The 72,089-nt window shown below is 40.8% G+C and overlaps 4 protein-coding genes across 6 annotated transcripts; 3 read left to right on the top strand and 1 right to left on the bottom strand.

Moving 5' to 3' along the window:
* Window positions 1–5,028: 5,028 nt before the first annotated feature.
* Window positions 5,029–15,244, top strand: LOC124129369. 3 transcript variants are annotated; one of them, XR_007218004.1, is made up of 5 exons: window positions 5,029–5,129; window positions 6,410–6,515; window positions 7,311–7,396; window positions 12,490–12,556; window positions 14,706–15,244. XR_007218004.1 is itself a non-coding variant. In XM_048381308.1 (5 exons), exons 1-5 carry the CDS (start codon window positions 5,090–5,092, stop codon window positions 14,780–14,782), a joined length of 390 nt encoding a protein of 129 aa, XP_048237265.1. In that variant the 5' UTR covers window positions 5,029–5,089; the 3' UTR covers window positions 14,783–15,244. The 3 variants fall into 3 exon arrangements, 2 of the variants coding, with proteins under 2 accessions (XP_048237265.1, XP_048237266.1); XM_048381308.1 differs by having other exon boundaries at window positions 12,476–12,556; XM_048381309.1 differs by lacking the exon at window positions 12,490–12,556.
* A 4,191-nt stretch (window positions 15,245–19,435) lies between these two features.
* LOC124144334 lies at window positions 19,436–24,949 on the top strand. Its single transcript, XM_048381310.1, has 4 exons — window positions 19,436–19,590; window positions 20,563–20,668; window positions 21,876–21,961; window positions 23,800–24,949. The coding sequence occupies exons 1-4, from the start codon at window positions 19,551–19,553 to the stop codon at window positions 23,868–23,870; spliced, it is 303 nt and encodes a 100-aa protein (XP_048237267.1). The 5' UTR covers window positions 19,436–19,550; the 3' UTR covers window positions 23,871–24,949.
* An 8,465-nt stretch (window positions 24,950–33,414) lies between these two features.
* On the top strand, window positions 33,415–52,933 carry LOC124144336. Its single transcript, XM_046513694.2, has 5 exons — window positions 33,415–33,525; window positions 47,436–48,473; window positions 49,029–49,198; window positions 49,656–51,740; window positions 52,356–52,933. The coding sequence occupies exons 2-5, from the start codon at window positions 47,470–47,472 to the stop codon at window positions 52,703–52,705; spliced, it is 3,609 nt and encodes a 1,202-aa protein (XP_046369650.2). The 5' UTR covers window positions 33,415–33,525; window positions 47,436–47,469; the 3' UTR covers window positions 52,706–52,933.
* An 8,254-nt stretch (window positions 52,934–61,187) lies between these two features.
* On the bottom strand, window positions 61,188–65,410 carry LOC124144368 (slit homolog 3 protein-like). Its single transcript, XM_046513735.2, has 2 exons — window positions 65,266–65,410; window positions 61,188–62,534 (listed from the first exon to the last, which is right to left on the bottom strand). The coding sequence occupies exons 1-2, from the start codon at window positions 65,278–65,280 to the stop codon at window positions 61,572–61,574; spliced, it is 978 nt and encodes a 325-aa protein (XP_046369691.1). The 5' UTR covers window positions 65,281–65,410; the 3' UTR covers window positions 61,188–61,571.
* Between the last annotated feature and the right edge of the window lie 6,679 nt (window positions 65,411–72,089).

Consider the following 72,089-nt stretch of genomic DNA (forward strand, 5'->3'; position numbering starts at 1 on the left):
AAAACTCGGTACATGCTTTGTTAATGGTTTTAAAATGATATCGACGAGATTACTTAGGCGCTGAGTCGGGCTGTTCGGTCCTCCGACAATCGGCCTGAATGTCAAATCAGGACAGCTGGTAATTTCGATATACTCCGCATTCTGTTCGGCAATAGCATTATTTATCAATTTACTTTTATGGATCTTGGGTAGTCCATAGAAATTAGCCGTCTGCGGGTCACTGTTTATTAAGTAGTCTTTTTCTTTAGGGTGTAGATCTCCAGAGAAGTCATCACTATGTTTTTTAATCTTCTTAATTACAGCTTTTTCAGTATTATCTGTTTCAATGTAAAATTCCTTGTCTTGCAATAATTCATACATATTTGATTCATAATATTCCGAGTCCATTATTACGACTGCGCCGCCTTTATCTGCTTCCTTAATAACAATCGATTTGTCATTTTTAAGATCCTCCACAGCTTTACGTTCTTCCAGTGCTAAGTTTGGATGGCACTTCCTGATGTTCCGTAGAGGATATTTCTCCAGGTTGTTTAAGTAGTCATCAAGGTATTTATCCCTGTTCTTTTTTGGATTGAACATGCTTTTGTTCCTTAATAATGGTCTATTTGTGATCGAATTTTTATCGGAAACGGATATATCATCCTCTTGATCATCGCATTCAAAATATTCCATGAGTCTCAGTCTTCTACTGAATGCATGAATGTCCACTTTAAGCTCTTCGTGATTCTGTGTCTTTTGTTAAATTACATCTTCCTTGGTTACGTTGCCGCAACCAAGGAAGATGTAATTTAACAAAAGACAGTTTTCAATCCTAATAATTGTGATATCATGCCAGTCATAAGGGACAACCTCCCAATTTTACAGCAAAGCGATAAAATGAAACAAGGACTGAATAAATTTAAAATTATAAAAAGTACCAGGCAACCAAAAAATCTCAAGCAGATTCTTTGTCCATCCAAATATTCTTGTACAGAGAGTGTACCATGTGTAAGTAGATGTAACACACCAAGATGCGGCACGTGTAACATCATAAGTGAAGGTACTACTTTCCTTTTTGCAAATGGCAAGGGTTTCAATGTGAAAGCCGACATGAACTGCCGCAGCAAAGATGTGGTGTATGTTATGAGATGTTCGGGATGCGGCGAAAACTACATCGGTGAAACCGGCATGGAATTAAAAGATAGAGTCACTGTACACAAACAGCAGATTAGAGACCCTAATGTTCGATGCTTAGGTGTCAGCAAACACATTGATGATTGCGGAAACGGGAAATTTACTATTTTTCCGTTTTATAAATTGTATACAAGTAACAAGCAGCTGAGACTGGAAAAAGAACAAATGTTTATCCAATTGATGAAACCAAAGTTGAACTCTAGAATGTATTAATAGATTTGTCATTTCAATCGTAAATGTTGCACTGTTACTTTACAAATACTGTATATTTAATTCAAAAGTCTCCCTACAATTGTTAAATTACTTGGTGTCGTCGCTGGAGTGTGTAAATACATTGTGACGTCACAGTTGTAATTTATGACGTCATCATAAGTATGACGTCATTATATGTCATTGTCAGTTACACTGAAGAGCTGTCATGAGACAGCGAAAGTACTATGTATGAAACTGATATAAAGAAGATGATGGACTAACGTGGACTTTATTATTTTATTATATATTACATGTACACCGAGTGAACATTTACCTCATTTTTGTATATATATATATATATACAGCATAACTACAGGAAATAGTCGAGACCAAAACAGTAAGTTCGTTATATCCGTCAGTTCGTTATAAGGGTGTTCGTTATAACCGTAGTTTACTGTATTAGTGAACAACAAGTGAGATGTGATGCTAATCGAACATTGTTATTTAACCTAAATGGTTCTATTCATTCTCAAAGTATAGAATGAGATCACAATAAATAATATACGGACTCGTGTGCTGTTATAAAATTCTGTTCCTGCGATGTTTCATTAATAGTTAAGTGAGTGAGTGAGTATGGTTTTACGCCACTTTTAGCAATGTCACGGCGGGGGACACACTTGTCCCTTTGTCGGGAATCGAACCCGGGTTTCCATGTTTCCAGCTGCAGTATTGCGTTCGTGTTCACGGCCTTCTCAAACACATGCTGTTCACTTATGTAAGCGTGTATGCCCACTGTCTATAATTCTAAAATACACATGTTTATTTCTTTGGAACTACGTATCCAAAAACTAGATTTGAATCTACATGGTATGAAGGGTGTTAACTGAACATTGTAAAAAGTTTCCTCAATTACTTTTCCTGTACGGGTGCGTGCGGAGCTGTTTCCCTGAACATTGTAAAAGGTTTCCTCAAATACTTTTCCTGTACGGTCGCGTGCGGAGCTGTTTCCCTATCTGCTAACGTTACAGTGCATTCAATGCAACTATATACTGTGTGAATGCTAATGGTGCTATTCATATTTGCTTCAAATTATTTTGACTTTCCTCATCCCCATGTGAACAAATTCAATTCACATGATTTGACGCAAATGCTTACGATATTGCGGACAGATTGAAGCCTTGAATGCCCTCGGCTTACGATATTGCGGACAGATTGAAGCCTTGAATGCCCTCGGCTTACGATATTGCGGACAGATTGAAGTCTTGAATGCCCTCGGAACAAAACAAAATTCAGGGAGTGGCAGATGTTTTTTAGCAGTAACTCACCCACAGTGTATAAGGGCATGGTTATCTGATAATAGTCCTGTCTGAACGACGTAAATCAGTGGAGGACAGACTGAGCATCACCATGCTGGTTGGTTGGTTTGTTGTTTAACGCCGCACTCAGCAATATTCCAGCTATATGACGGCGGTCTGTAAATAATCGAGTATGGACCAGACAATCCAGTGATTAATATCATGATCATCGATCCACGCAATTGGGATCGATGACATGCATCAAACAAGTCAGCGAGCCTGACCACCCGATCCCGTTAGTCGCCTTTTACGACAAGCATAGTCACCTTTTACGGCAAGCATGGGTTGCTGAAGACCTATTAGGTACAGACCCGAGCGTGTCGTTATTCAAGAGTTCATGTAAATTGTACCATTAATAAAAATCTTCTCAGGTACATCGGCGTCTTTTAGACGTTGTGCTTTGCACCAAGATAACTACGGACTGACAGACAGGCAGACAGATAATGTTATTTGAGTCTCAACTCGTTTCATATATAATACATTGGGAATAAATTCTTTAAAATTGTCTCAATTATTGTCCCCCTGAGAGAATAAGTCAATATCATTCAAAGAATACTTACTTCTACTACGCTTTCAAACGTAGAATATCTGTCATTTTAATTGTGGCTAAAATTATGTACAATTGCCAGCGACTGAAAGGATTATGTAAATCCTGCTAGGGTCCATGCAGGTAGCAAAAGTACTGCAAGTCCCCATGGTCCCTAGTATGGTGATCTACCTTCAGTTGCTTGCGATCTCTGGCCCGTTTTCATAATGTAATGTTATGTATGGTGCTATTGATTTTATATGACATACTAGTTTTAAATACATTTCTGAGATGAGTCTAGTTATTTTACTGTCCCTCGTTGGCAGGTTTTTAGGTAAGTCCCTCTGTTGGTTGGTTTGGTTGGTTGTTTAATGCCGCACTCAGCACTATTCTAGCTATATGCCTGGGTCTGTAAATAAACGAGTGTGGACCATACAATCCAATGATTGATATCATGAGCATCGATCAACGCAATTGGGATACGATGACATGCATCAACCAAGTAACCGAGCCTGACCACCCGATCCCGTTAGTCGCCTTTTACGACAAGCATAGTCACCTTTAACGGTCCATTTGTTAAAACCACAATACATTTCCACATATATTACACACGATAAAAATGACTGTACCAGGCTATTCACAAATGAGAATAGTCTATAGTCATTCATGGTGTAACGCATCCGATCTGGTTATTAAAATATTCTTGCAGGTCTTGGCAGTTGTAAAAATCAATTCTGGGCTGGACAGTATAAAACCTACTTTACGTAAATCACTAAAACTATCAAAATCAGAAGATACGTAACGACATTTCGAAATAAGATGAAACCTAAGATCTTAATAGTGAGGACAATGTAATACACTATGCCTTTCGTGTTCTGTATCAGCATTTTAGGTTTGGTTTGTTGTTTTACGCCGCACTCAGCAATATTACAGCCACACATGACGGCGGTCTGTAATTAATCAAGTCTGGAACAGCCAATCCAGTGATTGATATCATGTGCATCGATCCACGAAATTGGGATCGATGACATGCATCAACCAAGTCAGCAAGCCAAGCTTAGTCACCTTTTACGGCAAGCATGGGGTGCTGAAAACCTATTCTACCCCGGAATCTTCACGGGTCTTATCAGCATTTTAAAGTAGTCACCGAAAGACATTGAACATGTGATAAAATCATATATGTAGTTTCTTGTACTTTAATGTCCCAAAATCGCACATCGAACTATCAAGGTGCAACAAAAATATCTGAATAATTAATTAAAATCTTTAATTGAAAAAAGTGTTTGTGGTTTGAAGCCGCACTCATTAATATTCTATATCACGGTGGCCTGTAATTTATGGCGTCATGGTCAGAAATACTCGTGGTTGGTATTACAAACAACTTCCCATGCTGAACGATGATGCACAATCAACCGAAGTCACGTGAACCGAGGCTGACCATTCGGAGGTATCAAAACATTTGACGCGCAAAATAATGTTCCAAAGCTACGCCCAAGTCCTGCATGCGGTGTAATACGTACAACAATGATGCTTGTGAGAAGAATTAGCTACCTCCGTGGAAATATCATGCATTCAGGACACAGTATTATTTTCCCTAATCGATATAGTTTGGCCACATATTCGGACAACTATGTTCCTCGTCACCTGACTTTGAAATTGCGACATTTCAAAGAGGAACGATGTAGCCAATTTCACAATAATTGTTGGTTAGTGTGAAGAACTGTGAAATTATCAGATGTGTCGAAATACGATTGGATCAAATATTTTACACCCCTTTAACCTTTAGCTATAAATACGAATGCGATATTGACGTGGTTAGATTTCTTTTGAACTACCGATCAACATGAACTGCCTGCTTCTAGCTGCTACCTTGTGTCTGTTTGGTGAGTACTATTGATGCTAGCGCTGTTTAAGTGTTACCATACGGCAAACGCCTATGTAAATGCTTGAAAACCCATGTTTACATGGCCAATATTATACCCACCGAGTTATATACCGGACAGTCCAGTGATTGACATCATGAGCATCGTTTAAGCGAAATTGGGATACGATGACATGCATTAACCAAGGACCCGTGAAAATTCCGGGGTAGAATAGGTCTTAAGCAACCCATGCTTGCCATAAAATGTGAGTATGCTTGTCGTAAAAGGCGACTAACGAGATCGGGTGGTCTGGCTCGCTGACTTGGTTGATGCATGTCATCGATCCCAATTGCGTGGATCGATGCTCATGATATCAATCACTGGATTGTCTGGTCCAGGCTTGATTATTTACAGACCGCCGTCATACAGTTGGAATATTATTGCTCAGTGCAGCGTTAAACAAGAAACCAACCAAAGCATTAACCAAGTCAGCGAGCCTCATCACTAGATCACGTTAGTCGCCACTTACGACAGTCACCGATATATATATATATATAAGTGGCGCCCAGCACATATGTTGCCTTTTTTGCGATATTTTGAACACTGACTTCATTTTTTATTTGATAGTACTCTCTGAGATTCCCCGTATTTTGGATGACTAGGATGTATGTTCCTTCAAATGATGACGTCGTAGTTCCTTTAAATCATTGAGATTATAGTATTTATTTTGTTGTAAGAAATTAATCAAGTTGCATCAAATGTTTATCATATATCCATAATTATTAAAACATATTTTCTATGAAACGTTTCACCTATATTAACAGAATACTGACATTGTCATGCTACTTTGGATTTTCTAAAAACATTATCCAGCCGCAGGGTTGTCTGAGAACCGTTACCATAATTGCCCATTTGGAGGTTATGGCACTTGATAAAGGAACTTGTACGAGGTTTGTTTGTTGTTTAATGCCGCACTCAGCAATATTCCAGCTATATGACGGCGGTCTGTAAAAACAATCAAGTCTGGACCAGACAATTTAGTGATTAAACAAGGTATATGGTGAATTATTGCAAAAACCACACAGCCCAGCCTACTCCCCTTGTGGTGGGTTTAATAAAAAAAAAATTCAGTTGGCCATTTACAGTAGTTCTCTGTGAAGATTGAGTTAAAGAATAAATGGCGGTATATTTCAGGAGCTATCCTCCCCAGAGCCATAAATATTCACTTCTATATAAACAAACGCATTTCTAATGTGCCCCTTGGGTGGGGATAGTGATAATGTTGTTTTCTTGTGTTTCAGTTGTTTTTGCAACCGCACTAACTGGATGCAATAATGATGGCTGTACGACGCAACTACAGGCGTACATTGATGTGGCTGCGAGTGGAGAAATGGACAGGATTTGCAGGTAGACAGTTACTTCGTAGTTGGTTTGGTGTTTAACGCCGTACTCGGCAATCTTCCAGCTAAATGATGGCGGTCTGTAAATAATCGAGTCTGGACCAGACAATCCAGTGATAAATATCATGAGTATCGATTCACGCGATTGGGATCGATGACATGCATCAACCAAGTCACCAAGTCTGACCACCCGATCCTTTTACGGCAAGCGAGGGTTGCTGAAGATCTATTCTACCCCGGAACCTTCACGGGTCAGTTACTTCGTAAACTGAATCCCAATTGAGCCATAAGGAGTTTCTGACCAGTTCAAAAAAGTGAAAAAAGTGTTGCAACAAATACATTTTGTCTCTTGGAATATGAAGTATATTTTGTGTGAAACAAAACGAGAACTCTTCTTGTGAAAAACTATTTAATACTATCGTGCAAGGCAATGCACGCATTTAGGTTTGTTCTATATATTGGGTTTGTGACCCGTGAAGATTCCGGGGTAGAATAGGTCTTAGTCAACCCATGCTTGCCGTCGAAGGTGAGTAACGGGATCGGGTGATCTGGCTGGGTGACTTGGTTGATGCATTATATCGATCCAAACTAATTGCGTGGATCGATGCTCATGATATCAATCACTGGATTGTGCGGCGTTAAACAACAAACAAACAAAATACTGGGTTTGTTTAGTCACCGATGTTGTTCGCAAGGCAAATACGTGATCTAGCACCTGCACGGTAACAGGATGATTAACTGTTGCATGAACGAAAGTTCCTTTGTAAGACGGATAAGCATTTAATTTGGTGATGTATTTCAGTGCCGCTCGCACCGTCATTGACTGTTTGGGCAGCAGCTGTCGACTAGCTGACACCTTTATAACTCTATTGAAACATCCAGTCTGCGGTAAGTACATGTAAAGTATTTCCTCCAATAAATGATGCACCTGGCGTGTAGGTTTTGGCTCATAATGACCCGTCTTTAGCCAAGACGCGTCATGTATAAGAGAACGGACCACTATTGGAGCGACCACCCGAGACATGTGACCGTTTTGCTATTGGATTTATTTGTTTGTTAGCCGCACTCAGCAACATTCCAGCTATTTGACGGCGGTCTGTAAATAATCGAGTCTAGACCAGACAATCCAGTGATTGACATGAGAATCGATGCCATCCTTGAACCAAGTCAGCGTGCCTGACCACCTGATCCCGTTAGTCGACTCTTACGAAGAGCGGAGTCGCCTTTTACGGCAAGCATGGGTTGCTACAAACCTATTCCACCCCGGATCTTCATGGGTGCCGGTGTCCCCGGAGATTTTATACCGGTACAGATTCTATTCGGTTTGTTGCAATGTCTTTAAGTACTATATTCTTTAAATAGTTATCTTTAATGTAAGGTCCCGGGGAAGATAAACAAGAATGTGTCCTCAGCCACCCAATGCTTGTCGTAAAATGCGACCGAATTGGGCAGCCTGTTTGCCGTGGGCTGCGACTCTGTGTCGGGAGAGGAAGGGATTCTGGTGTTTGAGGGCGACGGAGCCGGCAATAGTGCTCCTTAGTCCAACACACCACTTCGAACATAACTTTGCCCTGACGGGCGGTAGAATGGGCCCGATTCTATCAATCGGCTGGTCACGTCATGCCCTGTGCATAAAATATTTCATGCACACTTTTGATGTTAAAAAAAATAATTTTAACCTAAATGTATATCATATCTAAAAATCTATAAAACTTGCTTAGAGTCTTATACCCAGAAGGCGGTGGCTCATGGGCCAATCTGGTGATGTTGACCTCCTAATTCTGTACTTCTCCAATTGATTGTCATGGGCCGAACCAGCCTGACCTTTAATTTGGTAGAATGCTATAGCTCTTCGTGTCAAATTTGCTGGAGTATAACACCCCTTTATCCCCAGTCTTTGCAGCTTGGAAATCCGTTGCAGCATAAGACTGTCCTTGTAGACACTCCATGGTGGGTGGGGAAAAGGGGTGCCGAATCATTTTTCTTTCGACATGGCTTCCCAACACCCTGGTTCAAAACGTAGATACATTGAATCTGACAATTCACCTGACGAAAATACCACCAACCGATCTGACTATTGGCCACGTATTTTGATTATCGAAGCTTGTGACAAAGAACCAATAAAACTAAATCCGTTTGCAATCTCCAAAGGTATCGCTGGTGCCTGCGGAAAGGTTACAAATGTCACCAAGCTTCGATCCGGTTCTCTCCTTGTGGAATGTGCATAGAGACAGCAATCCATCAATCTTCTCGGTTTGAAAGAGTTTGTAAATATCAAGGTTGCTGTCTGTGAACACAGGGCACTGAACTCATGCAAGGGAATTGTCCGTGACAGGGCTCGCTGTCTGTCCGGCATGACCGAGGATGAAATAGTCAAAGAACTTTTCCAACAGTCTGTCACAGCTGTTAAACGATTCACGGTCAAAAAGGATGGTGTGGTTGTAGAGACCAACACCCATCTCTTTACTTTCGCCCGTTCGAAGTTTCCACAATCAATCAAAGCCGGTTATTGTAACATCGGAGTGGAGGTGTGTATCCCAATCCACTCCGGTGCTACACCTGCCAAGCGTTTGGACATGGGTCCAAGTCCTGCCGTGCCTCTGCTGTCTGTTACCGCTGCGGTGACAAACATGAGGCCACTGACTGCAGGAAAGATGTGAAGTGTTCAAACTGTGGTGGGAACCATATGGCATCTTCCAAATACTGCCCTGTCTGGCAACATGAATTACTGAGCAAAACCTCTCCTACTATGAAGCTAAGAGGACGGTTGCAGGTTCTACTGCAACTACTTCTTCTATCTCTTACTCTGCTGCTGTCTCTCGTCCTCTTGTCACCACCTCTATCGACTGCCAGACTGATCTGACATGGGTCAAGTCTGCGCAGCCACTTCCTACTGCTTCACTCGTTAAACCAGCTGTGACACATACGTCTGTGACTCCTCCTAAACAAAAAACTGTAAAAAGTGTTGAGTCTCAGACTCCTAAAGCAACATCATAACCAGAACCAGTTAAACTGTCAAACAGGGAAAAGAAATTATTGAAAAAGAAGCAGGTGAGAGAACAGCTGCAAACACCAAGGCCACCTCTCCTTTAGAAGTCCCAGTAGAGGTCCATAACTCTTTGGTCCTCTGGACATGGAGGTAACTCCATCTCCAAATGATACCGATGGGAGTACCACAAAGTCTTACTCACGTTCGCGTGACATTTCTCCCGTGGAAGCACCACCATGAATCCACAAAATATAATACAATGGAATTGCAGAGGTCTTAAGAAGAATTTTAATGAAATACAACTTTTAATCCAAGATTTTAAACCGTCAGCTTTTTGTCTCCAAAAAAACATATCTAAAAAACACAGATCTATTTGATATCCGTCAGTACAATTCTTACCACTCGTTTTCCCCTCCTGGTGATAAAGCTACAGGAGGTGCCTCTATCCTTGTGAAGCAGGATACTATCCATAGCCCTGTTCCACTCAATACAACTCTACAAGCCGTTGCTGTCCGTGTTACTTTGAACAAAGTGTTTACATTATGTTCATTGTATCTTCTACCTTCCTCAACTATCCGTCAATCAGATCTTCAGACTTTGTACGATCAGCTCCCGAAGCCCTGTATCATCATGGGCGATTTAAACGGTCATAATCCCTTGTGGGCAAGTACTGACATAAAAAATGAGGGAAAAGTCCTTGAAGATTTTATCTCAAACAATGATTTATGTATCTTCAATGATGGTAATACCACATTTCTTCATCCCGCCACTGGCACATACTCTGCTCTTGACCTTTCACTGACAGATTCAAATATTTTAAATGAATTCGAATGGTCGGTCCATGATGACCTTTGTGGAAGTGACCATTTTCCAACAATACTTACAACTATAAATCCGTCTGACGAACCACCTTCAACAAGTTGGAACTTTACAAAGGCCGATTGGTCTTTATTCCAAACACTATGTTCTGAAAAAATAAAACCTGAAAGTTTCAGGAATGTTCCTGATCCTATACAACTTTTTTCAGATAAATTAAATGATATTAGAGACGAAAGCATTCCTAAGTCCTCTGCAAACCCCCATATACGTAAACCATGGTTCGATAATACTTGTAAACAAGCTAGGAAAAATAGGAAGAAAGCTGAAAAATATTTCCGACGACATCCTACTGTCCACAATTTGAATAACGTAAAAATCATGGGCGCTAAAGCGAGACGTACCTTTAAACAGAATAAACGTCAATAATGGAGGAACTATGTTTCAAAAATTAATTCCCGCACACCTATGTCCAAGGTGTGGAACATGATTCAAAAGATTCAGTGAAAAGGGTCAAAATCTGGAGTTCACCATCTCAAAGATGGTAATACACTTTTAACTACTAAATCCGAAATTGCCAACAAACTTGGTGAAACTTTGGCAAACCATTCCTCATCATCAAACTATAATCCCCAATATTTCAGAGGTTTCAAAAACAGTAGGAAAAGAAACCAGTAAATTTTAACTCTGATAATGGTGAGGACTATAACGAAACATTTTCACTCCATGAATTATATACTGCCCAAGGACAATCTCATGACACTGCAGCGGGAGCAGACAACATCCACTATCAGCTCCTGAAACACTTGCCCGATTCATGTTTGGAAACTTTACTTAATATATTTGATGAAATATGGACAACCGGAAATTCCCCTCTTTCGTGGCACAATGCTATTATTATTCCTATTCCAAAGCCTGGACGGGATCACACAGATCCATCCAACTACCATCTAATATAATTAACTAGCTGTGTTTGCAAAACCATGGAGCGAATGGTCAACAATCGATTAGTCTGGTACCTGGAGACCAATAACCTCCTGATTGACATCCAGTGTGGTTTTTCGAAAAAACAGAAGTACCATTGACCATTTGGTGCGTTTTGAATCGTTTATTAAAAATTCCATTGTCAACATACTGTATCAATCTTTTTCGATCTAGCATTTGATACAACGTGGAAACATGGTATTTTAAAAGATTTGCATGAATTTGGATTGAGGGGCAGATTACCTCAGTTCATATCTCAATTTTTAAACAACAGACAATTTCAAGTACGAGTGGGCTCTACCCTGTCTGATCAATTTGATCAAGACCAGGGCGTCCCTCAAGGCAGCATACTGTCAGTCACGCTTTTCAGCATCAAAATTAAGTCTCACTAAAGTATTAAACAATAGCGTTGATGGTTCACTTTTTGTGGACGATTTCAACCTTTCTTGTCGTGGTAAGAATATGAATACAATAGAAAGACAGCTACAGCTCTGTCTAAACAAAATTCAAAAATGGGCCAACGAAAACGGCTTCAAATTTTCTAAATCCAAAACAAACTGTATTCACTTTTGTCGTAAATACAAACCTCACAAGGATCTAGATTTATTTTTAAATGGTACTCTTATCGAGGTAGTAGAGGAGGCCAAATTCCTGGGCCTCATATTTGACCGTCATCTCACATTCTTACCACACAATAAATGTCTCAAGTGCCTGAAGGCTCTCGACTTGTTAAAAGTCCTCAGACCACCCTCCTTCACTTGTACAGATCGTTAATACGCTCCAAACTGGACTATGGTTCCATTGTCTATGGTGGAGCCTGCAAAAGCAATTTAGAAAAATTGGACACTGTACACCATCAAGCCCTAAGACTCTCTCCCGTGGACAGTTTGTATGTGGAGGCCGATGAACCTTCACTTGAACTGCGTCGCATTAAACTTTCACTGCAATATATCACTAAATTGCACTCAAATAAATCTAATCCAGCATACAATTGTGTGTTCCACCCTCAAAATGAAAACCTGTTTCAAAATCTATCAAACCTGGTTCCACCACTTGGAATCAGAATTCAACTACACATCACTACAGCTAAATTGGATTTAAATATAAAAGTCGGATACCAATCCTTTGGTATATCAACAATCATATAACAAATTACGCTCCAAATATAATTCTCACAGGTCCATTTTTACAGACGGGTCCTAGGATGGTTGCAAGTGCCACCGTCATTGGATCCAGAACTGTCTCCTCAAGAATACCAGGTACTAGTTAAATTTTTACTGCTGAGGCCAAAGCTATCTTGACAGCTTTGACCTATATCAAACATCAAAACCAATCCAAAAATGTCATCATTTCCTCCGATTTATTATCATGCCTTTGAGCACTTAAAAGTATCTCCTCAAATCATCCTATATTCCTTGACATTTTAGAACTCTAAAATGATCTTTCTATTGGCCAATGTGACATCGTCTTTTGCTGGTTACCAAGTCATGTAGGCATAATAGGTAACTCAAAAGCCGATACTGCAGCTAAAGCAGCTCTTGACAAACCGTTGTCTCCACTCTTTATCCCATACTGTGATTTCAAACCAACCATTAAATCTTATACTCGGGATCTCATGCAAAAGAGGTGGGACACCCAAGTAGGAAGCAATAAACTACACGAAGTGAAACCAACAATCGGTCATTCCTACTTGGGTTGTCAGTCAAGACATGACGAGGTCGTTTTACGACGGTGTCGTATTGGCCGAATATCTGCTTAAAGACAGATGAGGACGAACCTCCTAAGTGTATCCCTCGTGGTGAAAGGTTCACCGTCAAGCATATATTGCTTGACTGTGTGGACTTTGCAATCGCAAGGGATTCACATTATGAAAGTGTAAATCTAAAAGATCTGTTTTCCCGTGTCAGCGGGCATCTCATCATAATTTACTTGAAAGAAATTCGTCTGTATAATAAATTATAAATATGTATGTGAATAATTAAATGCTTGTTTTTAAATTTGGTGTGATGCTATTAGCAACTGACATTATTAAAGGCTCTGTCCATCAATTTACATCAATTGTTTTTAAATATGACATTGCATAAATCACTAAATTGTGTATATACTAGCTTGGTCTCGTCGCTAAATGGCTGAAATAATGCCGATGCGACGTTAAATTTTAACTCACTCACTCACTTTAATGTAAGGAGGGTTACTTTAAAAAATAGATTATGAAATATGGTCATATACGTGTATTAGAGGCATCTCTGGTATCTAACATACGTTACCTCGTCGTGGACCGTTAAAGGTGACTATGCTGATCGTAAAAGGCGACTAACGGGATCGGGTGGTCAGGCTCGGTGACTTGGTTGATGCATGTCATCGATCCCAATTGTGTGGATCGATGCTCATGATATCAATCACTGGATTGTCTGGTCCTGACTCGATTATTTACAGACCGCCGTCATATAGCTGGAAGATTGCTGAGTGCGGCGTTAAACAACAAACCAACCAATCCAGAGCTTTCAGAAAACTGTCTTTTGTTATCTCCCGCCGGGCCAGAATGGCCGAAGGGGGATTATGTCGTGGCGCAGTCCGTCCCACAAAGGGTACTAAGCTTGTGAAATCAACTCCTCCTACAGTTTCCGGAGAATATCCCTGAAACTATGCATACAAGATGTCGACATGTTGATGATACGCATATCGCAGTCCCGTTTCATTTCGACTATTTTTGTCAGAGTTACTGCCCGTTTTACGGAGCTTCATTTGACAAATTGTGAGAGAGGGTACTGAGCTTGTGAAATCTACTCCTCCTACAGTTTCCAGAGAATATCCCTGACACTACACACACAATGTCGACATGTTGATGATACGCATATCGCAGTCCCGTTTCATTTCGACTAATTTTGTCAAGAGTTACTGCCCGTTTTACGGAGCTTCATTTGACTAATTGTGAGAGAGGGTACTAAGCTTGTGAAATCAACTCCTCCTACAGATTCCAGAGAATATCCCTGACACTACACACACAATGTCGACATGTTGATGATACGCATATCGCAGTCCCGTTTCATTTCGACTAATTTTGTCAAGAGTTACTGCCCGTTTTACGGAGCTTCATTTGACTAATTGTGAGAGAGGGTACTAAGCTTGTGAAATCAACTCCTGCAGATTCCAGAGAATATCCCTGACACTACACACACAATGTCGACATGTTGATGATACGCATATCGCAGTCCCGTTTCATTTCGACTAATTTTGCCCCTGTTTTATGGAGCTTCATTTGACACGTTAAAAAAAATTCATGCTGGGTATGTTGTGCTCTCAGAGCACTCTTGTTAAATTATCTCGTCTTTGGTTACGTTGCCGCAACGATATTTGCCACCTTATATGGTTGCTTAATTGTTCCATGTTGCTTGTTCTTTGTTTCAGGTTCAGGTTCAGGAAGAGTGGTGATTTCAGTTTCATCCCTGCTCATGACGCTTGTTTTCACCAAAATATTCGTGTGAAACATGGTCACACTGTCTCAAGGACCATTAAAGACCACATCAGAAAATCGGTCTAAATTCCTTAATTGCACTTATCTGGGTTACACAAAGTAGAATATAGTACGTCGCAAAGATGCACTCTTCACATTTTATGGATGCTGTCGGCAGCCTTATCCGACTTGGTCTTGGTGAACTACAGTAAACTACGGTTATAACGAACTTAAAGGGACTGCTAATTTTAGTTCGTTATAAGCATATATATATATATATATACAGCATAACTACAGCCAATAGTCGGGACCAAAGAAGTAACTTCGTTATATCCGTCAGTTCGTTATAAGCGTGTTCGTTATAGCCGAAATTTTTACTGTATTAGTGAACAAGAAGTGAGATGTGATGCTAATCGAATACTGTTATTTAACCTAAATGGTTCTATTCATTATCAAAGTATAGAATGAGATCACAATAAATAGTATACGGACTTGTGTGTTGTTACATAATTCTGTTCCTGGGATGTTTCATTAATAGTTAAGTGAGTGAGTGAGTATGGTTTTACGCCGCTTTTAGCAATATTCCAGCAATGTCACGGCGGGGGACACCAGAAATGGGCTTCACACTTGTACCTATGGCAGGAATTGAACCCGGGTTTTAACCACTAGGCTACCCGACCGCCCTTACCTACATTGTAGTTAAGGTAACAGGGGGTATTTAGCTGTGCATCCATCTGGGCATGGTGTTTTAAGCTATTTGTTGGTTTGACATCGACTAACCATTTTTGTTTAAACCTTTTAGACACCATTTAACAGGGGTGTATATTTTCTTTTGTTTAGACAAAACGTCAAATCTTTTAAAATACAGAGTTATAAATCAACTAAAAATCGAATTAATTCCCATTTTTCGACAAGTAGCATAATGCTCAGGGAAAAGCTGAACGGGAATTTGCTGTAACGTTCTGCGACTCCTGAAGATCTAGGTAGAATGGGTCTTCTGCAACCAAGGTTTGCCATAAAAGGCGCCTATGCTTGTCGTAATAGGCGACTAACGGGATATGGGGTGGTCGCTGGCTTGGTTGATACATGTCATCGTATCCCAATGGCTTAGTTCGATGCTCATGGCAATCACTGGATTATCTGGTCCAGACTCGAGTATTTACAGACCGCCGTCATATAGCTGGAATATTGCTGAGTGTGGCGTTAAACAAACAAACAAACAAAACTCAAGTTTCGATGTTTCCAGCTGCAGTACTCCGTTAGTGTTCACGGCCTTCTCAAACACATGCTGTTTACTTATTTAAGCGGGTATGCCCACTGTCTATAATTCTAAAAAACACGTTTATTCTTTAGCAATACGAATCTAAAAAAATAGAGTTGAATCTTCATTGTATGAAAGTGTTAACTGAACATTGTAAAAGGTTTCCTCAAATATTTTTCCTGTACGGAGTACGAAAGCCTATTAGGGCCAAATTCATTGATAACATTTTTTATTTAAAACTTGTAATTACAAGTTGTAAAGGTGTAATTTCAAGTTATAAAGGTGTATTTACAAGTTTCTCAAGGTGTGATTACAACTTGTAAAGGTGTTATTACAAATTTCTAAAGGTGTAATTACAACTTTTAAATAAAAATTAAATGTTATCAATGAATTTGGCCCTAATAGGCTTTCGTAGTACACCTTTTCAAACCTGTAATTACACCTTTAAAAACTTGTTATTTCCATTTCTAAACTTGTATTTACACCTTTTTAACTTGTAATTACACCTTTATAACTTGTAATTACAACTTTACAACTTGTAATTACAACTTTTAAATAAAAAAAATGTTATCAATAAATTTGGCCCCAATAGGCTTTCGTAGCGGAGCAATTTCCCTATCTGCTAACGTCACAGTGCATACAATACACCAGGAGGTTTAACTATATAATGTGTGAATGCTGATGGCGATATTCATATTTGCTTCAAATTTTTATGACTTTCCTCATGTGAACAGATACAATTCACATGATTTGACGCAAATGCTTACGATATTGCGGACAGATTTAAGCCTTGATCATGAATGCCCTCGGAACAAAACAAAAATCGGGGAGTGACAGATGTGTTTTTGCAGTAACTCACTCACAGTATATAAGGCCATGGTTATCTGATAATAATCCTGTCTGAACCAAGTAAATCAGTGGAGGACAGCCTGAGCATCACCATGTTGGTTGGTTGGGTTGTTGTTTTACGCCGCACTCAGCACTATTCCAGCTATATAACGACGGCCTGTAAATAATCGAGTCTGGACCAGACAATCCAGTGATTAATATCATGAGCATCGATCCACGCAATTGGGATCTATGACATGCATCAACCAAGTAAGCGAGCCTGACCAGCCGATCCCGTTAATCGCCTTTTACGACAAGCAAAGTCGCCTTTTACGGCAAGCATGGGTTGCTGAAGACCTATTCTACCCCGGGTCTTCACGGGTCGCATCACCATGTCATAGGGCTATGAGGGGAGGGGAGATGGGGGTGAAGTGATGTGCGGTTTAACGTCGCGTTCAAGCTTATTGCACTTATACAGCGACGTGCGTGTGTGTGTATGATAAATGTAACAGTCAGTTGTGGTGGTATAAATATTAAGTAGGCATTTAGATACGTTCAATATGGATGAAAGTGTGGACTCTCCATCGGTGCTGTTGTGTGTGGGTTGGGGGGAGGGGGATAAACGCCTGAGACTCACACTCACTCACTCTTCTAATGTCGACTTATAGGCAAGCCCACTGAGACACCATGCCTCAGTTGATAATGGACACCCCACTCAGACTGATATAGGGGTCAATATATACTGACTCCTATCCGACCAATATTGTTTCAGCCCCTTAGTGCGGAGCACGAAACAGGGTAATATCAATGACGTCTTTTGGCCGGGGATCAAACTACCGACATTCCGGGCGGACGCTCTATAGGCTACGAAGGTGGTCTGTTTAGACACACTGTCTGTCAGGGCATCGTTGAAAGAATTCAGTCCAATGCCAGGGACATGTACAGACCCGAGCATGTCGTTATTAAAGAGGGCATGATTGTAAATTGTACCATTAATAAAAATCTTCTCAGGTACATCGGCGTCTTTTAGATGTTTTTTTGCACCAAGATAATTGCAGACAGACAGACGGATAATGTATTTGAGTCTCAACTCTTTTCATATATAATACATTGGGAATAAATTCTTTACAAATGTCTCAGTGAAAAAAATATAGTTTGTTTGTTTAGTTGTTGTTTAACGCCGTACTCAGCAATATTCCAGCTACATGACGGCGGTCTGTAAATAATGGAGTCTGGACCAGACAATCCAGTGAATGACATCATGAGCATCGATCCACGCAATTGGGATCGATGACATGCATCAACCAAGTCAACGAGGATGACCACCCGATCCCGTTAGTCGCCTTTTACGGCAAGGCGACAATATATGCTAACGAGCCACTGCCTACTGAGTTATGAGAGACTATAACACATTTGTTAAAACCACAATACCTTTCCACATATATTACACAGATAAAAATGACTGTACCAGGCTATTCACAAATGAGAATAGTCTATAGTCATTCATGGTGTAACGCATCCGATCTGGTTATTAAAATATTCTTGCAGGTCTTGGCAGTTGTAAAAATCAATTCTAGGCTGGACAGTATGTAACCTACTTTCCCTAAATCACTAAAACTATCAAAATCAGAAGATATACGTAACGACATTTCGAAATAAGATGAAGCCTAAGTTCTTCATAGTGAGGACAATGTAATACACTATGCCTTAATGAATCGTGTTCTGTATCAGCAGTTTAGGTTTGGTTTGTTGTTTAACGCCGCACTCAGCAATATTCCAGCTATATGACGGCGGTCTGTAATCGAGTGTGGACCAGACAATCCAGTCATTGATATTATGATCATCGATCCACGCAATTGGGATTGATGACATGCATCAACCGAGTCAGCGAGCCTGACCGACCGATCCCGTTTGTCGCCTTTTACAACAAGCATGGGTTGCTAAGGCCTATTCTACCCCGGAATCTTCACTGGTCTTATCAGCATTTTACACTAGTCACCGAAAGACATTGACCATGTGATAAAATCATATATGTAGTTTCTTTTTGTGCCTTGTTCTTTAATGTCCCAAAATCGCACATCGAACTATCAAGGTGCAACAGATATATCTGTATAATTAAATTAAATCTTCAATTGAAAAAAGTGTTTGTGGTTTGAAGCCGCACTCATTAATATTCTATATTACAGTGGCCTGTAATTAATGACGTCATGGTCAGAAATACTCGTGGTTGGTATTACAAACAACTTCCCATGCTGAACGATGGTGCACAATCAACCGAAGTCACGTGAACCGAGGCTGACCATTCGGTGGTATCAAAATATTTGACGCGGAAAATAATGTTCGAAAGCTACGCCCAAGTCCTGTATGGGTGTAATACGTACAACAATGATGCTTGTGAGAAGAATTAGCTACCGTGAAATATGCATTGAGGACTCAGTACTATTTTCACATATCTACATACTGTTGCAACACATCATTGTTATTCTACCAACTGGGTTCCTCGTCACCTGACTTCGAAATTGCGATAATTCAAACAGGAAGATGTACCAATTTCACAATATATGTTGGTTAGTGTGCAAACAAGAATTGTGAAATTATCACATGTGTCAAAATACGATTCGTTCAAATATTTGACACCCCTTTTAACCTTTAGCTATAAATATGAATGCGATATTGACGTGGTTAGATTTCTTTTGAACTACCGATCAACATGAACTGCCTGCTTCTAGCTGCTACCTTGTGTCTGTTTGGTGAGTACTATTGATGCTAGCGCTGTTTAAGTGTTACCATACGGCCAACGCCTATGTAAATGCTTGAAAACCCACGTTTAAATGGCCAATATTATACCCACGGAGTGCGGCGTAAACAACAAACCAACCAAAGCATTAACCAAGTCAGCGAGCCTCACCACTAGATCACGTTAGTCGCCACTTACGACAGTCACCGATAAAGTCACACCCATCCCATGTGTTGCTTTTTGCGATACTTTGAACACTGACGTGATTTGATAGTACTCTCTGAAATTCCCCGTTTTTTGGATGACTAGGATGTATGTTAACCGTTCCTTCAAATGATGACGCCGTAGTTTCCTTAAAATCATTGAGATTATAGTATTTATTTTGTTGTAAGAAAATAATCAAGTTGCATCGAATGTTTATCATATATCATATATCCATAATTATTAAAACATATTTTCTATGAAACGTTTCACCTATATTAACAGAATACTGACATTGTTATGCTACTTTGGATTTTCTAAAAAATTATCCAGCCGCAGGGTTGTCTCAGAACCGTTACCATAATTGCCCATTAGGGATGTGTGACACTTGATAAAGGAACTTGTACGAGGTTTGTTTGTTTGTTTGTTGTTTAACGCCGCACTCAGCAATATTCCAGCTATATGACGGCGGTCTGTAAAATAATCGAGTCTGGACCAGACAATCCAGTGATTAATACAAGGTATATGGTGAATTATTGCAAAAACCACACAGTCCAGCCTACTCCCCTTGTGGTAGGTTTAATGAAAAAATTCAGTTCGTTCAGTTTGGCCATTTACAGTTGTTCTCTGTGAACTTGTGAAGATTGAGTTAAAGAATAAATGGCGGTATATTTCTGGAGCTATCCTCCCCAGCGCCATAAATATTCACTACTATATATACAAACGCATTTCTAACGTGCCCCTTGGGTGGGGATAGTGATAATGTTGTTTTCTTGTGTTTCAGTTGTTTTTGCAACCGCACAATCTGGTTGCAATATTTCTGGGTGTACGTCGCAACAACAGGCGTACACTGGTGCACTTGCGAGTAGAGAAAAGGACAGGATTTGCAGGTAGACAGTTACTTCGTAGTTGGTTGGTTGGTTTGTTGATTAACGCCGCACTCAGCAATATTCCAGCTATATGACGGCGGTCTGTAAATAATCGAGTCTTGACCAGAGAATCCAGTGATAAATATCATGAGTATGGATCCACGCAATTGGGATCGATGACATGCATCAACCAAGTCAGCGAGACTGACCACCCGATCCCGTTAGTCGCCTTTTACGACAATCATAGTCACCTTTTACTGAGTGCGGCGTTTAACAACAAACAAACAAAATATTGGGTTTGTTTAGTCACCGATGTTGTTCGCAAGGCAAATACGTGATCTAGCACCTGCACGGTACCAGGATGATATACTTGTCGCATGGTTGTTTGGTTTGTTGTTTAACGCCACACTCAGCAATATTCCAGCTATATGACGGCGGTCTGTAAATAATCGAGTCTGGAACAGACAATCCAGTGATCGATCCACGCAATTGGGATCGATGACATGCATCAACCAAGTCACCAAGCCTGACCACCCGATCCCGTTAGTTGCCTTTTACGACAACCAGTCACCTTTTACGGCAAGCATGGGTTGCTGAAGACCTATTCTACCCCGGAACCTTCACGGGTCAGTTACTTCGTAAACTGAATCCCAATTGAGCAATAAGGAGTTTCTGACCAGTTAAAAAAGTGAAAATTTGTTGCAAGAAATACATTTTGTCTGCTGGAATATGAAGTATATTTTGTGTGAAACAAAACGAGAAACCTTCTTGTGAAAAACTATTTAATACTATCGTGAAAGGTAATGCACGCATTAGGTTTGTTCTATATATTAGGTTTGTGACCCGTGAAGATTCCGGGGTAGAATAGGTCTTCGTCAACCCATGCTTGCCGTACAAGGTGACTAACGGGATCGGGTGGTCTGGCTCGCTGATTTGGTTGATGCATGTCATCGATACCAATTGCGTGGATCGATGCTCATGATATCAATCACTGGATTGTCTGGTCCAGACTCGATTATTTACAGACCTCCGTCACATAGCTGTAATATTGCTGAGTGCGGCGTAAAACAACAAACAAACAAAATACTGGGTTTGTTGGGTCACCGATGTTGTTCGCAAGGCAAATACGTGATCTAGCACCTGCACGGTAACAGGATGATGAACTTGTCGCATGAACGAAAGTCCCTTTGTAAGACGGATAAGCATTAAATTTGGTGATTTATTTCAGTGCCGGTCGCACATACCGTGACTGTTTGGGCAGCAGCTGTCCACAAGCTGGCCCCGTGACAACAGCATTGAAACTACAAGGCTGCGGTAAGGATATGTAAATTATTTCCTCCAATAAATGATGCGGCTGGCGTGTAGGTTTTGACTCATAATGACCCCTCTTCAGCCAAGACCCGTCGTGTATAAGAGAACGAACCGCTATTAGAGCGACCACCCGAGACATGTGACCGTTTTGCTATTGGATTTATTTGTTTGTTTGCCGCACTCAGCAATATTCCTGTTATTTGACGGCGATCTGCAAATAATCCATTCTAGACCAGACAATCCAGTGACTGACATGAGACTCGATCCATGCAATTGGGATCGATGCCATCCTTTAACCAAGTCAGCGTGCCTGACCACCCGATCCCGTTAGTCGACTCTTACGAAAAGCGGAGTCGCCTTTTACGGGAAGCATGGGTTGCTACAGACCTATTCCACCCCGGATCTTCATGGGTGCCGGTGTCCCGGTATAAACTCTCCCCCTTACAAATTCCCCCCCCGGAAAATCTGTACTGAAATAAAATCTCCCCCAGGCGGATATATTTCGCGTCCCCCTCAGTATAAAGTCTCCCCCCTGATTATTCGGTTTGTTGCAATGTCTTTAAGTACTATATTCTTTAAATAGTTATCTTTAATGTAAGGAGGTTTACTTTTAAAAATAGATTAATGAAATATGGTCATATGCGTGTATTAGAGGCATCTCTGGTATCTAACATACGTTACCTCGTCGTGGACCGTAAAAGGTGACTATGCTTGTCGTTAAAGGCGATTAACGGGATCGGGTGGTCAAGCTCGCTGACTTGGTTGATGCATGTCATCGATCCCAATTGCGTGGATCGATGCTCATGATATCAATCACTGGATTGTCTGGTCCAGACTCGATTATTTACAGACCGCCGTCATATAGCTGGAATATTGCTGAGTGCGGCGTTAAACACCAAACCAACCATTCCAAAGCTTTCAGAAAACTGTCTTTTGTTATCTCCGGCCGGGCCAGAATGGCCGAAGGGGGATTATGTCGTGGCGCAGTCCGTCCGTCCGTCTGTCTGTCCGCCCCACAGAGGGTACTAAGCTTGTGAAATCAACTACTCTTACAGTTTCCAGAGAATATCCCTGACACTCTACACACAAGATGTCGACATGTTGATGATGCGCATATCGTAGTCCTGATTTATTTCGACTAATTTTGACAGAGTTACTGCCCCTGTTTTACGGAGCTTCAGTTACTAATTGTGAGAGAGGGTACTAGGCTTGTGAAATCAACTCCTCCTACAGTTTCCAGAGAATATCCCTGACACTCTACACACAAGATGTCTACATGTTGATGATACGCATATCGCAGTCCCGTTTCATTTCGACTAATTTTGTCAGAGTTACTGCCCCTGTTTTACGGAGCTTCATTTGACACGTTAAAAAAAATCATGCTGGGGATATTGGTCAAGCATATATTGCTTCGCAAGGGATTCACATTATCAAAGTGTAAATCTAAAAGTTCTCTTTTCCCGTGTCAGCGGGCATCTCATCATAAACTACTTGAAAGAAATTGGTCTGTATAATAAATCTAAAATATGTATGTGAATAATTAAATGCTTGTTTTTAAATTTGGTGTGATGCTATTAGCAACTGACATTATTAAAGGCTCTGTCCATCAATTTTCATCAATTGTTTTTAAATATGACATTGCATAAATAACTAAATTGTGTATATATTAGCTTGGTCTCGTCGCTATATGTCTGAAATAATGCCGATGCGACGTTAACTTTTTACTCTCTCACTCACTCAGAGCACGCTTGTTGAATTATGTCGTCTTTGGTTACGTTGCCGCAACGATATTTTCCACCTTATATGGTTGCTTGTTCCATGGTGCTTGTTCTTTGTTTCAGGTTCAGGAAGAGTGGTGATTTCCGTTTCATCCCTGCTCATGACCCTTGTTTTCACCAAAATATTCATGTGAAACATGGTCACGCTGTCTCAAGGTTCATTAAAGACCACATCAGAAAATCGGTCTAGATTCCTTAATTGCACTTATCTGGAATACACAAAGTAGAATATATTACGTCGCAAAGATGCACTCTTCACATTTTATGGATGCTGTCGGCAGCCTTATCCGACTTGGTCTTGGTGAACTACAGTAAACTACGGTTATAACGAACTTAAAGGGACTGCTAATTTTAGTTCGTTATAAGCATATATATATATATATATATATATATATATATATATACAGCATAACTACAGCCAATAGTCGGGACCAAAGAAGTAACTTCGTTATATCCGTCAGTTCGTTATAGCTGAAATTTTTACTGTATTAGTGAACAAGAAGTGAGATGTGATGCTAATCGAATACTGTTATTTAACCTAAATGGTTCTTTTCATTATCAAAGTATAGAATGAGATCACAATAAATAATATACGGACTTGTGTGTTGTTACATAATTTTGTTCCTGGGATGTTTCATTAATAGTTAAGTGAGTGAGTGAGTATGGTTTTACGCCGCTTTTAGCAATATTCCAGCAATGTCACGGCGGGGGACACCAGAAATGGGCTTCACACTTGTACCTATGGCAGGAATTGAACCCGGGTTTTAACCACTAGGCTACCCGACCGCCCTTACCTACATTGTAGTTAAGGTAACAGGGGGTATTTAGCTGTGCATCCATCTGGGCATGGTGTTTTAAGCTATTTGTTGGTTTGACATCGACTAACCATTTTTGTTAAAACCTTTTAGCCACCATTAAACAGGGGTGTATATTTTCTTTTGTTTAGACAAAACGTCAAATCTTTGAAAATACAGAGTTATAAATCAATCACTTATCTGGAATACACAAAGTAGAATATATTACGTCGCAAAGATGCACTCTTCACACTTTATGGATGCTGTCGACAACCTTATCCGACGTGGTCTTAGTACTCTCTTGAACTATTACTGAACAGGAAGTGTAATGTGGTGCTAATCGAACATTGTTTTTAACCTCAATGGTTCTATTCATTATCAAATTATAGAATGAGATCACAATAAATAATAATTTGACGCGTGTGGTGTTATATCATTCTGTTCCTGGGCTGTTCCATTACCTAGTTAAGTGAGTGAGTATGGTTTTACGCCGCTTATAGCGATATTCGAGCAATATCACGGCAGATTGGTTTGTTGTTTAACGCCGCACTCAGCAATATTCCAGCTACATGACGGCGGTCTGTAAATAATCGAGTCTGGACCAGACAATCCAGTGATTGATATCATGAGCATCGATCCACGCAATTGGGATCGATGACATGCTTCAACCAAGTCAGCAAGCCTGACAACCCGATACCGTTAGTCCCCGATCCCGTTAGTCGCCTTTTACGACACCAGAAATGGGCTCCACTCATTGTACCCATGTCGGGAATCGAACCCGGGTCTTCGGCGTGTTGAGCGAACGCTTTAACCACTAGGCTACCCCACCGCCCTTACCTACATTGTAGTTCAGGTAACAGGGGGTACTTAGCTGTGCATCCTTCTGGACATGGTGTTTTATGCTGTTTTTTTTTGTTTGTTGTTAAAAGGCTGCGCTCACCATCGACTAACAATTTTCGTTTCAGTTTTAGCCACCATCAAACATGCTCGCAAAAAAAATAATACAGAATTGTAAATCAATTAAAATTGAATCAATTCTCGTTTTATGGCAAGCAGCATATTGCTCAGGGCAAAGCTGAATGGGAGTTTGCTGATGATAGTAAAAAGGGCGTTCTGGACCGGGAGTTTTCATTATTTATAGTAACAGGGGAATGCCTTCGTACTAAAAATAGATGTGTGACGTGTTGATCGTGTATCAGCATAATCTTGAACTGTTTTGGGTTGAGACAATATATGTATAAGTGTAAGGGAAAACAATAATAAGCGTGGAAATGATCATCAATTTAACGAAAGATATAGTTAAACGAGGCTGACCATATAACTCTAAACAAGGGAACCTCGCTTTGTGTATAACACGGGTTAGTCCTAGCCGTCCGTGTCTCAACATGTCACGCCTACAGCCAATGAAAGCGCGCTTGAATGGACTGGTTTATCGCGCAGGGCTATGAGTCCCAATTATGTTTTCAGTGAAGCAATGTATTTGTGAAACAGCCTCTATCATATACAGTGAGTGTGAAACGAGGTCACGTCGCCGGACGGTATACAATGAAGGCAGTCAGCTGTATCCACGGGTTAACATAAACACACATGCACGTTTGTTATTAAGGGTAACTCAGGCCCGTCTCTGTAGTTATGATAGGCTATGTAGTTGATAAATATTTAAGCTCTATTTACCTCCCTTAGACAAACTAGTCAAAAACATGAACAATGATTGCATGGATGAGTCTGGAATTCTCGACATGGTGAAGGCCAAATCTAAATTCAAACATCTAAAACAGGAAACATCTGATAGTGGACAATTTGAACTTCTACTGAGAAAAGGGGTACACCCGTATGACTTCATGGCTGATGAAAGTAAATTCAACTTGGCTGAACTTTCGAAGGAAGATTTTTTTAGTGCATTGACAGATAGTCATATATCCGATGATGACTATGATCATGCCAACAAGGTGTGGTCAACTTTTCATGTGAAAAACATGGGAGAGTATCATGACTTGTATATGAAAACTGATGTTTTGCTTTTGGCTGATGTATTTGAGAATTTCAGGGCCACTATGGAATTCTATGACCTAGACCCTGCTCATTATTACACTTTACCCGGAATGGGATGGGATGCTATGCTTAAAATGGGAAATGTCGAGTTGGAATTGTTAACAGACTACGACATGCATCTCATGATAGACAAGGGTCTCAGAGGAGGGATTTCAAAGATTTCCAAGAAATATGCTGAAGCCAATAATCCTGAGTTTAAAAACATTAGAACATTAATCAAAAGAACCCACAAGTTATCTCATGTATTGGGATGCCAATAACCTCTATGGGTGGGCAATGTCACAACCACTGCCCGAGCGCGATTTTCAGTGGGTGTCTGCCGATGACATAGAGACATTAGACATTATGAATGCAGATGAAAATGCAGATGTGGGATACATATTAGAGGTAGATCTGGAGTATCCCCCGAACCTCCATGACACTCATAGTGATTATCCCCTGGCCCCTGAACCCATGGTACTCAGTCATGAAATGCTCTCCCCTCACTCTAAAAACTTGAAAAAGGAATTGAAAAACAAAGGGAAACCTTGCAAAAAGCTAGTCTCCAATTTATTTGATAAAGAAAAGTATGTCATTCACTATGGAAATTTACAGTTTTATATATCTCAAGGATTAAAATCTCGTCAAAATTCACAGAGCCATTCAATTCACTTAATCTCCCTGGTTGAAACCGTTCATTGAGTTTAATACACAGAAAAGAAAAAAAGCTAAGAATGAAACGGATAAAGCATTTTTTAAACTGCTCAACAATTCTTGTTTTGGCCGTAGCATGATGAATGTGCGCAACATGTCAATGTTGAACTGGTGAACTCGGCCAAGCGTCTCAAGAAACTGTGTGCTAAAACCTACTTTTGAGGCTTTCAAAATTTTCAACTCTGATTTTGCTGCTGTGCATTTGAAAAAGGCTACATTAAAACTGAATCAACTACTGTATGCAGGCTTTTCTATTTTGGATCTCTCAAAAATACACATGTATGATTTTCATTATAACTTTATCAAAGTACGGGGACAAGGCCCAACTCTGTTTCACTGACACAGACTCATTGTGTTACCACATTGAGACAGAGAATGTTCATTCTGACATGGGAGAACATATGGAGTTGTTTGATACTTCAATCTATCATAAAACCCACCTACTCAGAGTCTAACAAAAAAGTCCTAGGCAAGTTTAAAGATGAAGCTGAAGGTTACCCTATGGTTTCATTTTGCGGCCTTCGACCTAAATTATATTCTTATGATGTTGAAGCCCCAGAGAAAGATGAGAAAACTGATGAAATAATAGATTATGTCATCAAACTCTGATTAAGAGACAATGAAGACATGAACTGTTCAAACATTGTCTCATGAAGCATACTCAATTTAGACACCAGATGACCCAAATTCAAAGTCGTAACCATCAGCTTTATGCTGTTCAAATCAATAATATTAGCCTTTCCCCCTGTGATGACAAAAGGTATGTCTTGGAAGATGGGGTAAACACATTAGCTCATGGACACTACAGAAACAAGTCTTAGAAACCATTTCATTCCTCGTGTGTATGATGTATTAAGATAAATTGACACAGCCATGTCCATGTTATGATGTAAAAGCTTCTGTTTGAATATGATGCTTCATGACTCATGAAAATACCCAAATATATCATCTCAGTGATTTATGTTTGTTCATTAAGTATTATACTTCTATATATGTCTTATTGTATTGAATCGTCACGATATGGCTGAAATATTGCCGATGTGACGTAAAGCATTAACTCACTCGCACTCACTATTGCATTGAAAATGATATATAAAATGCATTGTGTTGGAATATATTGTGCTGTAATCAATGGATATAAAATGTACTGCTATTAAAATATGATTGTTGAATAAATGTTTGAACTGTATCTGGTGCGTTTGTGTGTTTTATAAATATTGGTGCGTTTGTGTGTTTTATCAATATTTAGACACAGTTAATATGATTCGGTAACTTAACATTTCAACTGATAGGTAAATTCAAATAAAATACTAAAAGCTTTTATCATTCAAATCATAACTCAACTAGTATTTTTTATATATACATGCCTTTATTACATATGTTCAATACATATAACATTATGATATGTAGAGTCACATAATTACAGAATAGTGTTTTAATGTACAAGAGTTTAATTATTATTAAATATCATCATCATCATCATCATTATCTTGGTCATCATCAGATTGGTTGACCAGCTCTAAATCTTCGGCCAGTGACAAGTCCACATGTGAGAGGATATCTTTGACCACTGGTTTCATCCACTGAGAGATTTTACGATCCAATTCTTCTGTTTCTGTGTCAGGATCCAGCTGAGTCCTCACTTTCTCTAGAATTGGTTTGAAGAGGGGTCCATTTCCAAAGTAGCCAATATATCTGAGAGCAACGTTATGCATTGCAATCTCGCTCCCCCACGTCAAATGTATTTACGTTTCTAGTGGAGGAACGAGTCTGCAACGTGGCCCGTGAAGATCCGGAGTAGTATTGGTCTTCAGCAACCCATGCTTGTCGTAAAAGGCGACTGTGCTTGTCGTAAGAGGCGACTAACGGGATCGGATGGTCAGGCTCGCTGACTTGGATGATACATGTCATCGTATCCCAATTTTGTGGATCGATGCTCATGATGTCAATCAGTGGGTTGTCTGGGGTTTAACGCCGCACTCAGCAATATTCCAGCTATATGACGGCGGTCTGTAAATAATCCAGTCTGGACCAGACAATATAGTCACCTTTTACGGCAAGCATGGGTTGCTGAAGACCTATTCTACCCCGGAATCTTCACGGGTCTGGGGACCTATACACATCCCATGGGGTGGGGTTACAAGTCATAGCTGTTGTTATTTGACGAGACAAAGTCATTATTTTGCTTTCTCGAAATGGCGTTGCTTCGGGATGTTTTCATATTCACAAACGCTGATTGGTCGATCGCAAACGGTGTCTCCCAAACTGTTTCATGCGTAAATACCAACCAGTGATGTGCCGCTGGTGATTATTTTTATTTTTATTACACATCGTAACTGACTCAATGTTAGGTCACCGAAGCGAAAACTATGTGCAGGTGGTTGCTATTTCCGGGTTATTTTCCGAGAACATCGTATACGATCAACATTGGTCCCTGAATATAAAGCAATGAAAAGCGTAACGGATATTACACATATCAATAACCGTCTCTAGAACTGTTTTATGGAAAACATTTAATAAATTTCAAATCTCTGTTCGCTCCAGCAAAGATGTTACCTGATGTGAGACGAACTGCGCATTGTACGCAAAACATTTTGTTACCGAAATATGTACCCCAGAATATATATCTGCATCACACTCAATTGTCAAAAAACGTACTTGCCGCTAGTATATTACATACTTTGGTGTAAAACAAACACAACAAACAAACGGGAAGAGTTTCTACACGCTTTCGATGTCTTAATAGTCGCTTTCATAATGTCGTGATGGAGTCAGTCAACTTTTAGCAATATTCCGGTCATTCGGCGTGAGAAACGAATGCGATTACCGCTAGGCTGTCCCAATTGCGTGGATCGATGCTCATGGTGTCAATCACTGGATTGTCTAGTCCAGACTCGATTATTTACAGACAGCCGTCACAAAGCTGTACTTTTGCTGAGTGCGGCGTTAAACGACACACAATCGAATCAATCCTAAGTCAAACGTTTTAATTACTGTAGCAACCGTTTAATAGTTATATCCGTGTACGCGAGTCTTTCAGTTCGATTGATTCAATAATATTCAAAGGGTGGCCTCATACGAGAATCTTCAAGAAAACGCAGTGAAGTCAATAAGGAAGTTGAAACGACGAAATGTTTGAATTCGATTAAAGTGGCTGCCTCATATTCCCTGTAAACCGGATCAGATGTGAATTAGATAAAAGCGACAAAACACTTTCCATATTCATAAGAAATGTAAACCACATGCTCAAGCCAAACTGAGAATAATAGTAATAAATAATGCCTAAATGGCTTTCCTTCACAAAGCATCAGCATATATTCTGAGCCACAAATTGTGAAAAAGGCGCACTAAATTTTAAATAACAATTCTACGGAAGCTTAGTAGGGCCACGGTGAATTCTTTTGTCTCAGTATCTCCTACGTAGGACTTATTATCTCCAAGGTAGGACTTAGTAGAAGATAGTGATTCTAGGCCATACAAAGTCCTATGTAGGAAATAGTAAGTCTAGGCCATACTAAGTCCTACGTATGAGATAGTAAGTCCTACGTAGGAGATAGTAAGTCCTACGTAGGAGATAGTAAGTCCTACGTAGGAGATAGTAATTCTAGGCCATACAAAGTCCTACGTAGGAGATAGCAAGTCCTATGTAGGAGATAGTATTTCTATGCCATACTAAGTCCTACGTAGGAGATAGTAAGTCCTACGTAGGAGATACTAAGTCCCACGTAGAAGATACTAAGTCCTACGTACGTTGGGGATATTTCGACAAAAATTTTTTACCGTGGCCCCACTACGCTTCCGTACAGTACACATATCTTGTTTTTGTGGTATGAGCTTGTACCGACTGCGCATGTCGAAAATGAAAACAAACAGAGCCCGTCAATCCTTCGTACCAGTTAGTTTTCTTTTAATCTAACCAAGTGATATGTTTGTCTCGATCTTCCACATTTATGTAACTGGAGTACATTTTAATTAATGTCCCACGTGCATTCCTTTTAATCACATGTTTTCAAATATTGTTGATTCGTGCTTTCATGTCGTCTTGTAGTGTTGATGTGTACCTCAGATCACGAGCCTGTTGCTTGTTATACATATTTTAAGACTATTTTCGAATCTCAGATTTATTTATGCTCGGTAATTGTTCATAAAGATAGTAATACTATCTTATCAAGCGCTAGATGTGAAGTTTGACTCGTGAAGATCCGGGTTAGAGAAGGTCTTCAGCACCGATGCTTGCCGTAAGAGGCGACTAACGGTGGTCAGGCTCGCTGACTTGGTTGATGCATGTCGTCGTATCCGAACTGCGTGGATAGATGCTCATGATGTCAATCACTGGACTGTCTGCTTCAGACTCGATTATTTTACACACCGCCGTCATATACCTGAAATATTGCTGAGTGCGGCGTTAAACAACAAACGAATCAAAATGGCAGGAATCCCAACTTTTTCACGCATTCATTAGCTGCAGTAACTGATACACCGGTAGCACGGGGCAATTCACATAGCTTCAAATGGAATGTTAGTGATTGTACCATTAGGAGATATACATTGATGGCGCGGGGCAGTTCCTGTTTACGCCTGAAATTCCGAGTCGAGTCTGCACTAAGCAATGAATCACTAACACGAGAGAGTGTTATGGTTGAACTACTAACATGGTCACTGAACTTGACACGTGGTACGACCTGATGACCAGGCAAGGTATAGCCTTGATTTATGATGTAAACAGCCATTGCTTACAAACACTACCGCAAAGGAGACCCGTGAAGATTCCGGGGTAGAATAGGTCTTCAACAACCCATACTTGCCGTAAAAGGCGACTAACGGGTTCGGGTGGTCAGGCTCGCTGACTTGGTTGATGCATGGCATTGATCCCAATTGCGTGGATCGATGCTTATGATATCAATCACTGGATTGTCTGGTCCAGACTCGATTATTTACAGACCGCCGTCATATAGCTGGAATATTGCTGAATGCGGCGTTAAACAACAAACCAACCAACCAACTTATAATAATAAAGTTGACATCCATCAATACTCTTCCTTATTTCAATAAGGTTCACAAATCCACGACTAACGGATATATAGCAGTGAAAATTATACGAATGGATTACTGACAATAAGTGATAAGATTTGGTTGGTTGGTTGGTTGGTTGTTTAACGCCGCACTCAGCAATATTCCAGCTATATGGCGGTATAGTGTCTATGATTCTGGTGTTGAAGAAGCAGTACATGTACCAGTGAAATTAAGGTTAACAAGCCGACGGGTGATACACGAGATTTAATTGTCATTAATGATTCAATGAGTCTTCATAATCTGTATGCATCAGGGAAACTGACGTCAAAAGAAAACTGAATAGTCATACGGCCCGTGAAGATCCGCGTTAAAATAGGTCTCCAGCAGGGGATCTTCATGGGTCTGTGAACCAAAAGTACACCATTTTGACAGTCATCTTGATCAAATATGTGAATAAATATTCTTCCCCTTGAAGATCCGGGGTAGAATAGGTCTCCAGCAGGGGATCTTCATGGGTCCGTGAACCAAAAGTACACCATCTTGACAGTCATCTTCATCAAATATGTGAATAAATATTCTTCCCCTTGAAGATCCGGGGTAGAATAGGTCTCCAGCAGGGGATCTTCATGGGTCTGTGAACCAAAAGTACACCATCTTGATCAAATATGTGAATAAATATTCTTCCCCTTGAAGATCCGGGGTAGAATAGGTCTTCGGCAAACCCATGCTTGCCGTAAAAGGCGCCATGCTTGTCGTAAGAGGCGACTAACGGGATGGGTTGAAGCATGTCATTCAATCCCAATTGCGGGGATCGGTGCTCATGATATCAATCACCGGATTGTCTGGCACCGATTATTTATAGCGGGAATATTGCTAAGTGCGGCGTAAACTAACCAACCAACCAATATGTGTCGTAAACTTCATGTTGAACTGCTCGTCACGGTGATGTAATTTCGAACAAGAACCCATTGAGAATAAGAAAAGTCGGTGCATGCATCTTGTCAAATATCTCACTTACATTTCAATTTCTAAGAAACATTCTGTCGAGTTAAAAAGAGAACACGGTAGTTTGTTTCTCAAATGATAGCTTCTGACTTGTTTGACTAGTTCGACAAGGAAGTTATATCATTGCACACCGAGAACGCCGGGGCCATGGGGAAAGTGAAACCAGATTCCCCGTAAAAAGACCAGCAGAAAGCAGTTACCTCATACTGACATGCCGGAGCCATCAACGACGGTAAGATAACATTTTACTGTTGAAGTTATGTCCAGCTTTTAAAAGAGGGGTTACACCAATTCACTCACTAACCCGTATCGTCAATACAGTTCCGCTTCTTACCTGGTAAGATACCATGCTTTTTTGTCCTTTCAATTATTTTTATACTCAAGTGTAAATTTAATGTAGAATTTGTGTGTCCTGGGTATTATCGGGACAGATTGGTTTATTCTGTTTTTGGTTTCGGTTAAAAAACAAATGAGCAGGTGAACAGTTTTAAGGTAAATCAAAGGTTGAACTATCCGTAAGACCCGTGAAGATTCCGGGGTAGGATTAGGCCTTCAGCAACCCATACTTGCCGTAAAAGGCGACTAAAGGGGATCGGGTGGTCAGGCTCTCTGACTTGGTTGATACATGTCATCGATCCCAAATGCGTGGATCGATGCTCATGATATCAATCACTGGATTTTCTGGTCCAGACTCGATTATTTACAGACCGCCGTCATATATAGATGGAAAATTGCTGAGTGCGGCGTTAAAAAACAAACCAAACGAAACCGTAGACTACAACGAACCTGAAGCATTAAGGTAAATATTATGCGCGTAAGATATGAAAAAAAAGTTTTCTTTTTCATACCATTTGTCAATAATCGCTTCATTGATAATGAACAGTCGTTTATGTTCGCTGTATATGTTTGACAATCGATAGAGGATTTGAATCAGTGAATCTGTACGGAGAACGTTTGTAACTCATAAATACATACTTCCCTGACCGCCTCCGTGATCTTGTGGTAGAGCGTCCGCCCGGAGAGCGGAAGGTCCAGGGTTCGATCCCGGGCCGCGTCATACAAAAAGACGTTAAAAGATTGTACTTGTTGTTACCCTGTCTGGCGCTCGGCATTAAGGGGCTAAAACAAGGACTGGTCGGCTCGGAGTCAGTATACTGTGTCTGAGTGGGGTATTCATGTTAAACTGCGGCATGGTATCTCAGTGAGCTAGCACTATAAATCGGCATCAGTCCGGACAAGTACAAGCAGCCACACACACACATACACGTGCATGCACGTCGCTATATAAGTGCAATAATCTTGGACGCGACGTTAAACCCCATTTCACCTCACCACATACTTCCCTGATTGTGTTTCGCTCTTTGCGAGTGTACTCGCTGGTGCAGTCACTTTCATAACGCATTATGAACGAGCGTGAATACAAAAGTCCGTCCTTGCATGGACATATATGGTTGATTAACGCGTAGTCGTCAGTGAAAGTCAACGATGAGGAGGTTTTTCCTGAAATCATTGATACTTGTGGAACGTAATTACAGATAATAGCCAGCGATTAACAATGTGTGCTTGTCGCATCAGTGCATTTTCTGGTATGACTAATAGTATTCTTTGTTTGTTTGTTTGTTGCTTAGCGGCAAGCATGGGTTGCTGAAGACCTATTCTAACCCGGATCTTCACGGGCCGTATGACTATTCAGTTTTCTTTAGACGTCGTTTCCCTGATGCATACGTATTATGTAGACTCGTTAAATCATAAATGACAATTGAATTAAATCTCGTGTATAACCCGTCGGCTTGTTAACCTTAATTTCACTGGTAGATGTTCTGCTTCTTCAACACTAGAATCATAGACATATATTCATTTCTTATCACTTATTGTCAGTAATCCATTCGTATAATTTTCACCGCTATATATCCCTTAGCCACGTGAATTTGTGAACCTTATTGAAATAAGGAAGAGAATTTATGGATGTCAACTTCATTATTATAAGGAACACAACGACTTATGAAGGAGTAAGCATATACTCCGAAACGTTGTTCCTCTTAATAAAGTTGACATCCATAAATTCTCTTCCTTGTGTGTATCACTTCTTAATGCCTTTCAAAGACTTATAGAAATAGATGTTTTAAAATATAGCTATGGATCGATGTTTTCTGAATTGTGAGGATTTATCAACAATTGCTTATCTTTATACTTTATACACGATAAGTGAGTGAGTGAGTTAAAATTTAACGTAGATCGTATTGTATCTATAGCCTTCGTCTCCATGAACCTTATCCCGATTTTTTTTAATACGTCGTGAAGATAGGTACAGTATCTTAACATTTACATATATAGTCATATTCAGATGATGTCTCTACAGGTAAGTAAGGGCAAGCTTCTTAACTTTGTTTATTATATGATAATAATTTTTCCTCCTGGTTCTGAATGTGGAACACAGGCTTTAGGGTTACATCTGTATCATTGTATTTTAATGCGATTTGAATATTATTATTTACTATAATACTTACTTCATGTTTTAAATGAGACTTCATGTTGTAATTTGACATGTCACCAAAAATTACAATTATTGCTTGTTAGCTCAACACAACTGACAAATACTCTAAAAGATATGTCTAGGAAACCATTAATGTAAATTGAAAACATATATATTGTAAATGCCTAAATGATGTATCCATGATCAAGTAGAAGATATATTGACAGTAGTGCTGGGGTTTTATTCAACAAACCCGTGAAAACAACACTCAATGTTTACCTCTCCTGGCGGCCATTATGCAACGACCAGCTTACATACAACCCCGCGCTCACGTCTGCATGTCTCTTTCTGTGGTACGGTAATTAGTAGAACCCTCTCCCCCAAGTGTATCCTCCATGATATAATCTACTCTCATTAATTAATTGCTGCCTTTTCCCAGCGTCACGGCTTGGGAGCTGAGACAAAAAAACAAAAACATCATAAAGTAATTAGGGTCCAATAAAAACAACGCTCCGCCAAACCTCATAAACATGATCACTGAAAGTCGTACTACAGACGTTTAATGTCAAATCACAAAAAGCATTTGAATAGCAATAACATTTACCAGGATCAAGTATTCTCTTGACACCATCGCAAAACATCATGTAGAAGCCACAACAGTACTCGATTATTTACAGACCGCAGTCATATAGCTGGAATATTACTGAGTGCGGCGTAAAACAACCAACCAACCAACATATAATTAAATGTGTGTTAACATTTTTCGTCAGGAAATACAAAAAATATCTCATTGTTACCACCTCCAATTCAGCTTAACACGGGTCCTCCTTTGGTCAAAAGTTTGTTCCCCCTGTAATGAGTGTGTCACGCGGTGCACACGAGTGACGAACGGGTTGCAAACCCGTGTTCAACGCGTTGCGGACGGGTTCCACACGAGTGACCAATGGGGTGCACACGGGTTGCGTAACGCGTTGCCCATGCGTGTAAGGGTAATGAGTGGGTGAGTGAGTTTGGTTTTACGCCGCTTTTAGCAATATTCCAGCAATATCACGGCGGGGGACACCAGAAATGGGCTTCACACATTGTACCCATGTCGGGATTCGAACCCGGATCTTCGGCGTGACGAGCGAACGCTTTAACCACTAGGCTACCCGACCGCCCTAAGGAGAATGAACTTCTAGGCAGTAGTGTACCACATGGGATTGATCTTCGATATGACCATTACATTTTCTATATGTAAATAGAAGGGCTGTCCCTTGTTCGTTAAACTTGCGGATGATAAACCCCCACGCCCTCCTCCTGTACGGTAGTATTTGTAAGCAATGGCTGTTTAAATCATAAATCAAGGCTATACCTTGCCTGGTCATCAGGTCGTACCACGTGTCAAGTTCAGTGACCATGTTATTAGTTCAACCATAACACTCACTCGTGTAGGGGGCACGGGTGGCCAAGTCGTCTAAGGCGCCGCGATTCGCTGTGCAGAGTTGCGTCCCTTGGGCACGCCAGAAACCTATGATTGTGGGTTCGAATCCCGGTTCGCCCCGATTATGTTTCTAGGTTTGTCAGCACCATACCCGTGCTCGTGGGTTTCACCGAAGTGGTAAACGTCGGAGACCTGCATCACTTCGGGCTTTCCTCCCACATTAAGCTGACACGCAGCGATATAACTGGAATACTGTTAAAAGCGGCGTTAAACCAAACTCACTCACTCACTCACTCAGTGGTCGTAAAAGGCAATATCGCGCTGAAAAATGGATCATTGATAACACCGGGTGTTCATACTGACTTTATAGAGACTGCATCCTATTAAGGGCATATTGATTATTCTGTAGGTCATGTGTACAATCCAAGGCCATTACAGGGAAGTGGAAAATGTTGTCAGTAATCCAGGACAGTGAAACCACAACTCAAACACAGTGTAGCCCATGTGTACATGGGAGCGCTCACATACTTATCGCCAACACCTGATGTCATCAGGCGGCGTTAAACCCAACTCACTCACTCACTCACTCACTCGTGTTAGTGATTCATTGACTCGACTCGGAATGTCAGGCGTAAACAGGAACTGCCCCGCGCCATCAGTGTATCTCCTTATGGAACAATCACTAACATTCCATTTGAAGCTATGTGAATTGCCTCGCGCTACCGGTGTATCAGTTACTGCAGCTAATGAATGAGTGAATAAGTTAGGATTCCTGCCATTTTGATTTGTTTGTTGTTTAACGCCGCACTCGGCAATATTTCGGGTATAATCTGTACCAGACAATCCAGTGACTGACATCATGAGCATCTATCCACGCAATTGGGATCGATGACATGCATCAACCAAGTCAGCGAGCCTGACCACCCGATCCCGTTAGTCGCCTTTTACGGCTAGCATGGGTTGCTGAAGACCTGTTCTGACCTGCCATTTTGAACAGTACTACTCTATGGGCGATCTATTTCAATTTATCTTCCCTTCACTAACCCGCTAGGTGCGCTGACCCGGACGGTCCAACTTTAAACTGAAGGGGCATGTGGTGTGCGCGGCGCAATACATGTTACTCATTCGTCACCACTCGCCCCTTTCCGTAACCTGCAAGAAGACTCGTCCCCCTATCGATGACATTCGTGACCAACTCGTGTTATTCCGGTACAAGCCGAATAGCGACTCGTGCCTATCTCGTGGCCATTTTAGCGACCGGGTTCCGTCTTATCGCAAACGGGCATACCTAAAACAATTGTCAACTCGTTGCGTAATGGTTCACAAATTTCCCCATATATTACATATATTTCAGATGCAATTTAAAGCACATCGGGACGTGCGGAATTATGAAGTATGATTGAACACATTTAACTGTGTCTTTGTTATATTTTTAGATGCAAGACATATGTAAAATCAAAAATTATTCGTGAAGGATTCTTTGACGAAGAACTTGAAATCAAACGCGCATTCTGATTGGTTTGTCGTATTTTCGCACATAACATTCATCGATAGGGGGACGAGTCTTCTTGCAGGTAACGGAAAGGGGCGAGTGGTGACGAATGTATCGATGAATGTTCATTCGTGACTCGTGTTATTCCGGGACAAGCCGAATAGCGACCTCTGCCCTTCTCATGGCCATTTTTGCGACCGGGTTGAGTCTTAGCGCAAACGGGCATACCTAAAACAATTGTCAACTCTTTGTGTAATGGTTCACAAATATTTTCTCATATATTATATATATTTCAGATGCAATTTAAAGCACATCGGGACATGCGGAATTATATAATATGATTGAACACATTTAACTGTGTCTTGGGTATATTTTTAGATGCAAGACACATGTAAAATCCAAAATTACTTCTGAGGGATTCTTTGACGAAGAACTTCAAATCATACGCGCATTCAGATTGGTTTGTCGTATTTTCGCACATAACATTCATTGAAAAGAGACGAGTCTTCTTGCAGGTTACGGAAAGGGGCGAGTGGTGACGAATGGATGAATGCTATCAGAATCATAATGCGCGGGATCGATGACATGTATCAACCAAGTCAGCGAGCCTGACCACCCGATCCCGTTAATCGCCTTTTATGGCAAGTATGGGTTGCTGAAGACCTATTCTACACCGGAATCTTCACGGGTCATTTGTTATTAGTTCCGCGAAACGATAAGTGAACTTGGAGCCCGGCTCCAGCTGGCATTAGCGGCGACCGTCCCGGTACGGCAGTTTCAAAAACAATGTCAAACAGCACCTGCTCTTCGATCTTCTTCAGTTTTTGAAACTGCCGTATTCAGAACTTTCTATTGTGCACAACCACCAGTGGCTAAAGTGATGACGTAAATCCTGCTGGGGTATCATGCAGGAGACAGAGGTACTTTAAGTCCCCATGATCCCCAGCGAGGTGGCCTTGCTTTGGTTACTGGTGGCCTATAGCCCGTGTTTTAGGGTGAGTTAAAATTGAACGTCACATCGGCAATATTTGAACCATATAAAACTGTATACATAATATTGTTATGCTCAAATATGTTTCATAAATTGTTTCTAAATGTAGTATGCTCAAATATGTTTTACAACTTGTTTTTAAACAAAACTTTGCATTAATGACTAAATTGTATATATATTAACTTGGTCTCGTCGCTATATGGCTGAGATAATGCCGATGTGACGTTAAATTCTAACTCACTCACACTCACTTCAGAACTTTCTATTTTGTGATTTGTGACCCATATGGTGTAAGTCCCACTGTGTAGCCTAATCCCAAATTAGTCGGCCATCAGGAACCATGTGAACTGACACAGGTTCATTCAGGGAAATAGATACTGCATCTGCATATTAAAAATAAGATATTGTTTTTCTGCTACAGTGCTTCAGCATTTGATAATAAAATACTTAAGTTTGTTTTTCTTTGGTTAAAAAGTTCCAGCGTAAACAAAAACGTTGTTCTTGTGATCGAAATATGAACGAATGCATGTGGCGAAAGTCGTCCAGTAAAGTTTTGGTTTGTTTGTTGTTTAACGCCGCACTCAGCAATATTTCAGCTATATGACGGCCGTCTGTCTGTAAATAATCGAGTCTGGACCAGACAATCTAGTGATTAACACCATGAGCATCGATCCACGCAATTGGGATCGATGACATGCATCAACCAAGTCAGCGATCCCGTTATATTAGTCGCCTTTTACGACAAGCATGGGTAGCTGAAGACCCATTCCACCCCGGATCTTCACGGGTCTCGTCCAGTAAAGGTCAGGGTTGACACCCTGTAATTCAAATTATGAGAATAACGAAACGGGCTATGTGCACACTGCACATGTGAGAAATATATGCACTGGTATGTTTTACCCCTTGAAGATCCCAATTGCGTGGGTCGATGTTCATGATGTATATCACTGGATTGTCTGGTCCAGACTTGATTATTTACAGACCGCCGTCATATAGCTGGAATATTGCTCAGTGCGGCGTTAAACAGCAAACCAAGTCAAACCCCCCAAAAATAACTGAAGCTTCCGAATATTTTTTCTGCTGCCTATACTATGGAACATCTAAACAAAAAGACCTTTTCAAAATGTATACATTGCATTTCAGTGAGTGAGTGAGTTAGTTAGTTAAAGTTTAACGTCACATCGGCAATATTTCAACCACATCGCGTGACTCATTGCATTTCAACACGCCTTAAAACATATACATTTACATAAAGTATGAATGTAGGTTCAGGTTATAGTAGGACAATATCAATGAAATTTTAACGGGATCGCAGCTGACAGTAAAATTGCATGTTTCCTGTTATATGGGTGCAAAGTATGACAAAACAAGTATAATATATCACACTTTGTACTGTAGGCCATAGGGCAATGTCTGGTAAAACTGGTCGTTGTACTTATTTGTCAGTAATGAGTTATCAAATATTGGTTGCAATTATCAACATGGATGTATATATACGGAACCAAATTAAAAACTTCACAATCCTAAAATTTTAACATTTTGACCAGTTATCATTATGGGCCCTTATTGTGTATTTAAACAGTAATGGCCACGTATTGTCTTCAGATAACACCCGTTTTTGTGCAGAAGAATCGATCAAAATCATGTGCACAGCACTATAGTGGCAAAAGTGGTTTTTCACGTGCAACTGGTCACGTGGCCATAATACCGCACGTGTTTTCAGCCATACTTGTTAGCAGTCATTACCAAAAATAGAAAAACACAAGAAAACAAAAGTCTTTACGGCCATTTGTCATGCCACGCCTTTCAAATGTGCAACGTGAACGTGCCATCGGCATGTTGCAGACGGGAACGTCCGTACCTGAAGTCGCAAGGACGATGGGTTGAAGTCAACGGACTGTTTATGATTTACAGACGCGTCTACAGCAAACGGCTTCCACCGCTGATCGCCCTCGGCCAGGTCGACCACGTGTGACGTCACATGCAGAGGATCGTCAGACTGTCTGACGTCACCTCCGTAACCGATTTTTGACGGCTACATCAACCAGAAATGAACTGTTTAGGGGTAGACTGAGTGCGCAAACTGTTCGAAACCGTCTGAGAACTGCTCACCTTCAAGCACAACGGCCATACTGCGGGCCGATTCTGACTCAATAACACAGACGTCAACGTCAATTGTGGGCACAGCGACACTTACGATGGACTCAGAGGAATTGGAATCAAGTCGTCTTCAGTGATGAATCCCGATTTAATCTTCGATTTGATGATGGTAGGGCGAGGGTGTGGAGGCGCCGTCATGAACGTTACGCCCAGTGTTATGTACAGGAAGTTGACAGATTTCGAGGCGGAAGTGTCATGGTGTGGGGTGCTTTCTGTGGCAATGCGCGTTCCAGGCTTCTTGTCATCCGTGGCAACCTCAACGCTGCTGCTTACCGCGACCAGGTACTGGCACCAGAACTTCTGCCTTTTATGGCAGCACATGGACCCGGTTTGATCTTCCAACACGACAATGCCAGACCCCACACAGCAATTTTGACAAGGAATTCCCTTCAGAATGCGGGAGTCAACGTCATGGACTGGCCGTCAAGGTCTCCCGACCTCAATCCCATCGTACACGTCTGGGATGCTCTTGGCAGAAGTCTGCGCACTCTCCAGAACCAACCACAGAATTTGCAAGATCTTGGCACCATTTTGCAGCAACAATGGCGTCGTCTTCCCAATCATGTGTTCACAAGTATCACAAGGTCCATGCGGAGGCGTTGTGTGGCAGTTGTCAACGCACATGGTGGCCATACACGCTACTGAACTTGTGTGCCATCAGATTCTCGTGCTTGGGACTTATGATTTAAAACGTTGATGTTATTACCGAATACCGTAGGTGCTTGGAACAAATTATGGTTACCACCGTTAATTAAAATCCTTCTTTGGACATTAATGATTAAAAATTACCTTCTCTGATACATTTGTCCGTTGTATATCATATATGGAATTACTTTAAAAAATGTGAGTTTTTAATTTGACTCAATATACATAGCTACTCGTTTTACTGATTTATATGCAATAGAATTTTTTTTAGATCAATTGGATATACGAAATAAGGAATGTATTATTTATGAGTGGATGGTCTCTCGTTTAGATGGTCTCTCGTTTGGATTTAATAAGAAAATAATTATTAAATTTAAAAAGAATAAATGACACGTATCGACAAAATTGGCATGAACATTCAAATATACTCAGCTGCAAACTGATAAATATTTAACTATGATACATGTTACAGTATTAAGAACATTTTGAATATTCACAATTTCCTTACATACATTTCTAGTAAATATATTTCTTAGATCTAACGATATTCAAGTTGTGAATGGTACACACGACGAGGTAACGTATGTTAGATACAAGAGATGCCTCTAATACACGCAAATGCCCTAATACAGGCCGGCACCCATGAATATCCGGGGTGGTTGGTTGGTTGGTTGGTTGGTTTGTTGTTTAACGCCGCACTCAGCAATATTCCAGCTATATGACGGCGGTCTGTAAATAATCGAGTCTGGACCAGACAATCCAGTGATTAATATCATGAGAATCGATCCCAACCATTGGGATGGATGACATGCATCAACCAAGTCAGCGAGCCTGACCACCCGATCCCGTTAGTCGCCTTTTACGACAAGCAAAGTCACCTTTTACCCGCAAACATGGGTTGCTGAAGACCTAGTCTACCCCGGAATCTTCACGGGTAGTTGTGAATGAAGTATGTAGAAAATGTAATGGTTACATCGAAGATTAATTTCATATTTTGTTATGTTATAGTTATCAACATCTTAAAAGAACATATCCTCCTCAATTGTGTACAAAGTTTAACGATATGAAATTGATGATTATTCTCAATTGAGAAAACATCAATTATTAGGATCATGCATATTTGTAAAAACAATTCTGTAATTTAGACATGTTTCACAAATTTATGAGATTAAGTAAAGGATGTACGTAAAAAAGTATGTTTAAAATCGATTACTAAATAAATCAAGAATTATCTATCATGTGTACTCGGACCCCATGGTACCGCGGCATTCATCGTATCGCGGCATTTGTGATTTCCGATAGTTCACGCGGGACACGCCTCTTAGCGGCTGTCTATTAATGCAAATCAGTAACCAGGAAGTGCTCACTTCGTAAACAATTTAATTATTGACTTTTTAAAAGAAATTGAATTGTTGCTAAAATTTTGATTGATATGTTTTGTATATAGTATAGTTTTTATAATTGGTAAAATAAATTTGTTAACTGTGATTGTTAGTGGCTGTATCCTCGAAGGGGGTTGAAGTAGTGTAAAATTATTGTCCCCCTGAGAGGGTATGTAAGACCACGTCTTTCAAAGTCTATTTATTTCTACCACGTTCTTAATAGTAGTATATATGTTCATTTAACTTTGGCTAAATTTGTCATACTCGCCAACAGCTAAAGGGATAATGTAAATCCAGCTGGGGTCCATGCAGGTAGCAAAAGTACTGTAAGTCCCCATGGACCCTAGCATGGTGATCTACCTTCAGCTGCTGGCGATCTATAGCCTGTTTTTATCTTGTATCGTTAGGTATAGTGCTATTCTCTTTTATAATTCCGTACTAGTTTTATATCTTTTTCTGTGGTGAATCTAGTAATTTTACTGTCCTTCGTTGACAGGTTTTTATACAAGTTTCAATATATGTATTATATTTAACTATTGATAGTCACGATATGGCTGAAATATTGCCGATGTGACTTAAAATTTAACTCACTCACTCACTCACACTCGTTAACAATTTCAATTTCCTCGGGATGTTCCGTCTGCTGTAAGTAAGGAGTTATTAATGTGTTGATATTTACTTCTGGCATCATTTTAATATATATAACCCGCAGTTCCCCAAGTAAACTTTCTCTATCGACCTGAACAAGATCATCTGCATATTCATGGCGACTAATGAGATTACGGAAGTTACGTAGTCCGCACATTTTTTCCCGATCTGTGCCCAGAATCTATTGGGAGATCATAAGGGCCATAATGCCAAACTTAGAAATACGTTCTTCACTAGTAACAAAAGATAAATACATACTTTGGGCATACTAGGAGTGCTTTTTATATATTTATTGTTGACTTTTAACATTTTTCCATTTTGTGACAAATTATTGTCATTCAATTTCTTTTTAAACAATCTTAGAATATCATTTCTGATATTTTGTTGTTGACTTATAAAAATATTTTTCTCTTACTTTTCGGTAAATATACATTGAAAACCTATTGCTGATAACACATTTAGAATTTTACTTGTGCTGTCTTTGCACTTGTCTGGACAAATCACTGATGTCTGGCATGATCATACCAAGTGGTTGGTAGATTTATGTCCTCTTTTTGTCCAATTCGGACCTCCATACCCTTTTCTCTGTACCACGATACGATGAAGTTCTCTCCCTTGTCAAACAAAGCGCGAGGCCCGGCTTTTACTCGGAGCTACTAATGTAAATAATGAACTTTTATCAGTAAAATATGCATTGTTTAATAAAATGAATGATATCTGATGTAGAGAACACGAATAATCATAAAGGTTAGTGAGTGCATTTTGTTCCGTTTAGCGTACATGACAGGTACCGCGATACCCCGAGGTTGCAGGCTAATTAACGTGATTGGAAATTGAAGGAACTGTTGTTTAGTGTACTTAATAAATCCAGAATGATCTATCATGTAATTAACGTGATTGATAATTGAAGGAACTGTTGTTTAGTGTACTTAATAAATCCAGAATGATCTATCATGTAATTAACGTGATTGATAATTGAAGGAACTGTTGTTTAGTGTACTTAATAAATCTAGAATGATCTATCATGTAATTAACGTGATTGATAATAGAAGGAACTGTTGTTTGGTGTACTTAATAAATCCAGAATTGTCTATCATGTAATTAACGTGATTGATAATTGAAGGAACTGTTGTTTGGTGTACTTAATAAATCTAGAATTGTCTATCATGTAATTAACGTGATTGATAATTGAAGGAACTGTTAAGTGTGATTATGTCTATTTAACCATCACTCATTAGTAAACACTAATCTGTGGGTGGGTAATTGTGAGTAGAATTATATTGGTTCAATGAAGACTGGGGTATGTATGAATATACAACCTATCATGTTTGAGTGAGTGAATGTGGTTTTACGCCGCTTTTAGCAATATTCCATCAATGTCGCGGCGGGGGACACCAGAAATGGCTTCACACATTGTACCCTTGTGGGGAATCGAACCTGGGCCTTCGGCGTGACGAACGAATGCTTTAACCACTAGGCTACCCCAGCCGTCGTTTGAAATGTTTAAATGTATTGATTTCAAAGGTATATGATTCCCATCAGCATTTTATATAATAAAAAACATGTACAAGTGTTCTTTGAGTACTTACTAAGCGTCAGTACAGTTCACATTTGGGATATAATATTGCTAACTTAAGATATTATCAATTGAAAATCAAACACATCATAAAATCAACCGAGAAGAATAGCCTCTTTCGCTCCTCAGGTTTAAAACATCAAAGCCAGAAAATTACGAGTGCCAAAACATATTCAACTGGGCGTCGGGTAACCTTGTGGTTAAAGCGTTCGCTCGTCACGCCGAAGACCCGGGTTCGATTCCCGACATGGGTACAATGTGTGAAGCCCATTTCTGGTGTCCCCCGCCGTGATATTGCTGGAATATTGCTAAAAGCGGCCTTAAACCATACTCACTCCACTGGTCGTTAAAGGCAATATCGCGGTGAAAAATGGATCATTGATAACACCGGGTGTTCATACTGACTTTATATAGACTGCATCCTAATAAGGGCATATTGATTATTCTGTAGGTCATGTGTACAATCCAAGGCCATTACAGGGAAGTGGAAAATGTTGTCAGTAATCCAGGACAGTGAAACCACAACTCAAACACAGTGTAGCCCATGTGTACATGGGAGCGCTCACATACTTATCGCCAACACCTGATGTTATCAGGCGGTCTGTAAATAATCGAGTCTGACCAAACTATCCAGTGATTGACTTCATGAGCATCGATCCACGCAATTGGTATTCGATGACATGCATCAACCAAGTCAGTGGCCTGACCACCCGATCCCGTTATTCGCCTCTTACGAAAAGCATGGTCGCTTTTTACAAGCTTGGGTTGCTGAAGACCTATACCTATTCAACGTCGCATATTGGACGACGTTATTTTTGAGAGGGAAGGGTCTAGTAATTTGTTCCCCATAGACGTAGCTGGGTTACGCAGTGGCCGAACGATCGCATCCCAAAGTGGTAGAGATATGAAAATCGTTATCAAGAGAAAAGGTACAGATGACCGAAGTGAGGAATGTGAGAATATGTGGGAAATACCAAACTTAACCCACCTGTTCGTAAATTGGACATTTCAGAGTAAATATATTTAGTGAATATGTATGAAGCTTGTACATTTTATCAAAATCATAAATGAGGCTCTACGTAATGTTGATCTCTTATATAAGGAATAAATGACTCGTGGGTATTGTTTATAGTACAATCAAACACTGCAGGGAGAATAAACCACTCGGGACTGAGCTCCTCGTGGTTTATTCTCCCTGCAGTGTTTATTATATGATAAACAACTCCCACTCGTCGTTATTTCTTAAATAAGTCATCAATCCTAACTGTTACTTGTAGGGCAAGTATGGGTTGCTGAAGACCTATTCTACCCAGATGACATCATATGTACATTTGTTTTTTTACTGTTTGCAGACACAAGTACACTGTGTTTTTACAGCCAGCAGCCATGCAGACGGACAGAGTGTATGTTAACTGGAGAGGAGTTGATCATACAAGACAAACCTTGAGCCTGAACCGCCTCTACAGCAGAGATTCCTGGGATCGAGATGACCCAGTGCTGATACACACGTTTTCTCAACATACCTGCCATACGAGGCCCCGTTCCATTGGAAACCTCATTAACCAGCCACCGTGTCTTCCGATGCCTTGTGAGATTAACAGTTACTACAACTTTGACCAACAAGAGCCCATTTACAGCACCGTGAATAACACGGCGAAGAAACGAGCCATATGCTTCGAAAACAGCTTGTTCGATGAGACTGCCTACAATTTGATAGACGATAGAAAATATACAGTTGATGTTATCAACATGAGTGCTGATGGTACGCCATGTTTGCTACCAGAGATGCAGAGGCCACTACATCTTACTGGAGGAGAGCCATCTCCAGTAACGTTCCGAAATCGACCACGCCCTTGTCTGTCAACGATTCAGCCAGAGAACATATATGAACCTGTTGGGAATCGCAGAGCAGTCACCGCCCAGCAGCCTGTCCATGGTCAGTACATCAGCTTTGAGAGAGCTCTATCGATGGACGAAACACCCCCAATTCCTCCAAGGGATAAAATCAATCTTGACCAGCGTGACAGCTTCCTTTGCAACATGGCCCGAAATGAGAGGGTTGAACATACCAAGTCATATGACAAAAAGATATGCCTGCCAAGGCAAATGCAGTCCGAGAGTATGGCCGGAAAGTTATCTTGCCAAACAAAACAGAGGGCAACCCTAAATCCATGTCAAGAAAGAATGAACAGCTGCTGCCGAAACTGCAAATCGATGGGTTTGACAGAACAGCCATTATCACTTTCAGAAACATATATCGATATGAAGAAAGCACACAGGGAGACTGGGGCTGGGTTATCACAAAACATGGAATGGGACTATTATGACATCGGCAAGGTCTCGTCGGAACAGTCGACTGCCATGACACAAACATCAGAGTTTGAACACAGGTATTTTCATTATCATAAGATCATTTACATAATTGTAACCAATTACCGTATTCGACGTAATAAGCGCCCACGGCGACATTTGCTTATATATTGGCTAGTGAACAATCTCATTTAGCACCCCTTCCGATTGATCAATGTACATAAGACTTATTATTTCACGTATAATACGCACTCGTGTGCTACATGCACCCTTAATTATGGGCAATTACATTCTGGAAAAATATATCTGTCGTATATAAACATTTCAGGCTGTCAGCATAAACCACCAAATTTATCTTTAACTCTGTTTTTTTTCACCAAAGTAATATTCTAATAAGAGCCCCCTATTACTAATTTTGAGTGCGCCCTGGGCGCTTATTACGTCGAATACGGTATAGCAATATAAGGAATAAAAGCAAAAACCCTTTCCATATTTATAAGAAATTTCTGCAATGAGCAAAGTCGATTGTACGGTTTCTATTATAATAAGCATGACCTTCCAAATGATGTGACTGGGCCACATTGATTATTATGGTACTCTACAAACTCTAGTTTCTTATTGTCTTTATTTTTCAGACAGCCGAAAATTTTGTCTCGCACCAGCAGTATTGACACACTTTCATCGGTGGCCACTTCCATTCAGACACCAGCTTGGTTTGATGATCTAATAACAACCTCCTTCGCCAACTATGCTTTGGGAAACCAGCGCCACAGCCGCAGTATGGGCACATTGCCAGAGTCGATAGGTAAGTAGACCTGTGAAGATCCTGGGTAGAATAGGTCTTCAGCAACACATGCTTGTCGTAAGAGGCGACTAACGGGACCGGGTGGTCAGGCTTGCTGACTTGGTTGATGATGCATGTCATCGTATTACTATTGCGTGAATCGATGCTCATGATGTCAATCACTGGATTGTCTGGTCCAGCCTCGATTATTGTCAGACCGCCGTCGTATAGCTGGAATACTGCTGAGTGCGGCGTTGAACAACAAACAAAACATTCGTAAAGCAACTTGTTACTGTATGATGCATAACCTGTTATTATGGTTACATTCATATCAACTTCACATGTTATGACAATTATAGTCTTCATAATGAGTTATATATTTCTTGGAAGATAATCTCTGATATGAATGTACCACTAGGTATTTAGTAGATATGTTACAGTAGATATTGTTATGTTTTGAACCATTTTGTAATTTCAGGTAGCATGGACTTCACTAACAACATCAAAAGAGATCAACGAGTCTTCGCAAAGACACATATGTACCAATTAGTCAAATCTCAGTTCAGACGAGATGGTCATATCGTCATCACTGGTAGGCCAGGGACAGGGAAGACAGCGATGGCATATCAGATTCTCCGAGATATTGTTGCTGAAGGGGCAACTCCAATTGTAGTTGACTCCCCTGGAGACTTCCCAGATCGTAAACCTAGTGGAAATGTGATCATCCTGATTGACGACATGTTTGGCTCATACAAATATGAAGAGCATGATATTGACCTGTGGAACAAGATCTTGAAAAAGCTGGAAGGAATCTTGGATGAGCAAACTAGAAAGCAGAACCGGCATCTGTCATTCTTCTTTATTTGTACCTCAAGGACATATGTTTTGAGAGAAGCACTGCCCTTTCTTGGAAAATATAACAGCACAATTTTCAGCAGTCAGTATATCGTTGACCTGGGGAAAGAGGACGGCTATACAAATGTGGAGAGGATGAACATACTTGACAACCACACCCAGGAAGGAACGCTGCGGGGGAATACAATTGATCGTGCAGAGAAAGAAGACATTATTCACTGCAGTACGTATGCATTCCCACAAACCTGTCAACTCTATTCAGCAAGTCAACAACTACCTGGAAAATCATTGCTCTTCTTCCAATGGCCAGTCAAGTACCTGGTGGACATTCTCGAGCCCCTCTACCTGAGCGACAAAAAGAAATTTGCTGCTTTGCTCTTGATTGCAATCTATAGGAACAAACTGAATATCACACCACTTTCAAATGACAAGAATGTTGACGATGATTTCAAGGAAAGTCTTCGACTTGCTGAGAAGTACACAGATGTCAAGGATAAAAAACTATCCCCATCAGAAATCTATCAAGATCTCAAGATAATGACTGGAAGTTTCGTCTCATTAAATGGGGATTCAGTTTCCTTCCTTCATCCAGTCATATACGATGCTGTAGTTTACATTGTCGGTGAGAGAAGTTCTGAATTTGTCCTGAAACACAGCACCATGAGATTCATCTATGACAGAGTCCGACTGATCCCATCAACTGAATCTGGAATAGTCTCTCGGCCAACAGAAGGGGACAGGTCACAGTTTTTGCTCCATTTGGCACCAGCTCACTTCCAATCATTGGCAAAACGTTTCGGGCAAGAAATTTCAGCTGGACATTTTGCTCTCGTTTGTGCGCATGAAGCATGTGTACTTCCTGAGTTTGTGGAGATCTTGTTTGACTACCTGAAGCGTAAAGGGCGAGTGGCACGATCAGCTTCGAAACTGTCTAAGAGGTTGGGAGCCCGATCTACAATCCACAATTCAGACGTCATGTATGGTGGCAAGTTCCTATACTGGACGGTTTGGAACAAATCCATGGAACTTTGTAAGATCTTTCTCGAGAAATTGCTCTTTACAAAGAGAGAAAAATGTCAAGCTGTCATAGGATGTTCCCTATCTGGAAATGTCCAGGCAATGTCACTCCTGTTGGATTCACTTGGATCAGAACATGTAACATATGAACTAGATCCCACCATGCCTTACCTGATGATGGATCAGCCAGAACGTGCACAGAAACTTGTCCTACAGATAGTAATCCTCGGTTCAACGCCACTACACATTGCATCAGAGAGAGGTCGACTTGGAATCGTGAAGCTTCTGCTATCAAGAGATTTTGACATCAACGAAAAGGGGCCGAGGGTAGCAGCAACTCCTCTCCACTACGCATGCCAAGGAGGCCACATGGACGTTGTCTGCTACCTACTGCAGAATGGTGCGGAAATCAACAGTCCTGACTGGGTGTTGAGGACCCCTCTGCACTGGGCTGCGTCTTGTGGAGAATCAGACATTGTTAAGATCTTAACGTTCAACAGTGCTCACCTTGATGTGAAGGATGATGAAGGGTTGACCCCCCTTCACTGTGCAGCATGGGGTGGACATTTGCAGACTTGCATTACTCTCCTGAATGGCGGGGCTTCCCCTAAAGTTCGGACTCGGTACAACAAGACTCCCCTAGAAATCAGCATTGATGAAAGCTTCAGAAGAAAGTTTCAAGACACAATCGGTATTGAATTAAGGGTTGTCAGTGTATGAGTTTATGGTTTTACGCCGCTTTTAGCATTATTCCAGCAATATCACGGCGGGGGACACCAGAAATTGAAGATCCGGGGTAGAATAGGTCTTCAGCAACCAATGGTTTCCGTACAAGGCGACTATGCTTGTCGTAAAAGGCGACTAACGGGATCGGGTGGTCAGGCTCGCTGAATTGGTGGCGTGGATCGATGCTCATGATATCAATCACTGGATTGTCTGGTCCACACTCGATTATTTTACAGACGGCCGTCATATAGCTGTAATATTGCTATAAAACAACAAACCTTCCAACCATCCATCCAACATGGTCTTTGGCGCTAACCTTTAACCACAAGGCTATCCGACCGCCCCTTTTTTTGAATGTTTATAGCATTATAGCGACAAAGTTGACACGATATCTATATTCGTTCATTGCAAAATAAACCACGAAATAATTGGTATATCTTAGTCAAAAGACCAGTTCATATTGCTTGACTTTCTGACTTACTAAGAGTTGTAAACATAATTTCAACAGCCCACATTTTTTACATTTAATATTTTGATCTTGAATTGCTTGTGAACTTTACACAACACGTGTTTGTTTCAGTTTTCGACTTTGATTGCTATGTGGACAATTCCGGCCAAGCTGCATTCAGGGTCGGACTCCGAGGACCGTTAATTCTGTCAGTGGCAGCATCTGCAATAATGATCAAGAGACCAAGGAACCACGAAATACTATTCGAGTGGACATTCAGATCAATCAGGCGTTTTGGTCACACTGAAATATCTTTCAAGTTTGAGGCTGGCAGAAACTGTGAGACCGGAGAAGGGGTGTTCATCCTGCTGACGGTCGATGGCGATGACATCATGGAGTGCATCAGGATGCGACTGAAGTCACAAGAAGAATCCGCTGACCCTGGGCTACTGGTACACAGGAGGGCGCCACCTATGTACTAAGGACGATGTCAGACGTGTGTATTTCATGTCCTTGGTTTCTTTGAAGATAAACCAACCAACAGTTCCAAGAACAAGCCACATCCAATTTGTTTCAAAGGTGTCAAATGATTGGTTGGTTGGTTCGTTGTTTAACGCCGCACTCAGCAATATCCCAGCTATATGACGGCGGTCTGTAAAATAATCGACTTTGGACCAGACAATCCAGTGATTGATATTATGAGCATCGATCCACGCAATTGGGATCGATGACATGTATCAACCAAGTCAGCGAGCCTGACCACCCGATCCCGTAAGTCGCCTTTTACGACAAGCATAGTCACCTTTTACGGCAAGGATGGGTTGCTGAAGACCTATTCTACCACGGAATCTTCACGGGTCGTATCAAATGAAAGACATAACATTCCAAGATTCCAAATTCAGACAGACTGTGTAAAACTATTTAAAATCGTGTCATAAACAGTGAAGCTTTATAAGCGAAGAAACTTTTAATCTGGATGTTGTGCTTAATACTTGTGTTACAGCTGAGACATTTTATAAATATAAAACTGTTTCATATATAATGTTTGTTTCTTTGTTGTTTAACGCCACACTCCAGCTATATGACGGCAGACTGTCTGGATCAGACAATCCAGTGTTTGACATCATGAGCATCGATCCAAGCATGCATAAACCTAGTCAGCTAGCCTGACCACCCGATCTTTCGACAAGCGTAGTCGCCTTTTACTGCAAGCATGGTTTGCTGAAGACCTATACTACCCCGGATCTTCACGGGTGCTGTTTCATAATGTGCACATTAAATATGTAATGGTTCTTTTCGCTATGCCATCGTAAGGGTTCCGGTTTAGAATTGGTGTCCAGCAACCGATGCTGGTCATAAGATGCATTTACGTGATCGGATTATTTTGTTTGCTGAGTTAGTTGATTGCGTAGATCGATGCTCATGACGTCAATCACTACATTGTCTAATCCAGACTCGAATATTTACAGGCCGCCGTTATATAGCTTGAATACTTGTGTGCGGCGTTAAACAACAAACACACATTGTTTTCCTTATGATTTATCATGTACAGTTTTGATAATGATTTCTCGGAAGAAATGTTTGCACGCTGCTATTTTGTCTGTGTAATTTGAGCATTGGGGGTGAAAGCAAGACATGTTTTATGGGCATATAATAGAACCACAAATAGTTTTGTGATTAGTAAATCTTAAGTTATGTGATGGAATAATTGAGACTTCACCGAGGGATGAAAGCCTATAAGGATTAGGTGAATGTTGCCGTATTATGAAGCCGTCGAGTACAAACAGGCGACACTGGAAGCGGGTTTCAAACGGTGATCTCATAGCAGTAATTCACCCCCCATCAATTGCTATCAGCTTATTTCAAATGGCTACACAGATTATTGCCGAGATTGTTTTAATTATGTTAAGTTATGAATTATTTATATCTTTTTATTTAGGGGACTCTGGTGGTCCAGTCTTCTAAGGCGCCGCGATTTACTGTGCAGAGTTGCGTCCCTTGGCCACGCCAGAAACCAATGATTGTGGGTTCGAATCCCGGTTCGCCCAGATTATGTTTCTAGGTTTGTCAGCACCATACCCGTGCTCGTGGGTTTCACCGAAGTGGTAAACGTCTGAGACCTGCATCACTTCGGGCTTTCCTCCCACGATAAGCTGACACGCCGCTATATAACAGGAATACTGTTTAAAAAGCGGCGTTAAACCCAACTCACCTACTCACTCATTTTATTTATGTACCTACAGTTTTTCTCGGGGTCTTATTTCGAATCTTTCTTTCGTGGATGCTTTCAATGCGCATTGGCATCCTCTTGTCAACTATCGTCACACAATGGCCGTGTGGTGGTGGTATGGTATTTCGGTTTTTGGCCGACGTAGGCCATTAACGGTCGTGCGGTGATTGATTGCAGTTTTACCTTCCTTCAAGTGTATCAAAATAACGACGTATGTCCAAATCTGTTGCAAAGCGTTGTGAACCTGCAAGTGTATTTTCTGAAGGATCTCGTTATTATAACATTTAAACTTGATATGCGACAATGTCTAATATATTCACCAATCACGATATTCAAAAGTGTTTGTTCGTTTGTTGTTTAACGCCGCACTCAGCAATATTACAGCTATATGACGGCTCCAAAAGTGACTAGTATCAGAGAAACCCATGCTTGCCGTAAAAGGCGACTATCCTTGTCGTAAAAGACGACTAACGGGATCGGGTGGCCAGGCTCGCTGGCTTGGTTGATACATGTCATCGATCCCAATTGTGAGGATCGATGCTCATGATATCAATCACTGGATTGTCTGGCCCAGACTCGATCATCTTACAGACCGCTGCATATAGCTGGAATATTGCTGAGTGCGGCGTTAAACAACAAACAAACAAACAATAGAAAACCTACAAAACCCTGTCCATATTTATAACAAAGCTCTGCCTAAGTCGATTAAACCATTCCGAGTATATCATGAGCATGTGTTTATAAATCACTGTCAAAAGCTGATGATACAGGGTGTTCCAGTAAGAGGAGCACATCCTGCCCATCGATGGCACCACAAACACATCAAAAGACAAGTCAGTGGTTCACCTGAAAAAAAACCATGGGATCATTTAGTACAAGTTAAAGTAGGGAATTGCATCGGACATCATTTTTGTCACTGATGCTTCAAATTTTGAAATTTAATCATAAATAAAGTCCATAGTGCATTCCAACTGTATGATAAGCATGGTTTTATCAATTATTATTTTATTGACTGATTATGTTAATTTTGAAGTGTTTGCCCATTTTTTATCATGCTAAAAATGTCATTTGGTTTCACATGATTTTGCTTTGTACCAACGTTGTTTTCTTAAAAATAGATGTTTTTTACGAAACTGTCGTTTAACAAGGAAACCAGTTAACCTTTAAAAAAAACAACCTCTACTTAGAGGTCCGGGTAGCTTGTATCGTTTTCGTTTGGATAGTGATGATATTTCCTGCTGGATATTATTGCATTTACCTCAAAAGCTATATGACTTTAATTATTTGAAACTTGACGTCCGTGTTGAAATTGTCCCGACGTTTCGAAGTTGGTTCTGGTTGAAAGTATTAATACTCAGTGTTGTTATTCAAATGTTACCAAACATGATTTGGATGTGACCGATGTAATATTTTGTGTTGTACATATTATATCAGTACAGCTCTATGTATACTTGAAGGAAATACATTTTACGAATCTTCTCTCATTTCTTCTTCTACTCTGTTATGCATTAAACTCCCGTAAAGATCCGGGTTAGAATTGATCTTCAGTAACCATTGCTTGTCGTAATAGGCGACTAACGGGATCGGGTGGTGAGGCTCGCTGACTTGGTTGATGCATCGCATCGTGTACCAGTTGCGTGGATCTATCGTGGATGTCAATCACTGGACTGTCTGCCTTGAAAGGCGACTATGTTTGTCGTAATAGGCGACTAACGGGATCGGGTGGTGAGGCTCGCTGACTTGGTTGATGCATCGCATCGTGTACCAGTTGCGTGGATCTATCGTGGATGTCAATCACTGGACTGTCTGCCTTGAAAGGCGACTATGTTTGTCGTAATAGGCGACTAACGGGATCGGGTGGTCAGGCTCGCTGACTTGGTTGTTGCATGTAATCGTATCCCAATTGCGTGGAACGATACTCGTGTCAATGATTGGATTGTCTGGTTCAGACTCAATTATTTACAGACCCCCGTAATGTAGCTGGATTGGTTGGTTGGTTTGTTGTTTAACGCCGCACTCAGCAATATTCCAGCTATATGACGGTGGTCTGTAAATAATCGAGTCTGGACCAGACAATCCAGTGATTAATATCATTAGAATCGATCTACGCAATTGGGATCGATGACATGCATCAACCAAGTCAGCGAGCCAGACCACCCGATCCCGATAGTCGCCTTTTACGGCAAGCATGGGTTGCTGAAGACCTATTCTACCCAGGAATCTTCACGTAGCTGGAATATTGCTGAGTGCGGCGTTAAGCAGCAAACAAACAAAACAGTATATTTCAAAGTTGCTTATGTAAGTGGCTTCCACACAAGAACATATATCCTCAGAAAAACTCAGCCTTGAAAGAGCAGACTGATCGGAGTAGCGTTGTGGTGATATGGGTTATTTAAAGCTATATTCAAGATTATTTCACTCAAATAGCGACCTGCATGAAGGTGTGGTAGTGTTGTTTGCCAACTGTAGAAGCCTGGACTTATGCCAGGCTCATAGTGCGTGCCCCCTGAGTGACCATATCGCTGTTTATCATTGATACACACACATTATATTGATTCCTTAGCCGTGCCGCAGGTAAGGTAACAACAAGTACCATCTTTTGCCGTCGCTTGGTGTGACGCGGCCGGAGAACCATCGTACCATCTCCCGTGAGTGAGTGGGTATGTTTTTACGCCGCTTTTAGCAATATTCCAGCAATATCACGGCGGGGGACACCGGAAATGGGCTTCACATATTCTACCACCGTGGGGAACACCCGGCAGAGATTCGAGTAGACGTGTACCTACACATCAAGGGCAGGTATGAAACTCCCAAAAAATTCAGCCAGACCACAGGACTGGCTAGCTGAAATACTTGCCAGCCCTGACCAAAACCTGCCTGCCCACTATAATCATATGTTTCTCAGGATAATTTAATTAAAAATATGAAAACTGATTGCTTGTAGCATAAGCGCATCGCTAAATGTTAGGTTGTCTAAAAGCTAACGAGATTTCTTTTTGGTTACATTTTATCATTCTCCTTTACATGTGAATTAATGCTTATCATCGGGAAATATTTAGATTAATTCCACCTATGAAATAAGACCCGACCGTCGGGCAGGGGGATTTGAAAATCTGGCAGCCCGAGTTGAAATCAACCCGTCTCGGACGGTCGGGCAGGCAGGTATTTCGAACGCTGTCAAGGGTGCACGATATCGACCTGCAGTGTGAATACAGTGCTACAATGTACATTTCCTCCATAACGCCAGGTTGACGCCTGTTATAGCAGCTCTCGTTGCCTTGCACGAGTAGTTAATACATCATAAATCTGCCACATGTCAGTGGAACGGCTGTGTGTGTTCTGGCGGGAGGTATGATAAACAGATTTGTCACTGACTCGTGCATTGATTTACAATGTAATTGTGGACACATGACTCATTCAATTACTCATTTCCATGCTGCTCAAAACGGATACATATGAAACGTTGACACTTGTTCTATTATTATATACAGGCTATTCCTTGGTGTGCACGTAATAAATAGGGAAAAAAACAAAGTAAGTTTGAAGTCAAAATACTCTTTACAGCCCGCCGTCATATAGCTGGAATATTGCTGAGCAAACCAAACAATCGAATGCTCAAACATTATACTAATATGAATGATTTAGTAATTATGTATCAGGTCGATTTCGCATGAACGTTCTCAAGGCTGATGTTGTTGATTACATGGTTATACTAAACGGTGGCATATGGACTCAAGAAGGTTAATCCCTGCCAATTTAGACTAATCGTCTGTAATGGTCGTGATGCATGAGCTCAGGAAACCCATTCTGTTGATACAGGTTCTACTACAGTAAATCAGAACTGGTTGTGACAGTGCGGTTTTCTGGTTTTCAACCAAGTCAGCGAGCCTGACCACCCGATCCCGTTAGTCGCCTCTTACGACAAGCATAGTTGCCTTTTACAGCAAGCATGGGTTGCTGAAGATCTATTCCACCCCGGATCTTCACGGGTCTTTTTAAATGAACCGTATTCTACAGAGTAAAACATGGTATAACAGCCAAGCAGAATTCCGTTTTCACACAAATATAAATAGTCAGCGCCAGAGAATAATTTCGATTTTCTGCCCAAACAGATTCCATTAGTCGTAGACCCGTGAAGATTCCGGGATAGAATAGGTCTTCAGCAACCCATGCTTGCCGTAAAAGGTGACTATGCTTGTCGTAAAAGGCGACTAACGGGATCGGGTGGTCAGGCTCGCTGACTTGGTTGAAGCATGTCATCGATCCCAATTGCGAGGGTCGATGCTCATAATAGCAATCACTTGATTGTCTGGTCCAGACACGATTATTTACAGACCGCCGTCATATAGCTGGAATAGTGCTAAAAGCGGCGTAAAACAACAAACCAACCAAACAACCAACCAAGCCGTATCATGGCTGGTAAACTACGTATTTATGTACCATACCATATGACAATTAAAACATATATTGTGGTTTAAGGGGTTTATTTCGAGTAGAAAAGAAATGAACTGGATTACAGAAAATACATTCAACGTTGTCCTCAGATCTATGGCACACAATTGTATCATACGTATGTATGACAGGCATTCAGATATATATGATTCATGATATATCATGTTAAAACACACACAAAAATCATCCGGTTTCGAAAGGTCCATCTGTGCAACTGTGACTTCGTAACTACATGTGGTGAATCACGTTTCCGTGCGTCATTTTACTAGTGGCCATGAATAGAGACGGAAACAGATCAACAGGGAAACAACCACCTGGTTGCAACAAATCATTGAAAGTAGGGCACGTAGTTAGGAGGCACAGTCCCTGATGTCTTGATTTAGTGACTGTTTGCATTAGAAACACATGTCCACACTACACGTACAGCCGCTGATTTCGATTGCTATACCAGGACACATTCATATTTAATTTTCCCCTTTGCTGATTATTTCTCAAAATAAAAACACCTGATTCTTACTTACTATCGGGTGATTCTTCAACTTCTTTTGAGTAGTATATTACCATACATATGCAACAACAAATACAAGTATCTACTAAATGCAGGTGGCGGTCGTGTAGCCTAGTGGTTAAAACGTCCGCTCGTCACGCCGAAGACCCGGGTTCGAATCCCGACATGGGTACAAGTGTGAAGCCCATTTCTGGTGTCCCCCGCCGTGATATTGCTGGAATATTGCTAAAAGCGGCGTAAAACCATACTCACCCACTCACTCACTAAATACAGGCTACGTAACAACATAATTTAAACTTGCAAGGATTGGGATGGGATGGGATTTTGTTTGGAGACTACATACTAGGAATATTTATTTTCAGCGTCAGCTGCAAAATCAGATATTATGTAATTAAAACTATGAGCCTATTATTTTATATAATTTTTTTTCAAAAACCCAAACAAAAACGGCTTGCAAAAAATTATTTTTCGTGGTGGACACTTTTTTCCTACATTCTGAAGCATAATTATTTCTTTTCTCAAGAATTTCTGGAACAATATATCTTTTTTTGATAAAATCCAAGATAAAACCCCCCACCCGCCAACATATCAAATAGTTGGTCCCTAAATGTGTTATTTTTTAGACCTTTGTAATGATGAAATAATTAATCATTTTTTAATATTCGAATCATTTGTATGTTTTAACAAGATTCATTACCGATACCCATAATTCACGTGGAAGGGATTTGGTGTGTCGCTCATGTCAATGTCGACACATTTAGTCCATGAAAACAAAACATATACACACTTACGTGTACAATAAGTAATTACACTGAACGTACAGTACACGCCCAGCGATGACAGGAGAGTCAAACATTCCGTGTTTTAATGTTATCTTTAGACGAAGATTTACCTTGGGGTAAACGAATAAGACTACATGTATGTGACAAATTAGCATCATGTAACCATTGCCGAATACCAGAATTCTATGAAATAATTTCATGGTTTAAAATGAACGAAATATACACAGTAAAAGAACTGTAATACAATCTCACTGACGTGTTCGTGAAAAGGTGAGCGTATCCGGTCCCACCGGTGGCACCGTCACAAACACATGCAACAGCATGTTCACCCGACGCCGCTTTTACAATATTCATGTTAAGTTTATTGAGCTTAATGCAAGCTAGTATTAATCGATCTGTATGTTGTTATGCCATACGTGATCATTCAAGATGAGATTCGAACCTAAATGAGCAGATGTGAGCTGTATTGACGCTCCTCCGCATTTGACCCACCTTGCCTTAATCTGTACTGTCACGCATGCTCGTACAGACAAAGAAACTGTACTTAATGACACTAATACCAACAAACATTTTTGTTTGTTTGTTTGTTGTTTAACACCGCACTCAACAATATTCCAGCTATATGACGGCGGTTTGTAAATAATCGAGTCTGGACCTGACAATCCAGTGATGGACATCATGCACATCGTCCTACGCAATTGAGATACGATGACATGCTTCAACCAAGTCAGCGAGCCTGACCACCCGATCCCGTTAGTCGCCTCGTACGACAAGCATAGTCGCCTTTCAAAGCAAGCATGGGTTGCTGAAGACCTATTCTACCCCGGATCTTCACGGGTCACAAACACACACGGGTAATTATAATTCACGAAGAAGCCTCGGCTGCTCATATATTAGGACTCGACAATTTGATATTCAGACTGGAACGATGTTCCTTGCACATTTGTTCTTGTTCACAATTACCCCCCCCCCCCCCCCCCCCCCCCCCCCGATCTGTTCCCAAGGATCAACATTGTTTCCTGATAAATCTCACCTACTAAAATGTAAAAATATATCAAACTCCCGATTCCTACCCAAGGTTCATCACGGTTTCCTGATAAATCAGAAAATGTGAAAAACTATCATTTCCTTTTCTACATGTAAACACCCAGAGAAGTAAAGATTTTTATGACTGCCTGACCAGGAAATCGTATGTTACACTTCCTTAAACATTTGCATATCATTCAGTCACAATTTTAATCACATCCGCTAATCCATTTATGTATGATCTGATCTTCATTCTATCAAAGAGTTGGATCGTTAATGAAAAAAATGTTATTTTTAAAAACATGTACGATGAACAGTCAAAACTAAAGGCAACATATTCTATCGATGCCTTAATAAGCAAACATATTGACGGAAAAACACATTAGAAATATAATGAACACATTGGAGGCCAGTGGGTCTACAGCACTGGCGCCGCGTGTGCAAGAATTGGGTGGGGAAGGAAAGGGGCTCTCACAGTTTGGCACGGACATACTGCTGCATAGATCTGTACTGGTAAGATTCCTGAGATGGGCATGGCGCAATGACGCAGGCTTGTTGCAGATGATGTCTTCAAGTCTCAATCCAGAACCGGTCTGACTTGCATCTAGTAACCACACAAGTCCACAGTCGCAGTTGAAATCGAGGCTGTGAAAGCTGAAATTACTCCCCATCTGTGATCGAAGCTTTTCTAGGGTATTGCATTCAAGATAAGTAAACGTGGCATGGTAAATATCCATGACTCTTATATTAGTAAAATCTTCTATTGCAGAACTTTGCATTTCGGTGATGTTCATGTCAGCCATCATGAACTCATGAATATTACTGAACTTGTACATTGCAAAGGATTGGATGAGGGCAACGTCTACTGCATGCATCCGGAACAGCTGAAACCCCTGGATGTTGTTGAAGGCGTAGGACTCAATCCTGCTTATGGTCGATGAAGACAAACTGAATTCCTTCGTACTAGTGACGTGTATATTCCTAAATGCGTTTGCTTCAATTGTGCCAATCTCACAAAGTTCCATGTTTATGCTAACCCGGTTTCCTAATGAGGTAAAGGCACATGGCCGGATGACGCCAATATCGACTTGCCGAAAGTAGATGCTCTCAACATTCGGGACATCCATGAATGCATTTGGTGGTATCTCGGGTAGAGAGGACAGAAATATCTCCACAATAGTAGCCGATGTTATGAAGGGTCGAGGAAACGCTGTCAGTTGCAAACAAGTCATGCGGTTAAGTTTACATGTGCATCCGGTTACGCAAGAGGTCTCACAAGTCACGGAATATAGCGCTGACAGGAGAATGAGTACCTGAAACGAATGAAACATTATTGAAACTATGTTTTGTGTATTAATGTGTTGGTTTACACCGCAATGTTCCAGCTGTATGGTTACTATTATCAGCAACTGTCCATCCCGTCGATGTTGGTTGGTTGGTTGATTTGTTGTTTAACGCCGCACTCAGCAATATTCCAGCTATATGACGGCGGTCTGTAAATAATCGAATCTGGATCAGATATTTCAGTGATTAATAGCATGAACATCGATCCACGTAATTGGCATCGATGACATGCATCAACCAAGTCAGCGAGCCTGACCACTCGATCCCGTTAGTCGCCTTTTGCAGCAAGCATGGGTTCTGAAGACCTATTCTACCCCGGATCTTCACGGGTCTCCCGTCGATGTACGATGACACACAATAATATGACACAATAATAATCACAATCATTATCACGGCGCGCCAGCTTAATGTAAGAGGAAGTGATGCATGTCTTAGATGTTTACCACTTTGGTGAAACTCAATTCCACGCGTTCGATGCTGAGAAATACAAGGGTCCTAATCAAGGCGGAACTGGGATTCGAACCTACGATCACAGGAATCCGGAACTCCAAAATGAAAGTATTTCTTCACATCGAATTGTCTCATTTCTTCACTGTAGCAGAAACAAACTAACTGCACTTAACCCATATATATACCCCTCGTAAAACAATAAGCACAACTCACTAGCCGTCATATAGCTGGAATATTGCTGAGTGCGGCGTTAAACAACAAACAAACAAACAAACACAACTCACTATTATTTCCATACAAGTTATGCTTACCGTAAAAGGCGACTATGCTTGTCGTAAAAGGCGACTAACGGGATCGGGTGGTCAGGCTCGCTGACTTGGTTGATACATGTCATCGATCCAAATTGCGTGGATCGATGCTCATGATATCAATCACTGGATTGTCTGGTCCAGACTCGATTATTTACAGACCGCCGTCATATAGCTGGAATATTGCTGAGAGCGGCGTTAAACAACAAACCAACCAACCAACCAACCATGGACCACGGAGGCGGTTCCGATCACAAGTACTTCAGTAAGATGACAACCCAATCTAAACGGGAGCGACAAATGTATTGTGACTTTCTAAATAAAAGAAACCAAGCCATTTCCGTAACCAAAACCAGAGTCCGTTCTATGATTCCGAATATATCCTTAGTGAGTGAGTGAGTATGGTTTGACGCCGCTTTTAGCAATATTCGAGCAATATCACGGCGGGGGACACCACAAATGGGCTTCACACATTGTACCCATGTCGGGAATCGAACTCGGGTCTTCGGCGTGACGAGCGAACGCTTTAACCACTTGGCTACCCGACCGCTCCTCATATCATATGACTCAAATGCTGAATTTATTCTGAACATGGGTTAATGAATCACTATCAGCTAATGATGACACCAGGTGTTAACGAACGCGTTTTACTCGTGTTGAATTACTTAATAATAAATAAAGCGAAAAAAACCCTTTCCATATCCAATAGAAATCTCATTAAACAATGTCTATTGTACGATTCCGACTATATCATGAGCATGTGTTTATAAATCACTATCAAATAGTAATGATACGAGGTATTCGCGAATCGTATCCTGCCCCATTGGTGGCACCCTTCACAAACACATGCAAAGGCAAGTCAATGGTTCACCTGGAAAACGGGAACGTATGGCACAATTCAAAATAGGGAATTGCATCGGAAATCATTTTTGTCACTTATGCGTCAAATTTGGAAATATCCTCCGCATGTCTGCCGTAAAGCGTTTTGAATGAATTAGTGAGTTAATATTTAAAGTCACATCGGCAATATTTCAGCCATATCGTGACTTGAACAAGTTATGCATTATATTATATATAAAAATGTCAACAAAGGACAGTACAACAACTAGCAATATATCACAGATTATAATGGTAAAACTAGTTTTAGAACAATAAAATGATCACATTATAACAGACGACACATTATAAAAACGGGCTGTAGATCGCCAGCAACCAAAGTTAGGCCACCATACTAGGAACCATGGGGACCTCTGCTACCTACATGGTATCCCAGCAGGATTTACACCATCCCTCTGGCTACTGGCGATGATCAGGAAGATTAGCCAAACAGTTAAAATCAACAAAAATACTACGATTAAAATCACAGAGAAAAAAAAAATACTTTGAATGATACTGGACTTACGTACCCTCTCAGGGGGACAATTAGAGTCCTTGAGTGTTGTAACCGTGGTCAAAGAACTTTTGAGGAAGAGTCGTATGACACTCTTTGATTTGTTTGTTTGTTTGTTGTTTAACGCCGCACTCAGCAATGTTCCAGCTACACGACGGCGGTCTGTAAATAATCGAGTCCGGACCAGACATGAGCATCGATCCACGCAATTGGGACACGATGACATGCATAAACCAAGTCAGCAAGCCTGACAACCCAATCCCTCTTTGAAATCTTGGTAGAAAGAGCATCTCGATCGTATCTCAAAAGTTGTGAAATGTAAAGGCTGGATCTGCTGAAATATTGTTCGACAGAAAGGGAAAGTTAACTGTTGAAAAGGTGAAGTCATCCTTCTAGATCTTATCATATAATTTTGTATACATGAATTTGGGCTCACCCGCCATTGCACATATATGACCGAGCAGCGGCGCCATTAAACAATCCAGTTGAAACAATTATTCAGATCGTTACTTCAGATCGTAAAACGTTGAAAAAATATCATTTTGTACTTACTGTAAGAATAGCCATGTTTTACTGCGTCGACCTTCCAACAACTGCGCTCGGGGATAAATGTCGAGCTGATTCGTTCTGTAAACTGTAGTGTGGTCTGGACACTCTTTATTGCTGTTCATTGCTCTCGAGTAGTCATACAGGAAACTTTATGGCTGCGTGGTGTATTTAAGGCGTGGCGGTATTTGTACAATGCGCGTCTGTGTGGCTGGATTGGTACTCTTAATGAATATATTTGGTAGTTATGGATAAGAGGCATTTCGTTGTACGCGTTGTTGAGATGTTCCGCTGCTCGCCAGGAACCTTTACAGTGGGTGAGTGTGTGAGTATGGTTTTACGCCGCTTTTAGCAATATTCCAGCAAATATCAAGTCGGGGGACACCAGAAATGGGCTTCACACATTGTACCCATGTCGGGAATCGAACCCGGGTCTTCGGCGTGACGAGCGAACGCTTTAACCACCAGGCTACCCGACCGCCCCCGGAAACCTTTACAACAAACAAATAGACTGTGTTGCTAGTTATCAATTAAGAAGTATATTCTTGATATGCAGTATACATTGGATTGGTCCGAAACTAAATTAACCCGAAAGGCGGTTTAGACATCATGTTCTTTACTTTGAGATTCACATCCAAACTCTTGACATATATTTTCTTGAGTATAGTGCGCAAAAAAACACTGCTGTGTAGAAGGGGGTGCGCATAATACACGAAATGATTAGTTTTGATGGGTTTTTTCCCCATGTAAAGATATTACCGTGAGCACGTAACACCGGAAATACCATGTCAACAAATCCATACTGAAGTACGCAAAATCATCCTGTAATTACACTGTCTGGCTAAAAAAGTGTTCTTTGTATATCTTGACTTATGTATGTAACTTATTTCATTAATTTTATTCAAAATTCCTTTTAATATTGTTTTAATTAATTTCGGCGAAATCGTGTGTGAAGCGATCGGAAGATCGCACAACTCACCGTTATTAACAGCAACCACGGTCAGATTACCGCTATTGACGCCTTGACACGAACATTAGTTGGCAGAGAATGGATACATATATCATAAATGCCATACTTTGATTCGCTAAAAGTCATATTTGTTATAGTTTGACGATTCTATGTCAACACGTAGTTCTCGAGAAAATACACAAGGTAATCTTAATCCCTGGATGTATAACAATGCCTAGCAGAACAAAAAATACAATTCAAACGGTAAATAAAAATGTCTGGTGATTTTTTATCTCAAATTTCGAATTTGTTCTGACCAAGTTTCTCATCACCCGTTCGTTTACCGGAATTCGCTGAAGGGGTAGATCTACGGTGTAATTGTTTTCTGCGCTTAACATACTCTAATTTGTATTCTTTGATTGGTATACTAGAAGATAGGTAAGATATTGATCGATTTGTATGTATTTTCCTTCTCTACACTGGTGAGTCCCGTCCGTGCAGTTTGTTTGTTTGTTGTTTAACGCCGCACTCAGCAATAGTCCAGCTATATGACGGCGGTCTGTAAATAATCGTGTCTGGACCAGACAATTCAGTGATTAATATCATGAGCATCGATTCACGCAATTGGGATCGATGACATGCATCAACCAAGTCAGCGAGCCTGACCACCCGATCCCGTTAGTCGCCTTTTACGACAAGCATAGTCGCCTTTTACGGCAAGCATGGGTTGCTGAAGACCTATTCTACCCCGGAATCTTCACGGGCCCGGTCTGTTAATAATCGTGTCTGGCCCAGACAATCAAGTGATTGATATTATGAGCATCGACCCTCGCAATTGGGATCGATGACATGCATCAACCAACTCAGCGAGCCTGACCACCCGATCCCGTTAGTCGCCTTTTACGACAAGCATAGTCGCCTTTTACGGCAAGCATGGGTTGCTGAAGACCTATTCTACCCCGGATCTTCACGGGTCCAGGTCCGATCCGTGCAGAAACAAGCAGCTTGGTGAAGTATATACGTGCGCCGGAACAGTTGAAATAAAGAGGTTGTAAAATTGCCGTGTTAAATGTTTCCCTATCCGATGAGTTTTCGGTTAAGACAAAATATCAGACGAACTCCAATGGGATGTTACTGAATATATAAAGACAATCGTCTACCTTTCACGAACACTATCCCGCAGTAAAGATTGCTGGCCTTCATATCAGGAGTACAAACTGAAATTGAAATTCTAATTACCGTTTAGAAGTGTAATAGGAGTGCTGCAAAGATATGTTCTCTAAGTACAACGCTTAGTGAGTGAGTGAGTAGGGTTTTACGCCGATTTTAGTAATATTCCAGCAGTATCACAGCGGAGGACACCAGACATGGGCTTCACACATTGTACCCATGTCTGGATTCGAACCCGGGTCTTCGGCGTGAGGAGCGACCGCTTTAACCACTAAGCTACCCGACCGCCCAATAACGCTGAGTGTTGTAACCGTGATTATATAGCCGAAAGAGCAAAAATGGCGATATGAGAGATTCGTTTAGCGCATTCTTCGTATCGAATCGCATGCTCACACATGCTAACACAAAGTTACTTGACAGGTGTGATAGTGAAAGATAACTGGCCCTCCTAAAAATATACTGGCTACGGCATAGCGGGCAGGCAGCTATTTTCAACGCTGACCAGATATGATAAAATCATTTATACATTGTACATGCTATATACGTTCAAGGTGTCACCGGCGATGTAAGTCATGTGATCTCTCCACCCACGCGCCAAGTCCATATATGAACGCAAAAACGTTTCCATGATTGTGTGCTGTCACTGTCAGATAAGATAGTTGCCACTCCTCGTACTCTTTGTTATTGAGCTATGTGTGACCGACATATTCATAAGCACTCTCAACAATATTTCAGCAACGATTTCTGGTTACTGGTGTATTTTGTTCTTCACGGGTGCCAAATGGATTCTGTGTACAGTAAACTACGGTTATAACGAACTCAAAGGGACCGCTAATTATAGTTCGTTATAACCGTAGTTCGTTATATGCATATATACAGCATAACTACAGCATAAAGTCGGGACTAAAGAGTTAGTTCGTTTTATCCGTTAGTTCGTTACAAGCGTGTTCGTTATAACCGTAGTTTGCTGTATATGGTTTTATAAACCAAATGGATAATCAAGTGTGGTTGTACTCTTGCATTGACGGTTTACATAAATTGTATATGTGAGGTGAGGTGAAATGGGGTTTAACGTCGCGTTCAAGATTGCACAAAGCCTACCACTCGTTGTTTTAGCCCCTCAATGCAGATCGCCAAGCAGGGAAACAACAAGTACCACCTTTCAACGTCTTTTGATATGACGCGGCCGGTCGATCGAACCCCCGACCTTCCGAGACGGTTTAAAGTTTATATAAATCAGTATGTCAACCTTGCTGAGTGCGGCGTTAAACAACAAACCAACCAACCAGTATGTCAGCCTGAAATACATACAATGGGAAAGGATGTTTCATTATAGAAAACGTGGGATATAACTGATTATCCCGACAGTTGTCTTTCATAATGAGGGGCGGTCGAGTAGCCTAGTGGTTAAAGCGTTCGCTCGTCACGCCGAAGACCCAGGTTCGATTCCAGACATGGGTACAATGTGTGAAGCCCATTTCTGGTGTCCCCCGCCGTGATATTGCTGGAATATTGCTAAAAGCGGCGTAAAACTCACTCACTCACTCACTCACTCACTCACTCACTTTCATAATGACGTTTACGTTTTCATCAAATATGGGGCGATAGGGTAGCTCAGAACTTTAATGATTCGCTCGTAACTTTGAAGGTTTTAGTTCCATTCCCCACAAACGTAGAAGGCATGCAGCCTATTTCTGATGTCCCCTGTCATAGCATTGCCATATTGTTAAATGTGGCGTGGAATCATACTCACTCACTCACAAACCTGACCCGTCAGATTATTGGATCTCTATATAAACAAGGCATTTTTCGAGGGCTGGTCAAAACGTTCTCAGCCTAACAAACAAAACCAACAATTGTGAAAGTGTTTTTAATCTCCCTACTTTTTAATAAACTTCTCATATCGATAGTGAAGCTTTTCAATTCCAGTCAGGAGAATTTTTCTGAAGCCACACTGAAACACCTATTTACGGCAGCTTCGAGGTGATTGCTGCGGTCATAGCGCTTTCCACGAAGGTGTTCTTTCAGTTTAGGAAACAGGTGGAAATCACTTGGTGCCAGGTCTGGCGAGTATTGAGGGCCAGGAAGCTCTTCGAACCCACATTGTCGCCCAGTAGCCTTTGCCATTCGAGAGGCGTTAGAAGAGGCATTGTCATGAAGCAGTAGTACTCTAGCAGTCAGCATTCCTCGCCGCCTTTCTTTGATAAAATATCTCAGCAAAGGAAGCAAATAAGCATAGTATACACTGGTAATCGTCTTTCGACTTTCAAAGTAATCAACAAGGATCACACCCTTTTCATCCCAGAATACAGTGGCCAAATCTTTTTTCTCTGATCTTGAAGACTTCAATTTCTTTGGGGCCGGAGAAGTGGAATGGTGCCATTCCATGGATTGACGTTTTGATTCGGGATCATAGTGGTAGACCCATGTTTCATAACCCGTTACTAATCTCGTTTTGACGAAATCCTCCTCAATTCGCTCTACATTTTCTCTGGCAATGTAAGTTTGTTTGGCCTAAAGATCATAATTTAGAAACGTTGGCACCCAACGAGCAGAAAACTTATTTGTCTGTAAATGTTCATGAATAATAGTTTCAATGGATCCATGGCTCAGACCTGTGTCTTCCTCAAGTTCAGCAATGGTAAGACGTGTATCTGACAGTATGACAATCTCCTTGATTGAACTTTCACTGATGGAAGTTGACCAAGGGTCTTCATCAAGGCCTCTTCTCCCGGCCTTAAACATAGCTGCCCAATGCATAATAGGCCAATAAAGTTTTGCAGTCACTAAAAACAAACATTATCGATTTTCATAAGTTACCTTTACATGTTTTGACTAAAACAATTTGATGTCAAGCTTCTACCACTTATTCACTTAAAGTAAACCAATATATGAAAATTATTAAATATTGGACTAGATTGTTATTTCAAACTGATAATCCTATTTTGAAAAATGGCTATGATTATCAAGTGTCCTTGGCGGATAAAGGTATTGAATGTTGGGCTTTTCATGTAAAACAATTATTATCATCATATGGTTTTGGTTCTGTCTGGTGTAATCAAGATGTTCCAAATGTAAATAAGTTTATTGTTTGTTTTAAGCAAAGATGTATAGATATAGATCAGCAAACTTGGTTAAGTAAATTCAAAACATTTTCCAAACTTACAATGTATTCACAAATTAAACCATGCATTGATTAGAAAGATATTTAACATGTGAGAGTATATCAATTTGCTCTTAGTTCTTTCCGTTGTTCTAGCCATAACCTAATGCTTGAAGAAGGTAGAAAAATTGGTCATTCTAGAGATGAACCTTATGTCCATTTTGTATAGTCCGTGTAATTGAAACTGAGTATCATTTCTGCATTGAATGTCAATTTTACTCAGATCTGAGAAATAGTCTTATACCTAAGTGTAAATAGCTTCTGGGTACATTGTGTAAAGCCCATTTCTGGTGTCCCCAGTCGTGATATTGAATATTGTTTCGCTATGTATATCACTTATATTATCTGGCGCCTGCTATTGTTGTAATCCACAGTATCCATATTGTATAACTCACTCACATACTATAACATGTACAGTGAAATAGCTAGGGCACCTATCCCCATACACTTGTGACATGCGGTCATGATTCAAACCATAACCATATGACACATATCCCTTCTTTAAGTGGCTTCGTATGTACGCTGATAAGAATGTGCATGAAGGGAAATACAACTTGACCTCAAAGTGATTTACAATCTATCCCTCCAGAGGGAACTGAATGAATTCGTTGTCAATATTAAAGAAGCATTCCGAATTTTGAACTTTTGTCCATACACGTTGTCAGTTATACAACCGTGAAGATTCCGGGGTAGAATAGGTCTTCAGCAACCCATGCTTGCCGTAAAAGATGACTATGCTTGTCGTATAAGGCGACTAACGGGATCGGGCGGTCAGGCTCGCTGACTTGGTTGATACATGTCATCGATCCCAATGGCGTGGATCGATGCTCTTGATATCAATCACTGGATTGTCTGGTCCAGACTCGATTATTTACAGACCGCCGTCATATAGCTTGAATATTGCTGAGTGCGGCGTTAAACAACAAACCAACCAACCAACCAATCTGATTCAAACCTAGACACATATCCCTTCTTTAAGTTGCATATATATATTCTATATCAGTTATGCACAGACTTACTGCAGACAATATAATCGCTATATACATTTGCCATGTACGACTACAAAACGATCGGGGTTCCCTATGTGTCTGGAGGCACGGGTGGCCCAGTCATCTTAGGCGCCGCGATTCACTGTACAGAGTTGCACGCCAGAAACCTATGATTGTGGGTTCGAATCCCGGTTCGCCCCGATTATGTTCCAAGGTTTGTCAGCACCATACCCTTGCTCGTGGGTTTCACCAATGTGGTAAACGTCTGAGCCCTGCATCACGACTGGGCCCCCGTGCCACACACACACACCCCCCCCCCCCCCCCCGCCCCCCAGTTATGTACATTAGACAGTCAGCACCATACTCGACAACAGGGAATTTCACATTATATTATACAAATTCAGTTCATTGTCCTTATTCACTCCAATATTAGCTTAATTGCGCATTGAGAGCCGACAGTTTTGATGTACTTATAAGGAACACTGATAAGGAACAGGTCATATAGCGGTCACATTCAGCGATACCTGCAAGGAATATCCCCTAGTGAAAGTACTTAAAC

The sequence above is a fragment of the Haliotis rufescens genome, unplaced genomic scaffold (assembly GCF_023055435.1).
Source record: "Haliotis rufescens isolate VD_foot unplaced genomic scaffold, xgHalRufe1.0.p SCAF_37, whole genome shotgun sequence".
In the NCBI taxonomy this organism is placed as follows: Eukaryota; Metazoa; Mollusca; class Gastropoda; order Lepetellida; family Haliotidae; genus Haliotis; species Haliotis rufescens.

Coding starts and splice junctions, on each gene's coding strand:
- LOC124129369 (XM_048381308.1), top strand. CDS start 5,090: ATGAACTGCCTGCTTCTAGCTGCTACCTTGTGTCTGTTTG. Junction 6,516..7,310: donor GAAATGGACAGGATTTGCAG/GTAGACAGTTAC, acceptor GATGTATTTCAG/TGCCGCTCGCACCGTCATTG. Junction 12,557..14,705: donor TGTCTCCTCAAGAATACCAG/GTACTAGTTAAA, acceptor TCTTTGTTTCAG/GTTCAGGTTCAGGAAGAGTG.
- LOC124144336 (XM_046513694.2), top strand. CDS start 47,470: ATGCAGACGGACAGAGTGTATGTTAACTGGAGAGGAGTTGATCATACA. Junction 48,474..49,028: donor ACATCAGAGTTTGAACACAG/GTATTTTCATTA, acceptor TTTATTTTTCAG/ACAGCCGAAAATTTTGTCTC. Junction 51,741..52,355: donor AAAGTTTCAAGACACAATCG/GTATTGAATTAA, acceptor TGTTTGTTTCAG/TTTTCGACTTTGATTGCTAT.
- LOC124144334 (XM_048381310.1), top strand. CDS start 19,551: ATGAACTGCCTGCTTCTAGCTGCTACCTTGTGTCTGTTTG. Junction 20,669..21,875: donor GAAAAGGACAGGATTTGCAG/GTAGACAGTTAC, acceptor GATTTATTTCAG/TGCCGGTCGCACATACCGTG. Junction 21,962..23,799: donor ATTGAAACTACAAGGCTGCG/GTAAGGATATGT, acceptor TCTTTGTTTCAG/GTTCAGGAAGAGTGGTGATT.